This window comes from Grammomys surdaster, unplaced genomic scaffold (assembly GCF_004785775.1).
Source record: "Grammomys surdaster isolate TR1022 unplaced genomic scaffold, NIH_TR_1.0 126248, whole genome shotgun sequence".
NCBI lineage: Eukaryota > Metazoa > Chordata > Mammalia > Rodentia > Muridae > Grammomys > Grammomys surdaster.
In genome coordinates this window covers 6,712,425-6,784,513 of record NW_021621048.1, presented here as the reverse complement: position 1 = coordinate 6,784,513, position 72,089 = coordinate 6,712,425, and the positions used below count along the sequence as shown (strand labels likewise).

Here is a 72,089-nt window from a genome sequence, read left to right as displayed (position 1 = left end):
AAAGATAGCTCTAATTCTTTATGAAGGCCAGCTGTATATCTGTTGGAACCTGACATCAGTTTCTTTTTCTGTACTGATTTTATTTGGTTTCACTTGCATCTTTATACAATCCTGTCTGCAGCAGTATCTGCCGTTCTGTACTGCAGATACATTTAGCTGGATACATTTACACTGCCTGTGGTTAAAGGTTATAGAACGGATACAGACAACTGATCATGCATTCTTCTACAAGCCTGCCGGCACCTTAGGGTTTTGAAAAAAACAATCTACAAATGCTATTTTCTTTATCAGAATCCATCTTCACTTGGCAATAGCTTAATAGGTTTGGTTATTTTTTTTAATTATTATTATTTTTACTTTTCTTGCTGCTGCTAGCAATTCTATGAAATTAACAGTCTATAAAATGCATCCCCGAGCAGATACCTACTGTATTGCAAGCTTTCTCCAAGAAGAGGATATGACAGTATTCATTCCAGCTGATTTCCTTCCTTAGCACAAGGACTGTTTGATTTGCAGAAGCAGACGATTCATTCACTCTGCAGCCGCGCTGCCTAAGTGCATGGAATGCCTTCGACTGCCTGGTTGCAGAATTTGGAGTTTGCTGAGCAGTGGTTAGTGAGTGGGCTCATCTTGCATCACCAGTTGACGACATTTTTCTTTGTTCCCTCCTACCCAGTTGAACCAAGACTCTGAGGCTGATATGCAATGTCACTTACAACATTAATCAGATACTGCATTGAAGGTGAGCTATCCCTTGCCGCCGCCTCCTTCCCTCACGCTCGTGTGCTGCATGCAGTTCGTGTCTTGCTTGTGTGAGCCTAAGATGGCAGGCAGGATTAGCTGTGCTGTGCTGTGTGTGCATGCTGTGTAGAATTCATTACACGTTGCCTAGTATTTCCAATGTGAGTATGTAAATGCTCTTTATGCCTTATCATCTGGTAGGGAAGACTTGTTTTGCCTCATTACAACCTTCGTTATTTCGACATGATCTTTCTTTCAGGATTCATTTGCTTCTGGAGGTTTGCTTTTCATCCCATTCAAAATAAGATTATGTCTTTTTTTTTTTAAAACAAAGCCAAATAAATCCCACAAACTCTAAAACCCAAACAAGAACAACAAAACCCTGTTACCAGATGGTGTCTCCCCTTTCTTCTTGCATTTGCTGTCTTTTAAATAATGTATGTTGTATTGTTAATTAATGTGAATATCAAATTAAACACCCGAAACGTACATGTTTATTATGCAGGTAGGAGGCAAGGTGGACTCTATTTTTAACTCCCAGGCACTGCATCCTGTGCAAGCAACTCCGGTTCTCACGTTTGTGTTTGCAGAGCCAGAATCAGTGGTTTGATTTTCAGCAAATGTGACAGTGGCCTTTGCAGTGGTCAGCTCTGAGCTTTGAACTCTCAGAGGAGCAAGGGAGAAAAAAAAAAAAAAATTCGACACAGCACCTCCTTGGTTGCAGCCTCAGAGAATCCTTGGATAAGAAACTTCTTTTTTTCAGTCCTGTTTTGCTGTTGATAAATTCAGTCCTCGTGATCACAGGGCTTTCAAGCTGTTCGGCGTATGATTTTTGGTGTGTGTGACAATCGCATCTAAAACTTGTGAGCAAGAAGACGGAGAAATCAGTTGGTCTCCATCGCCTTACATAAAAATGGCCGAGTGTCTTGTTATGCTAACATTGCCCTGAGTGATACGCACAGGTACGTTGGAATTTGCATGCTTTATAGACCTTTTTTTTTTTTGAGCCATGCAGGAAAACATCAGATGCATTAAAATGTGACTTTTACAATTAAAAACTAAGATCCTTGTAATATTTGGGGATGGCATTAAACTGAATAGCCTCTCCTATCAAACACTGCATAGAGATAAGCATAAACTTATAAAGTGATTCTGCTCTAAAGTGGGATGATTTCTTTTTTCAAAAAAAAATTCAAATGTGGAAAAGGTGTGGCGCCACTAGACAAAAGAAAAATTGGAAAAGCCTGGTGATTTGGCTTGATTTTAGTTTGAAACTAAAAATCAAATAGGTTTCTGGAGACAATTTCAAAGAGCGTAAATAAGCTCAAAAGGAACTATCAAAAATGTTAATCTCTAAGACGCGGACTCTGTGTTGTATGAAAGATGAAAATTAAATCTTTCAAAAATCATATTTTGTCACATACAATGATAAATCCACCATTTGTTTGTGCATGGAGCAGGGGGGCGGGGAGTTATCGTTTTTAAAGGGAGAAAGGCTAAGTTTCCATGGCCCTCTTAGCAGAAACTGAGCTCCATTAAATGAGGCTGAACCCCTAGACCGGCTCATTGCCAAACAGTTGTGGCTCTCCAAGTGCCCAATCCCGGCATCTTTCAAAGTCATTTCATGTGCTCTTTCCTTTGAGCCTAACCCCTCAAAAATATTTTAGTTTCAAATTAACACTGGGCCAGAACCTGTCTCCTTGGCAACCGACTCATATTTTAAAATGCAGTAATAGATATGCACAAGACTGTCTTAGAAAAGGAGACACATGCCAAGTGAGAACCCTATAGTTTTGTGTCCTCTCCTACAGAACTTCAGCTGGCTTTAGATGTTTTTTTAAGTGTGATCTTCAAGCCTTCATATCGGCTCCATTTGCAAATGTACCCAGGCTTGCTCAGGACAGCCCTTCTCTTCCCTTTGTGTTCAGTTCGTTCTAAATTAAGGTTTCTCTACCATGCGCTCTAGAATGCAGGTCAAGGTTTGTGGAGAGAGGTGTACTTTCATTCTCCTGCGCTCACCTGTGCCTCTGAAACAAAAGCTGTTTCAGAAATTCTCCTGCTTCTAACTTCCTCAGCTCTCCATGGTAACCTCCCAGCACAGGGTAGAGCTGGACCCAAACTCAAGCCTTCCTTCCCCATGGCAAGTGCACCCTGAGCCCTCACAGGAGCGTCTCTGTAGCTGTTGCCAGATCTGAAGCCCCTGGGAGCTGCTCCCAGGTGAAGAACTTTGAGACTCAGAGCTGGATATGTAAACAGTTGTTAGTTTCTAGCAAGTCTCTCCCATTTCCTACAGCATGATCTGCATGGTCAGATCTCTTATGGGTTAAAGAGTGCTTGTTGTTTATTGTTATTGTGTTTTGAGGCCAACTAAATGATTGTATTTGGAATCATTCTGTGGCTCAGTTATATCAGAACATGATTCAGCTAGTAGTTCTGTTCCCTGGGCTTGCCGTACAATAGCTTTCTTCCTGCAACACCTTTCCCCCCCCCCCCAATCTGCTTGGGAGCCATTTTGCTTCTTGCATGGGTCTTAAAATGACTAAGTGCCTTTTGAATAGAGTATCTATCAGATTGCAGGCCACAGGGAAATGTCAGAAACCTGATTTAGTATGGACATTTTACTTTAAGACCAGCGTCATTAACAATTGCAGAAGGATGGGACCAGTTGTCACTTGCTCTTGAACAAATAGTGAGTTCAGCATTTGTAGTTAAAACACTTGCTGTTCAGAAAGATTCTAACAGAACGTCTTCCATCTCCATAGGCCAGCACAAATTAACCATTTTAAATGGATTTGAACCTCCACTGCAGATTCGATGGATGAACTGCAGTTGCTGTCCTGTCATGAATGGATGCCTGATAGATCCCAGACTTGTAGACTCTTCATCCTTTTGTTCAACTTAAGCATGGTTGCGTCATCTTGTAGATTTTCATAGCTAATGATTTTTTTTAAAAATGACATTATTCATTTGTGTTGCTCTTAATCGTGACTAACAGAATTTCAAACATAATTCACAGAGCCAGAAAACCAAACAAAACTGTTGAGAAATACATTGCACCATTATCACCCTAATAAACAGACAAGTGAACAGAAGAATTATTATTTATGGCGTTGTTGTATGTCGCTTAGTGCGATGTTTGCCAAGGCATAAAGCTTTTCTAAACTTACCCATTTACAATTATTATTGGATTTCCTAGATTAGCTGAAATGAGGGAAAATGGTACTTACTCCTCCTCTGCGTTTAACCGACTAGGTAGGCTTAACTCATTTACAGATTTTGGCTGAGGTGCTTGCATTGGGCAGGCCAGAGCAGGCATGAGAGGAAGAATGTGCAAATGGCTGCTTTGTTCTGACACCAAACGAAACGGGCAAGTGTGTGGCTTCTCTGCCTGAATGATTTATAGTATAAAATTCTCAACTCTTGCTTTTCTTTGGGGAATAGAAGAATGTTTTTCCAGGCTTTAATTCAGCAGGAGTACAAGGCTTCATCTCCAGCTACTATACTGATATGACTCTAACTCAGCCTTTTCTGAGGGTCCCCTGTAGCTAGTCTGGTGGCCAGGCCATAGCTTAGACTTAGAGCCTCTTTATATGTGAGGAGAAAAAAAAATCTAAAAAATAACCTAGCACCTTTCTCTTTATTACTAAATCATGCTGAGTAAGCCCTTGAGTTTCTGATCCCACATGGCTTGTTCTAACAGCTAACTTCCCCAGGTTAAATAAACACTTGGCACATTTACTGAGTACCTACCATCTACCAGGTTTATTCCACAAGCTAGAAATACAGTAAGACAGAGCAGAGCTTGAGTCTCATGTTCCCGCCTTTACCATGGCAGGGTAGGCAGTAGGGAAGGAGCAAAAACAAACGTGTAAGCAACTTACAAGCACACGAACAAGAAGGAAGAGTAGCTGGGTACATTGTAGTTCCAGCAATGGGGACAGATTGTGAGTTCCAGGCTAGCCTGGGCAAGTGACCCTGTCTCAAAAACACATAAAAAAAAAAACCTAACAGTTAAAAAGCAAGGGCAGTGTCCTGTAGGGAGAACCTCCTTTGGAATGGTTGGTTTAGCCTTCCTAGGGCTGTGGTGTTGGAGCAGAGAACTGCAAGGTAAAGAAAGACCAAGCCAGGCAAGGATCTGGTGGAATCGTACCATACAGCGAGTGTGTAAACACAGACTATAGCCCCATCTTTCTTTGTGGACCCTTCTGCCTCTTGAAGCCAGGCTTCACAGCTTCATGGTTGCCCCTGCCATAGGCAGGCTCCTGCTGTGAGAAGGCAGCCCAGGGCCCTGTGGCTGGTTTCAACCTGTCAGACACCAGATATGGGTACCTCTGACCCCAGAAGCACCCTGAATCTATCTGGGAAGGTGAGTGACACTCTTGGCATCGCATCCCCAGGAGTGATGCAATCCTGGCAGAGACCCAACCCAACATCAACTCGGTAATGGCCTCTTGGAGCAAGGAATGTTCTGGAAAGTATCTTGTTTTGTTTTTCATAAGGACTCTGGGATTTAAACTCATACCCAAACATTGAGACTTCCATTTCATTCTACCCCCGACCCCGACCCCTCCCCCCAAAAAAGATAAAATGGTGGAAAGGTCTACATTTCAACTGGCCAATAGACAACCTTTGTCTTGAAATGCTTAAAGCACGTGGGCTCTGTTGTGACTTTACGGATGTAATTGTCTTCTCTATTGTACTAATAGGCTAAGAGAGGTCTTACGAGCTAATGTGCTTCTTCTATCCCTGTCAGCTTAGTGCAGTGATGAGGATCGGAAGGCAGAGATGAACTGCTACACAAGTTAAACACTGTACAGTTCTTAAAAGCTTTCGGAACATTCTAGAAGCACTTTCTAAAACTGAACCTTAGTTAGCAGGTCATTTAGTATAACAGAGGTGGTCCGGCAGGTTTCATTGGTTTTGTGGAGCAGCCTACTGCAGGACAAGCTTGTTCTAGTTGTTGTAGAGAACTGCCTGTCATGGGGGGAAGGAAGAGACACTTCGGCAATTTGGTTCACATCTTGGAATAACTGTTGAGTATTCTCTAGAGGACTAACACTGTTTTCAGCCAGGCAGAATGGGATATGACAGGGCCCCCATGGAACTCAGTTCAGGTTCCCACAGAAGGCTAGATAATGATATGAACAGGCACAATTATGTATCATTCCTGGGACGGAAGGAATTTTTTGTTACTGTTCCCTGAAGTCCACTCTTCCGTTTCCAGGCAGCTCAGCCAATGTCAAGGATAGGTCTTCGCTTAGACTCTGTGTCTTTTCTCTTACCACCTTGCTAAGAAGAGTTGGCTCCTAATAAGCCACCGTATGCCTGTCTACCCTTTCCCAAGCTGGTCTGCCTACATTGCCAAGTGACCTCAATAACGGCTGCCACTTTTAAATTCACGAGCAGATGTTAGGTTGAGAAGCCCCTGAATGCAAAAATTTGAATTTGTGATGCAGGCAAATGCTCTTGATTTCTCACGGTGCATAGCTGACAGCGGGGGAGGGGGCTGGGAGGGGAGGCCTGGCTTCTGACAGGTCTGTAGAAAGCTTTCTGGGCAGCAGGTAAGTTGAACCCAGTTGCTAAATCACTCACCTTTGTTAGGTGATCCCAGCATGTCACTGTGGCCTAAAACATCTCAGTGACCATGAACGTGTTCTTGGGTCTTGCAGCTGACTCTGCATCTTTTTATTTAATGGCATCTTTGCTGCTGCTGCTCTTTCTGCTAAGGGTTGGAGACTGGAATTTGTGTCCACTCTCACTGTGCTGGGCCTGCAGAGGGAGTTCGTTTCCCAGAACTGCTTTGTTTTAAAAATGCCAGTATAAATACTTTGGGTGCTCATGAATGTACGGCTTCCGTTGAGTGCTTTACATAATAAACCGACATCTTCTTTACCCTTGCTCCTTGCTACCAAATGGATATTTTGAAATTTCTTTTCCTTCTGCATACTAAAATCCCTTACCAGGTCTGAGGCCTTGCTCTAATTAAGGCCTCACAGGGCTGCCCTTCTCCTCACCACTGAGCTGGCTGCAGAGCGCCTGCCCTTCTCCTCACCACTGAGCTGGCTGCGGAGCGCCTGCCCGAGGGCCTTACAAGCCAGTGAGATGAGAGAACAAAAGCCACCAGCCGAGAATGTGGTTAAATCCCAGAAGGGCCATGCCCCTGTAATCCTCACCCCCATTCCTTTTTTTTTTTTTTCTTTATTTCTACAACCAAAAAAGGGGAAAGGAGGGGTGGGTGTTTTTTGTTTTTGTTTGTTTGTTTGTTTTTTGTTTTTGCTTTTTTGGTTTTTGTTGTTGTTGTTTTGGTTTTTTGTTGTTTTTTTTTTTAAGTAGGGACAGAGGGGGACTATGTACTCCATGGATTCTTCAGTGTATGCGGGGTATTGGAAAATCTATGTGCAGAGAACGGGTGTCATCTGGGAAGTGAATGGGGTGGCGGCCAGCCGACAGAGAGGGTGACACGAAGGCAGGTTGGGGTGCAGAAAATCAGAAAATGGGAACAAAGGGGCAGACAGAAGAGAGCAGAGAGGAGAGGCTGCTTGCCTTTGAAGCCAGGGGTACAGGGTACAAGGGAAACGTGGAGAGGTCTTGCTGTACAGAAGTCCTGGAGAGCCCTTAGGTGTAGGCTAGCTACATAGAAACAGAGCCCTAAGCCACTCTGTTGGTCTCTGTATAATCTCGTTGATGGAATTACTTGATTGTTCTATGTTGCCTATTGGGCAGCAACCACTGATGGAGCTTCTTAAATGTGATAAATCCAGGAGCATTACAACGTCTCCGTATTGGGAAGTGTCCTAGAAATTTTATCTAAGCTGGGCATGGTGCTATACACCTTTAATCTCAGCACTCCAGAAGCAGATGAAGACAGCTTTGAAAGTTCAAGGCCAGTCTAGTCTACATAGTAAGTTCCAAGCCAGCAGGGTTATAGAGACCCTGTCTCAAAAAAATAAAGGCTCTATTTTTCGTGCTAAGACTGCCAGAGAAGACCCCCTTCCCCACTATCCTATTAGATCTCCACCAGTGTTCAAACAAGATGAGAGGGCGTTTCGTTTGTGCTGTGCCCAAGTGCTGTTGGATTGCTACAGGGCAAAGACTGGAGCCTACCCACAAGGTTTGGGAGAAGGAAAGATACACAGACAAAGGGATCAGTGACTCAAGGACAGCATAAACTATATTTGGGAAAAGACATGGAGGGATGTAGTCCTAGGACAGAAAAGGGGAAGGGATGGGAAATGTCCCTTTTTTGGCCCCGGGGTGGGGGATCAACCAGTGCTTAGAGTAGCCAGGGAAATAAGGTGAACAGAAGGTTTAAAGAATGTCTGTGAGCAACCAGGTGGTGGTGGTACATGCCTTTAATCCCAGCACTTGGGAGGCAGAGGCAGGTGCGTTTCTGAGTTCGAGGCCAGCCTGGTCTACAGAGTGAGTTCCAGGATAGCCAGGGCTAGACAAAAAAAACCCTGTCTTGAAAAACAAACAAACAAACAAAAAAAAAAAACAAAAAAGGATGTCTGTGAGCAATAAATAAGCTTTTCCATGATAATAAATAAATAAACTTTTCCTTTACTGAGAGTTGGAAGGTTAGGGAGGGTAAGAATCTAGAAATACAACATATTTTAGCTCTAAAAATTTGGATTTTTTAAAAAATCCAAAATAGAGACTTTATAAAATGGTGTGACCATAGCTAATAGTATCCAAAATGTCCACCGTAAGCTGCAGGTCCAAGAAATTCTCTTTCCCAAATTCATACTTCTTTGCATTTGGCTCTCTCAAAGCCTGCCACCTCTTCTCCTCGTCCTCCTCTTCTTCCTCCTTCTCTTTCTCCTCTTCTTCCTCCCCCTCTTCTTCCTTCTATTCTTCCTCTTCCCTTTCTTCCCCCTCTTCCTCCCCTTCCTCTTCACTTTCCTCCTTCCTTCTCTTCGTCTCCCTTTCCTTCCTCCCTAGCCCCCCTCCATTCTTCCCCCTTCTTTCCCTGCCTCCCTTCCTCCTCCTGTGTGGTCTGAGCTCCTTGACCATCCCCAGAGGACATTCTGACTGTCTGAATTACTCCGTCTGCAGAAGAACCAGGATGGGGGAGGGGGGATGGTAACACTTAGTATGTTGTCTTTCTTGTGCTTCTTGCTTGCCTCTTACAGAAATTCAAACCAGATTCACTTGCCCTAGGCATGGTTCTTTTTCTCTCACTGAAGGAACTGGCCTGAGAAGTTGTTTTTTCTGGAGGTCATCTGGGGAGTAAGCTGTAGACTGATGCTTAACTCTTGGTTTAGTACCCTTCCACCAAACCAACTAATTTCAGTTACAGGGACGCTTAGCCCCCTTTTGTCTATAAAAGGTCAGATAAAAAATGGCTGAGGCTTTTTTTTTCTTTTAATACAAAATAAAAAAATTTACTAGGAATATGGGGTAGAGTGTTTGCCTAGCATACATAAGGCCTTGGGTTCAGTCTCCAGCAATGCCAAACTAAAGAAATAAAACTTCAACAAATTAACTTTAAAGATGGCAATGACTTTGCTGGTGTTCACTAAAGATCTGTGAGTCAGGCAGATCTATAAAAACCATGTGCCGCTTTGGGCCTGGAAGAAGAGCCAAATTGTGTAAGGCAGCTTGAGTTGAGAACATAGAGGTTCAGACTGGGCTTCTTCAGGTATCTTCCCTTATGAGGGTTAAAGCAGAGGGATTTCCTTATCTGGCCGCCAGAGCTGGCCTACTTCAAGATTATCTACTGTTTTCTCAGAAGGTCAAACACCAACCTAATTCCAGTTTAGTATTTGGGGCTTTAGTGAGAGTGATTCCATTTTGGTTCACCTATTGGGATCCATGAGGAACTCTGTATCAGAAGTGACCCGGAAATTTTATTTAAGCTGGGCATGGTGCTATACACCTTTAATGCCAGCACTCCAGAGGAAGATGAAGACAGAGCTCTGAAAGTTCAAGGCTAGTCTAGTCTACATAGTGAGTTCCAGGCTAGTAGGGTTATAGAGCCCCTGTCTCAAAAAACAAAACAACAAAAACAGTGAGTTGAAGCAAAGCTGAGGCTATTACACAGGTGTTTATGTAACAAAGAAAAAAGTAGATTTCCACAAATTTTGTATCAATGAAAGAAAATATAAAATGCAATATTAACTATGATAACTACAATAGCTATAATTATGTCTCTATGCCATTATAGGCAATGGCATTTGAATTTCATATGATTTCTCATCATGTAATGTTCTTAACACTCCACCCAATCACTTAAAAATATAGAACTTGGGCTGGAGAGACGGTCAGTTGATTGAGAGCAAACAATACTTTTGCAAAGGACCCAAGCTGGGTTCTCAGAGCCCACTGTGCTCACAGCGGTCTTCAGCTCTAGTTTCAGAGGCTTCCGCAGGCAGGCACCTGTGCTGTGTGTACATACCCCAACACGGATGCATAACATGAATACACATAAATTCTAAGAATATTTTTAAGCTTAAAAAATATAAAGCTATTCTTAGGCCATATAAAAGTAGGTCACAGGTTAGATTCATATTTGAAGATCCATCCATCCTTCCTTTCCTTTCCTTCCTTTCTTCCTTCCCTCCTTCCTCCTTTTATTAAAACAGGATCTCCCTTAGTAACCCAGGCTGGATTTAAAATCATGGTCCTCCTGCCTTAGTTTCCCGAGTGCTGGGATTACAGGCATAGATGATGATTCTATTTTGTAAATTACGATCTGTTCTGGGGACCAATTGGCCAGATTGAGTCAATATGTTTTGTTTAATTTCTAATAATACTTTTTAAAAACTGTGTGTGTGCATGCGTGTGCCTGTGTGTGTGTGTGGCACACGTGGAGATCAGAGGGTAAGTTGTAAGGGTCTGGGGACCTAACTTAGATCGTCAGGCTTGGCAGTGTACATCTTTACCCACAGAGCCATTCCACTGGCCCCAATTTCAGGAAATATTTTCTATTTAATGTTGTCTTCTAATTTTATTACTTTTTCTTAGAAAGCTAAGATATGCCTACAGTGAAATAGCTAGAACCTTAATGTTTTATGGCAATCGTCTTAATCTTTTATCTACACACAGTAAACATTTTACTACAATTTAATGTGTGTAGGCACATTGTATATTTTCCTAACTGATATCACAGCACAAATACTTTATACCATTTGAAAATCCTTCATAAACATAACCTTTTCAAACTTTACTATGAAAGTCTTGAATATATGTAGAAGCACACAGGCCTCACACATGTTCCCCTTCCTTCATGCCAGTTCCTGTTATTTCAAAGGCAACCCCACACCTCTTGTTGTTGCTGCTATTTTCTGGACAGGGTCTCACCACTCTACAGCTCAGGCTGCCCTGGAACGCACTCTGTAGATCAGCCTGGCTTCAAACTCACAGAGATTTGCCTGCCTTTGCCTCCAAAGTCCTGAAATTAAAGGCCTGCAACACTAAGCCTGGTATTCATACCTCAATTTTTTTTTTTATCTCTGATTCTTGAGCACAGTTCTCTATAATAGACAGATTCTAAAGAAGAAAAAGTGTCTTAGAAAAGAAATGCTGAACTACATAGGGCTAAAAGAATAATGTCTGCAGCCTTCAAAGGTTCAGGAGGGAGGGATATAGGGAAGGAGAAAGGGAGGGAGGGAGGGAGGGAGGGAAAGAGGGAAAGGCCCATCATCATTCTCTTAGTTCTTCTGGAAGCTTGAAAAAAAATATATATATATACATATATATATATATGTATATATATATATTTAAAGGCTTTAAACTGTAGATTATTGAAACTATGTATAGCTTCAGGACCAAACCTGAGTGCCACATGCTATCACTTCTCATAGGCAACATATGAACGTGTCCATAGGTTATTAAACAAGCACACCTCCAAGTAAGTATCACACAGTCCATCCCATATGACACTGAGTTTCCTGAACTCCACACACTTTCTCTTAGATCTTGCTCCCTTGTGGAGAACACCTTGTGTGGGCTTCAAAAGGCAATGTTTTAGTCTTTTTAGAAGCTATATTGGAGTCCTATAAAGAAAGGGGAACAGTCAGTGTTAAACTGCCACATATTCTCAATCAGAAAGCAAACACATGCAATATAACAAACTTTGTGGGAATTAAAATGAGACAGAAAACAAACACAGCTTCCTGGGCAAGGCCTAGGAGCTGTGGCAGAGAGAGGAGCGGACAAACAATTAAGAAGACAAAGTCTTCGATTCTCTTTTTTCCTTTTTAAATGCATCAAAATGGAAATTATGACAAAGAAAACACCACATGTAGTTATTTCGGAAAATAAAGTTATAAAGGAAACCTTTACAGAAAAGAGCATACTTATGATAAGGTGGGATGTTTCCGGAAATTTCCAGATAGTTCCCCCCATACTCAGAAGGATGATTGAGAGACTCTGGTTATGAAGAAGGATGGAAATTTTTGAAGGACTGGCTTATTACATAAGTTTCAAGCTATTGCTGTGATAGTTTAGTTATTTAAACAATGTGAGGAAATATGCTTGCTTCTGGAGAAATATTTGGCTCCAATAAGAAAAAAAACCAACTGTTGGTAAATGGCTTATTAGAGGTGAGGAACCATTCACATGCTAAGACTCAAAGCCAGAGCCAAATTTCACTAGCCACACGCTGTTGACAGGATCTGATCAAGACACCTCCCGGAACACCCTGGAGTCAGACTTAGGTCATAGGTCCCAAGTGACCCTAGCAGATCACCCATGGAAAACCACTATAAACAACAGAAGCCCTAACTCAGAATAGTTAACCTTCAATACTAACACCTGTTTGAAATTATAGAGCACTTACAATGTCAGGTGCTACTGTAAATGTTTCACATGTATTATTTAATTCAACTTGAAAACCACCTAGGAGGTAGACATTAACACTAAAACATATCGAATGTTAGATACCACAGCTGAAGGTCAGAGAAGTGGCCTTATAGAGCAACAAACCTAGGCTGTCAACACAGGCCTGCTGAATCTAAAAGGCCAACCAGCCTTGCCTGCCACCTCCCACCTGTCCCAGGGAATCGACAACAGCAATAAGCTTACAGACTTCCCAATCTATGTGCACAGGTTTTAAAATCATTTTCGGAGTTTCTAAAAGCCACAATGGAAACATACAAACATGCAATTAGACCATGAGTTTCTTCAGTTTTGATTTTTAAGGCTGGTATCTACCAATGCCAACAAGTCAGCTCAGGTTTTGTGGAAGTCCTCATTGGCAGTTATGTATAGACAAAGACATTTCAAGCTCCTTTTTTTTTTAAGGGGAAGATGAATCATTACTTAATAAATGCAGTTTAGTGGAGTTAATCTGTGAACACTGGCCTATGGAGCGAGAGAATAAAAGGGTGTTTGGCATTGAGAAGGTCGGGAACTGCTCCATACATGTGTATGCACGTTACCCAACCCGTCAGCCTTCACAACTCTGCATTTTTAAATGACACCATTCTTCCTGCATCATTTAAGGGCCTTTACTTTGCATACTCAACTCACCAAAATGATCATATTCTTAATACTTGGTCAGGAACTGGGGTGAATAAATGGCAAACACTGTATTCCAGGAAAATATCCTTTTCAAAACCCAAGCAGGTCTTTTTCCAAAGGGGAGAAAAACTGAAGACTTAATGCTTGATTTTTCAAAACAAACACCTGCACTTAGGTGTGCATGAGGCAGTAGGTGCCACACTGCGACTCTGTGTAGGAAGGATGCCAGCGGGCAGTCGGTGGCTGTTATTTTTATTTTATTTTATTTTATTTTATTTTATTTTATTGCATGAGACAGTTCTTACACCATGGTGGGAAATAATCCAGGCGTCCCCTGACAGCCATGGGAAAGCACAGGTGACACCCTGTTCTCAGAATTTGGTGCGCGAGGCCCGCTCTGGGTGCCCAGGGCCTGTTCTCTGGCCACTCAGCCCTGTGCGAGCCTGGCTCTGCGGCAGTGGCGCCGGGGTGCTGAAGCCTCACGGCCCGCAGCGCCCCTGAGGCCTGCGCGTCGGCGCCGGAGGTCGAGCGGCCGTCGGGCCTGCACTGCACCGGGGGCGGACTGGGGCGTCCGGGCCCAGCCGCCGGCGTCCATTTTCTGGGCGGCGCTGCGGCCAGACTCGCAGGTCCGGAAGCGCCATGGACCCCGCGGGAAGCGCGCGGGCGGCGGAGCGGAGCCCCGTAAGTGCGCCGGGGCCCGCGCGTCTCCGGGGCGTAGGGGTGGGGAGGCGGGAGCCGGTGGGCAGCGCTCGCGCCGGGCTGCAGCGAACGCGGAGCGGAGCGTACGGAGCAGCCAGCGTCCGCAGGTGCCCGCGTCCCGCCCCACCAGGCTCGGCTGCAGGGGGGCAGCGGGGAGTGACGCGCACCTGGGGCTCGGGACTGTCGCACCTCCCCTCCCCTGAAGCGCAAACCAGGGCTGCTTCCTGACCCTACCGGAGCGCGATGAGATCCTAGTGCGACACCAAGCCCCTGGAATTGAACCGGACGTTCAAAGGCAGGGCCCTGCCCCTAGGGGTTGCAGCCTCGGCCTCCTGCTCCTACTGCAGCCGTCTGTCTGTTGGGACAATTCAACAGTCAGCCTTTAGACACTTCTTTGCAGGTTAGCTGATAAATAACCTGAGATTTTTAATCTATCTGCGCTTCCACTTTATAACTTCTGCTTTGCGGTGGGTAAGTGCCTGATTCCCATTCTGGATGTTGGGCCTGATTGAAAACCCCATGTAATGATCTGTTCTAAATGATAAGCGTTTATGTAGCGTATGCATTATTTGAAAGGTTAAAGGCCATTCTCCTAATTGGGAAGCTCAAGTGCTTGCTCTGGTTGGCGCGGCTGGAAAGAATAGTTTTGTTGTGGTTTCAGAGAAACTTATAGCGTCTTACTGTAGCTAAGATCAAAGCGCAGAGTCTGTGTTTGGTAACAAGGTCTGGCTAAGGAGCCTAGAACGTTCACTATGTTAGCCCAGGCTGGTTTCGAACTTGCAACTTGCCGCGGTCGGCTGACTGTTAGGATCATAGGCCTTTTACCAGTGTTTTTCCAAGACCAAACACGCATTAGTAGAATTCCTTTGATGGGTCATTGCTGAAATTTTTTTTTTAAAAATTAGAATATATAGTACGATAGAAAAGACTAGAAAAAGTAACCGTTGCACACAGTGCAGATAAGCATAGTTTAATGAAGCCGTTGGCTTATATAATTTGTAATAAAATGGGTCACTGTCAAAAAAGCCTTTAAGAATCTAATTTAGTGTTCTGTGTTGCAGATTTTGCACTTAAATCAGTTTGGGTTTGTGCTGAAGTTAACCTGGGTTGGAGTCCCAACACTCACCCAGCGTGACCTCCAACAACAGGTTCCACAGTGTTTGTAACTGTAAAATGGAGAACTGCTCCCTACAGCTGAGGGGTGTTAGAGATTTACCCATCCACTGAGAGCACTTAGTGCAGTTCCTGATGTACCAAAGGCACCTCACGTATACTAACCACAATGGCTCTTGTGGCTGAAATCCTGAATTCTAGACACTAGTCCTGAATTGCTGTGCTTTCATCTTTTCTTAGATCTTGATGTGGAAGACATGGAGGGCTCAGAACCAAGGATTTCCAAGTGATTTCTGCCAAAGCACAGAAACTAACTCAGTTAAGGCTGGCGTGTTCTAAATGAGGTAACTGAGGTGTATGTCTTTCCTTAGTCTGTGTGAAATAAGAAAGGGTGGTTTCTGAAAGACTCCTCAAGGTGTCTGAATCATGAGCTCGACCTGCCAGGTTTGTGTACTACAAAATTTCCACGACTGTCAAGCAGTCTTGTTATTAAGGACACATGAGCCAGGCCTCTGTGCTGAGGGAGAACTAGCAAACAGAGCTTCTCGTGTTAGTTCCGCTGGTAGATGTAAAGAGAACTTTTGTGTGTGTCTTGATAGATCTGTGGCTTCCTCAAGTCATAAGGACCCCAAAACAAGATGGAAGTCCAGAGTGTTTAACTGAGTTTTTGTTGGTACTCAGTGGGTTGAGGTCAGGGCAGATATGCCACTAGCCTCTCCACTTGCTGTAGAGTGAGCTCTCTGTTAGCTGTAGAGTATGCAAGCATGAAGAGACACTTGTGGTTCTCATGTAGATATCTTGACAGCCCAGCACACGAAGTTCTGCCTTGTAGGTGGTTACGAAGTCCTAGGCAGTGAGAGAAACAGCTACCATTTGTCAAATGATTGTGTGTCTTTATGAGCCAGGCAGTGTGTTAATAATTTACACCTCTAGGGGCTAGAGAGATGGCTCAGAGGTTAAGAGCACTAAGTGCTCTTCCAGAGGTTCTGAGTTCAATTCCCAACAACCACATGGTGGCTCATAACCATCTGTAATGGGATCTGATGCCCTTTTCTGGTGTGTCTGAAGACAGCTAGAGTGTACTCATATAAATAAAATAAGTAAATCTTAAAAAAAAAAAACAAAAAAACAAAAAACAAACAAACAAAAAACATGGCAGGTCGTGGAAGGCTTTGCAGCCGGCTCTTCCTTTACCTAGGTACAGTCTTTCACAGTGCTTTGCTGGAGCCACAAAGTTCACAGTTAAATACCTGTCCTCCAGAAGCCTGTAGTCTAAATTCTACCTGAAGTCAAAAGAAGTAGAGTTGGTGGGCAAGCCCACAGTCATGGCTCTCTCTAACTGCCGCTCCGGCAGCTACACAGTGCCATCTGTCACAAGGACAGATCACAGTCACTGACGTTTCAAAGGTCTTGCTTTTCAATTTGAATTTTAATTCTTTTCCACTTTTAACATCTATTAGACGTATACTTTCAGTTGATACACAATCATAAGGCCTCTGAATTCATTTATTATTGTATTGAACCTCTGAGATTCTTGGGTATTCAGAGATTTTTACACTTTTAGAATTATATTAGTCATGTCTAGTCTTTTAGCAAGGAATTATTTGTCCAACTGTCAGCGATTTGCTGTTGGTAATCAATGTAAGGACACTGGAGATTGACTTAGATCATTTTCGTTTTCAAAATGAAACCCAACTTTAAAATTTCCATTTTTCAGTTTCTGTCACTTGCAGTGGAGACCTTTTTAAATTTATGTACCTTACCCATAAGTGGGGAGGAGAGGAAGCAGTTTGACAAGAGAAGTTTTTGATTCAAAATAATCTCTTGGCTTTGTAGACCAGACAACTTTGGGCATTCTAAAATAAAGCAATTGAAGAGACACAAACACTTTTGTGTGATTTATGGGATAGAAAGGCACAGCCCCAGGAACTGCATTAAGCGCTAGAAATCAGAGTACAGGACCTGACCGCCACTTGTTACAACATAAGTCTTGTATAAAAATAAATGAGACCATGGATCTGCACATGGGCTTTGTGAACTTTATGAAGTTCTATAAATGTTAGGCAGCAAATGTTTATCAAGTAGCTGCCATAAGTATGACCCCACTAGAGGGACTAGAGAATTCACCTGAAAAACAACTGACAGTTCCCCCTGAGACTGTCAATAGAGCTTGAAAAGACAAACAAGAAATACACAAACACACACACACACACACACACACACACAGTCCCTCTTCTGTGTTTGTGTGTGTGTGTCCAGGAAGTAAATGTAAAAAGAAATCTTCTGGTAATTGGAAGAGAGGAAGACTGAGAGAACAGGGAGTGTAATCCATGAAAAGTATCAAGTCCAGTTGAGTTAGAACTGGTCTATACAGGTGTCCAGAGCAAAATAGAACTGGAGAATATTTGTTGCTGAACAATAATGGTCTTGAATGCCAACTAGGAAATTGGAATGTGTTAATCAATGGTGTCATTAAGGCTCTTTGAACAAGGAAATGTCATGGCTGTACCTTAGGAGCCTGTCCTTGTGCATAGCTTAGAGGAGGTTGGGAGGGGAGGAAACAAGGAAGAAGGCTGCTGCAGTTCTCCAAGAAAGGGGGTGGGCCCAGAGTAGATAGGATTCACTTGGGCTAGCAAGTGGGCAAATGAGAAGAAATGGCAGTCAGCTGCCTAGATGGAGAAGTACCTGATGCTGGCATAGCATTCCCAGAGCGTGGTACCATGGGGACCCTGAGAAGGAGGTGATGAGTTGTACCCTAGGGGCATTGAACATAAAGCACTGAAGCTGCCATCTTTCATCTGGACCCCTTAGGAAGGGGAAGGCCAGATCAGGAGCTATACAGAAAAAGATAAAGAGGTTTCCCATTAGAGTATAGGAAGAATGTAGTTGAGTATTGAGCCTTTTAAGAAAAGAAATGACCTGGGGAGCCAGAAAGAACCCTGTAAGGAGAGCAAAAAGCATCAGAGGAACATGTTTCCAGCTTCTGGAACAAAGCTCTCCTTGGGCTCTGCATAGGAGGGATGGGCCCAAGAACACGAGACTGACAAGCGGTGCATTATGTGTTTGTGGGCAGTTTCCTTTGCAAGGTAATATGATACGCACAATGAATATTAAGTGGCTTCATTTGCATAAGTTTTTAGCTTGCACAAATGGAGAATAAATCACCGACTTTCACGTACTCCCAAACACACTTCTTACCGCTAAAATTCAGGCTGCTAAATGTGGTTTTGACAGTGGTATTAACACTGTATCAGTGTTAACAGCAGACAAATCAGAATCTTTCTTAAAAGAATGAATGAAAAAAAAAGAATACCTTTCTGTTGTTGCAAAAAGTTTCTAAAAGTAACTTAATTCCATTACTTTTGAGTTTATATCTATTAAATACTGGGTCTATTTTTCTGAGCATATGAGCTTAATACACTGGAATGAGGATACTGGACTCAGATAAATCCAGTCTCTCGAACCAGCTGGGCCGTTTTCCAGGCTTGTGACGTGAGCAAAGTCCTGGTAAGCTGAATTTTTCCATCCTAAGCTTATATTGGTCTATTTTGAAACTTTGAGTGATAATTTGATCAGTAGCTACAGGAACAGATAAATGGTGATTCCCTTCCTCTTACAACCTTGAGCACATAGATGTACATTTATGCTAAGATGAAGCTGCACTAGACGCCTTATCTCTCAGCTTCATTTTAATGTATTTATTCCAACCATTACCCTGTTCTATCCTGTGTGTGTTGAAGTGACCAGGAGTTTAGTATGGATCAAGGCTTTACCAGGACCATCTTAAGAGATGGCTGTAGTGGTTAAAAGCACTTGCTGTTCTTAAAGAGGATTTGTTCCCAACACCTTTATGGCAGCTCACAATAGGCCGTGTCTCCATTTCTAGGGCTCTGGTGCCCTCCCTGGCCTCCACACGCATGCCAGGTATTGGGAATGGCACCACCCCACCTTCCATAGCTCCCTGCAGTAAAATCACAGCAGCCTTCTTGGCCATGTGTGTTTGTGTGACCCCAGAAGCCTTTCATCAGCTCTAGCAGTATTATGATTGGTTCCTGAATATAAATGAGGATTTCCTTTTTTTTTTTACAAATACACCACGCTTTCTGCTTAAACATCCATCTTCCTCTGGTCCTGTGGTCCCTGACATGACTCAAATAGCCATTTTCTCCACTGCCTTAGTGCTGAATCACACGTCTGTTTGATGGAAGTGTCACCGTCACACCCTCTGCATGCTTGTTGAATCACACCTCCCCTTCCTCTGGCAGAACTGGCTCTCACCTTTGTTTTCATGGGAAATGAGGGAGAGGGCTCACTCTGCTAACGTGGGTGACTGAGTGGAGTGGTTCCAGGGCTGAGCCTTAGTGCCCTGCTGTCCTTCGGGCCTGTGCTAACTGGGGTGAGGAAAACAACCCTGACCTTCATTTTTTTCCTACCAAGGTCCAGTGATTATGGAGTCTTTAGCCCCCTTCACTATGAGTTGACTTTTTGCACAGATATACTGTCAATCACCTGGAAGAACACAGCCTTTCCTAAATAGAAATATACTTCTGAATGACTTCTTATCCTGCTTTGGTGTCTATTTAATTTCTCAGCGTTTGTCTTTTTGTTTTTTCTTTTGTTTTTACATTTTACCAGGAAACCAATTAAAAGACTTTTTGTTTGTTTTATGACTTTTTTCTGTTTATTAATTTCTGGCAAAATGCTTTGGACTTCTCTTCAAGAAATACCTGTCAACATGGTTTTCTTTTATAAATAGAAGTCTTTCTTTTAATCCTAACAACCATCGTGCATTAAAAATAATGTGTTTTTCCCCATGAGGCCCCCTTGCTCGGGAGATAGTAAAAGCTCTGGTGATTACTTACCAGGGTATTCAGCAAACAAATCCAGTTTTGGTGGGAAAAAATGGTTCTCTGTCAGAAGGGAGAGTGTCCCCAGAAGGTGCCCTGCTTTGTAGTGTGCAGGCCCAACCTGGTGGCCATTTTCTGCACTGAGTATACCCAGTGAAGCTCCGCCCACTGTGCAGTCTGTGAGCGTGTTTTCTAAAACGAAAGCACAGGCAGAGGCTGGACTATTCAAGTAACATAACCTGTATTTAGGTTATTTTTAGATGAGTATACTTAAAGACACTTGTTCTAAACAGCATACTGTGGGCTTTTGTCTGTGATGGCTTGGGGTTTGTGTGGGGAGGGTTTTTTTTTTTTAATTTTACCATGTAGATAAATTCTCTCTCAAACATGTGAACAGGGGAACTATTTAAATACCCAAATAGTGCCAGAAACACACATTCTGAGTTTTGTTGTGGTGGAGCGATTACCTCTCAGTGTAGCCCAGGCTAGCCTCTGACTCATCTCCCCAGTGCTGGAGTTATAGGCTTTCAATATCACCCTGGATGCATTCTGCTTTTATGAAAGTAATTCCGGAATGCAGTTGGCAAAAGCCACCCCAAAATGTAGATATTTATATTCTATTCCACTCTCAGTCATATTTTCCTTCTTGTTTCCCTTGATCGAGACTACTATGCATCTGTTTATATGCTGGCTGGAGTTTCTGTAGCTTTTCCATAATCAAAAAAGCCATGTGCGTGTCTCCTCAGACCTTCTGCTGTGCTTGTTCAACAACTCTGCAGACTACCCAGGGTTCCCAAGCTCTAGGAGGAAGTGGCTTTCACAACCCCCAGAGGCCTCAGAGGCCTGTGCCAGCATACCTGGCCTCTCTCAGGAATCACTGCTGCTAACGGTAGTTTCAAACTGGAAACATGGAGGAGGGATTATGGGAAATGTGGGAGATGGAAATGTGTGTATAGGGAAAGTACAAACACCTGGGGCTTGGTCCCAAACCGATGATTCTGTACCATGACATGGTGTGTCTGGAACTCCATGGGAAACCGTAGCAAATGTGAGGTTGTCAGTTGAAGGTAGAGAGAGAGGAGGTAAAAGCAGAGTCAGGCATGAGAATTGTTTCCCAGGAATTCCCAATGCATGACGACCACTCAGACTATCCTTCAGACCAAAGGGGTCAGCTCAGTGTCTCCATGACACCTCTAGAGAAGAAACTGGCCTCCTAGCATTGGCTTCTTCTGTTCAAAGGAGCAGTTTTGATTTGAAAACTCAGTAGACATGTTTTCTTGTGCTGTTCCGTTGTCTTGAAGCTCCGACTGCCAGGCTCTGTTCTCGCTGTCATTTTGTCCTTGTCATATTAGGAAGGGCACAGCGATGCAGTGTGATGATGTCACCTCACAGTACTCTAACACAGTTAGAGCTAAATAAAGTCCTGTGTTCTACTCAGTCATTCCCATCCCCTGTTACACCACCTGCTCACGGTGACTATGGGAGAGTGGATAGATCGGATGGTTCGATCAGCTCAGCGTGAGGAGACCCCATCTTGAAGATGTACAGACTTAAAGGAAGAGTTTGCACTCTGTTTCCCAGGATTCATGTGTTAGGAGCTTCCTGATAGGAACAAACCGGCTGGAAAGAAGCTGGAGAACCCAAGTGTCACTCACATACAGTGCATGTGAAGGCTTCACGGAAACCTTGGGTACTGACATGTCAGGATTTAAATTTTAGGACAGTGAGTCACTAGACAGATGAAATTTTAGAAACAGAATAAAATTTGTGGTGACATTTTGGAATTTTGTTGTTTTTTTTTAAAAAAAAAAACAGAAATATTATAAGAATGTGCTTTTGTTTTGATCCCAGGTGTGGGGATGTGGCAGCTGACCATGATTTGCCTCATGCTTTAGCAGAGACATGGTTTTGCCAGCTGCAGATAGTTTCTGCGACTGTGTGATATTTGGAATTCTGGGGACTTTTCAGAGGATATATAAATGTGAGGGCCTCAAGAGGCAAATGTTGGTCATTTAAGGGGCTTTGTGATTTGTTAGTAGTTGTGGTCAAAGAAAAAACAGGCCAGGTGGTGGTGGCGCACACCTTTAATCCCAGCACTTGGGAGGCAGGCGGATTTCTGAGTTCGAGAGTTCGAGGCTAGCCTGGTCTACAGAGTGAGTTCCAGGGCAGCCAGGGCTACACAGAGAAACCCTGTCTTAAAAAAACAAACCCCCCCAAAAAAAAGAAAGAAAAAAAAGAAAGAAAGAAAGAAAAAGAAAAAACAGAAGGGAAGACATTAGACTCAAGCATCTCTTGCCCTCTGGCCTGGTTCTCTCTTGTGTTAGGGGTGAAACCAGGGGGAGGGGGAAGGTAGGAGAAGAAGAAAAAGCTGTAAGACCAGCTATAAAAATTGAAGTACCTTAAACTTATATTTTACAGATTAAGGTCTAAAACTCAAGTATATACAGTTCAGGGAGGTAATATGAACATTAAACAATGGGCTGATAATCAGAGGATAAGAAGTAGTTTTAATGCTGCAAGCCCTTATTTTTAAGCTTTATTTTCCTTCTTAGGTATATGAATATGAGTGGGTAGGTGCATGTGAGTGTAGGTACCCACTTAGATCAGAGGAGTCTAACCATCTGAAGCTGCAGTCAGAGGTTGTTGTGAGCCGCCAGATGTGGCGATAGGAACCAAGCTTGGATCCTCTGCAAGAGCAGTGCCTACTCTTAACCACTGAGCCATTTCTCCTGCCCCAAGACTTTTGAAAATTACTGTGAATACTTAGAGACTTAGCATACACAGGCTGCGGTCAGTTGTGGATTCTACTGTATACTGTCTGAATCTGCCCATCATGCCCATCAGGGGCAGCCTATACAGTCTTTTCCTATAGAGCACTGGCTTGAAGTTGTCCTGGGCCCAACCCAAGGAAAGGTAACAACCACTGACTTTTCCTTCTCTATGTCACTGCATATAAATCACCCACTTCATATATAACTATGCCCATTTCATGTGAGCAGAATTCTTTCTGTAAGGTCTGTTCTAGCTGGAGAGGCATCAGGTACATGCAGCAACCTTTGTTAGGCTGCCCAGTACTGGGTGAAACAGAAGGAATACATTAGAGGAAGTCCCTCCTTATCTGGACTGTCATTCCCAAGGTAGCAGGATGGATCCAAGCCTAGCATCAGGTGATGGGTACCAACAAAGAAGGACAACAGGCATCCCCCAACAGATGTGATCTAAGGTGTTGACTTAGCAAGGATGTTCACTAAGCTGTCAAGCAGCGGGTGCTGAGTTGTCCTGGAATTGTCAGAATTGTCCTCGACCCTTCTATTAACACTTTATTGACCGTCACCGTGGAGTATGCAACACCTTCCCTTTCTTAGCATCTTTTAGCAACTCCTTGCTCTTGGTGGTGAGTCATGTTGTGTGTGCAGCACTCAGCATGGGGCCTTATATGTAGAAAGTGCTTAGCAGATGTTAGCTTTTCGTATCGCTGGCTTTCATCCTCTTCATCAGAGCTATTACTACGTCAGCAGAGGCAGGACACCTTAGCTTCTATAGACCCCACTTACCCACTCACGTAGGTGAACAGCCAGCATCTCTGTTAGATGTGAATGAAGATGGCTCACACATACAAGGCAATGCTGTAGAGTCCGTTCTGTTTCCCTCACCCTCATTTGTTTCCGCTATCAGCCTTGTTTTGGAACTCTTGAGCATTAAGGCGTGTTTCTGCCATTATATAAGTAAGGCTGTAGGGTTTGGTGTCATGTGGGTCACTAGTAGGGAACCAAGATGAGGTTGTTCCAGGGATTTGCTCCAAGGTGTGTTGATGGATGTGCAGATGATGGCTTCAGGGAAGTCCTGCTTGTTCCTCAGTGTGGTCCTTGGACTGGCAGTGGGGACCTAACCTGAGATCTTGCTTCCCACCCCATTCCAGCCCTGCTATGTGGAAGAATGCACCCAAGAGTCCCCTGACTCGTGTGAGTTTATCCTTTGGGGAACATTGCCATACACATAGTGAAGCACAGAGACAAACTTGCGCAGACGAGTTTGCCAGCTTGCTAACTAGAGAGCATTTTAAGGACGGTCTTCAAGGGTATGGGTTAGATTCTGTTTAGAAATGCATGCTGGAGTAAGAGATCTCAGTAAGACTCAAATTCTGAAGACTGATGAAATGGTTTCCAAGAAGAGAAATTTCTGTCTGAAGGGACAGAAAGCCTTTCTGTGTATCTGGAAAGTAACAAGAACGATTAGAATGAAGGATTTAAGGAGGGGGGAGTGTATCACTATACAAGTAAGGGGAGAGCTGCTCCCAGTGAAGGTGTCTGAGACGGCAATAGGTGGTGAGAAGGGACTCAGAGCTACCTCCAGTGTTGGGGACTGGCAGTATGGCTGCCTGATCCTAAAGAAACAGCTAAGTCAGAAATAATCCCATTCTGCCATGGTGGCTTGTCCAAACTTCAAGTGCAAGGGTGGGGGAAAGAGCATGTCACTGTATTTTAGAGAGGAAATCTGAGCTTCATATCAAATTAGTCCAATTTGGAAAATGAACTAAGTCTCTCCAGCCCTTCAAAGCGCTTGCCTCTGTTTAGAAGGTGGCATAGTCATTTTAACTCTATTAACTTGCAGGTGTTCCCCCCCCCAACCTATAATACTTTCAGGAGATCTTTGCCCTGATTCTTAGCCCCGTGGTGTCTCTCAGTACCAGGGAGTGCTTGGGAGTGCCATGCAAGTCACTGTGCATGAGTGGTCTCTGCAATGGCTCTCCCAGTCTTCCTTCTCTGTCAGCTGCTAGGGAACTCAGCTTGCAGCTTCTGGATCCATGCCCTTCTCCCATTCATCTATAAGTTATTGCCATGATGGTTTTACTGGGCTGAATAATGGAGGCCTCCCAAAAGATCTGCCCACAACCCAGAACTTACAACTGGGATCTCATATGGAAAAATGATCTCAGAGATGATCATAATTGTGAACCTAGAAATGAGATCGTTCTAGATGACCAGGCAGCCACACAGAAGAGAGACATGAACATAAAGATGAAAAGAGAAAGGTAAAAGTGAGCATCCTGTAGCCAGAAGCCAGCGCTAAAAGCAGCAAGGTAGGACTCTGCACATGCCTGTGATCAGAGGGAGCCCGGACCTGCAAATGCCCTGCCGGGCTCTGTCCTGGGTTGTAGGGAGTAAATCTGTGTTGAGTGTGCTGGTTTGTTATAGCATCCTCAGGAAACTAATTTAATGCCCCAAACCACCTTTGATCTAAAAATACCTGGGCTCTTGTTAAACTCAGATTTACTCCAGGCTACTCCAGTTCAGGGTGACAGCTAGAAACAGTTTTTAATAAGGATTCCTGGTGGTGGTTCTGGTAGCTTGCCTGTTCCTCTCAGGCTCCTTTGGGCCTGTTGTTTTCATGCAGTTGAACAAAATCCATGATCACATTTGCAGCCCCCACCCCATGCCAGTGCACTCTACAGCTTCCTCCAGCGGCCAAGAGCCACCTGCCTTCCCAAGGCTACTTAGAGGGACCCAGGTTTCATTATCCTCTTCCCACACTAGATCTGGGATCCCTATCTGTTAATGGCTAGTCAGCCGTCTTTTCCTTTCTCCTCTAATGTCTCATTAGAAGATTCACTCACCCAGATGACTTCGAAGCCTCTTTTCTTTCCACTCTGTAGTTAGGGCTAAGAACATATGTTGGGACTAGAGAGAAAGTCCAGGTCTTTATGATGTTGACACTTTTGTCTGGGGCCCTGCCGTTCTCTGCCTCTGCATCTCCCATCAGGCCCTGGGAAGCAGCCAGCCCCTCTGTCTATCCTTCTCGGGATGTGTCACTCCATTTTCTGGCCCTGTGCTGCTTAGTCTTCTGGAGTTGACTGCTGTGTCCCTCCCCTCCTAGGTCCTGAGGACTCAACTCCTTTCCCTTTCCCTGACTTTCCCCAAACTAAGCTTAAGGCTCCCTCCTCCTCAGGCCTGGACACCAGATATAGGAGTTTCTGCTAGCCCATTTATGAAGTGGAAATTTCTGGTTTCTTTGGAAATTCAGTTGTGTCCTATGATGTTTTTGTGGAAGCTATCTTGTGAGAGGACATGTGATGCTTTGCTGAAACAGACTCGTGAAAGGACACATGTTTTTCTGGAGCAGACACTTGAGAGGGAGTGTAAGTAGAACCCCACAGACGGTGAAAGGCCGCTCTTGCATTGCGACACTGTGCAACACTTCGCTGGTCTTTGTTAGCCATGCAATGCTTTGCTTGTCTTCACTTCATCGAGAGAAACACACCAAAGAATTTCTCATGGTATTCCAGCTGCTTCTGGTCTCTTCTGCTGACTTGTGCTGGCAGAGCCTTGCAGTTTTTGCTGGGTTGTACCACCACTACTGATTCGTGTTTGATGTTTGCTATTGGGCTTGGTGGCTGGTATCCTGACAACAAAGATTGGTATCTAAACAGCTCCATAACCCCCTTGTCTTATTAATCATTGTTCTCCCGTACCTTTGGTTGGTGGGCCAGAAGGGAGGTTGAAGCAGTCAAGAACCCTAAATAAAGTAACTTTGAAAGATCTAAGCCGATATTATCTGTTCCATGAGACAGCACCTCCAAGAGGAGCAGAGTGAAGAAATGAAGGAGTCCAAAAGGCCAAAAGGAGGAGATAGTTCTGGTTTTTTGAGTCAGTATTGCCTCAGACACTTGTTAGTAAAATTAAAAAGTACGTAATTTTAGGGAATGTATTTAAAATGCATAACTAGTAATATGTCATACCATTGACTGAACATTTTCTTGCCAAGATCTATTTTTAACATAATTACCATAATCATCTTGGGAATTGCTGTCATTTTACAGAATATGTTAAACAAAATGCTATGATCAGGTAATGAAGGATGGCAAAGCAGAACCAGGAAATGACCACATGCTCTGTAGCATGGTGATGACATACAGGCTGGCCAGCAAAAACTTAAAAGTCCAGAAATCAAACATGCTAGTCAAAAGGAGATGGCGGTTTAATGTTTACTAACATTGAGAACACACACACAGACACACAGACATGGACATCATGTGAAGGAAAGTGAGTTGGTGTGTATGAGAGTGTGAATGAGATAGGACCAGGCAGGATGGATACAGCCGGGTGCTCTTGCCTTTGCTCTGTGTTTTGAGTCCACAAAGTTGGCCTTTGGAAAGAGTCAGATGGGGAAGGAGGTATTCTGCTTGGTAAGCGGATATCGGAGCTGAAACAATCACAGGCTGTCTAGATTCCATAGCTGGGCAGAGCACAAGATGCTGGGACCACAAGATGCTGGAATTGGGATTGAGGGGATGGAGGTGAAAGGAAATTAGTCCAGCACTTGAAACAGTGAGTACAGAGAATATTGCTTGTTATGGTTTTACACTCAGTCCCCTATAAAGAGCAGCCTGAGCCGCAGGTCACTCACTCTAGGAATTGTGAGATACTGTTCTCTCCTCCTGAGGCTGTTCCTTGCAGCTCTGAAGCTTTCTGGATCTGAAGTCAAGAACTCACTCACCTCATGTTGTGTGTCTTGATTCCATGCATTGGGGTCCAGAGCCTCATGCTGGCTGTGTGCCTTCAGCCACCCTCGTTTGAAAGGAGACTGGGGCTTTATTATTCCTATTTTGAAAGATGGAAGAATGTGCCTTAAAGTCTCACAGATAAACAGTACTGACTTCCAGCGATGATTTGGGTGCATGCAAGAGCACCTCCCTTCATGCCTGTTAGTCAGCACTGTCCATAGTAGAAGCAGGAAGCAGTGTAGAGCATTTAAGCAATCCATCAATGTCTTTTAAGATACGGTTAGTGCTTTCAACGTCAGCAAGTGGAGCAGGAATGGACCAAATGAACACATTTAAATAGAGTAAGAATAAACATGGAATTTTGAGTTTTGACTGTAAAATTCAGTCCTGGATGTTGGAGATGGCAGAAACAAGGAAAGAAAGAAGCCTGTGGCCTTCCTCTAAAAGTACGTAATCATAATAGAAATAAAGCAGACAACTATGCTTGTATTTCCTGGCTGCTGCAGCATGCCTAGCTTCTGTCTGATCCAGCACTCCGGAAGTAGCCTGAGCTCCCTTTTATGGGCTGAAGCAGGCTTAGTGACGTCAGGCAGTTTCCAAGGTCAGAGGGTACAGTTCTGGCACAGCGGTTTATGGAGCCTGGTGCAGGAAGGCCTGTGAAACCAGAAAAGTCTGGAGACCTGTCTCCCTCAGCTTCTCTGTAACATTCTCTTAGCAAGGGAATGGCTGAAGGAATTAGATTCCTGTCAGTAAAGGAAAGATCTCAAAAGGCCGTGGGTCCCTAGGGGTGAAGACGTCTCTGAATGAAGGTTTCACACAGATGGAGCCGCCTTGGAATCAGCTCTGGAATCTGTGGCACCTGAAGAATGAGCTCCAGTGTGGCCTCCTCCCATGCTTTTAAGCTTTTAAGTAAAACTGTGCCATCTTGTTGAAGCAACGTTTTTTTTTCCAAATTTACCCTTCTTGTTTTGAGAGTCATTTTGGTGGGAGTGGATTTGCCAGCTGGTTAGGATTCTTGAGTGTTTCTTTGGGTACGTTATGTCATCTTGTAGGCATTGTACTGTGAACCGGAAGTGGGCTGTGGTCATCATCTGCAGACCAACCCAAGTCACAGCCCTCACCAAGCTTCCACCAGGGAAGGGCTTTGCCCAAGGAACTGTGTTAGTGACATTGTCGTACAGCAAGTAAATTAGCAGACTAGAACAGAGCCCAGGTACTACAGTAGACAGACCAACTTTGCCTTCAGAGGAGAAAGGTAATCACTTAAGAGAAAGGCTGGTCCAGCCAAGCAAGAAGACTTAGAATTACTGCCTAACCCCAGCACTTGCTGATGATTTTGGTCAAAAAATTTGATGCCAGTTCAAAGCATAATCTACAACAAAGTACAGAACTGTGCTAAACCTCAAACTGAAACTAATTTTTTTAACTGCACAAACTACAAGCTAATAAATCTATTAATACTTAAACTAATATATATACTATATTAACATATAGCATATATACTATATATATACAGTATATATTTAAGTATTAATAGATTAATATATTGTATACTATATATACAGTATATAATACGTGTAGATGCACTATATACTGTATAGATTGTAAACTAAATTGCAACCAAATGGCTAAGGTCTTAGGTTCCTAGATTTAAACAAGGACTAGCAAGGAGATCCCAAGACTGTACTCTTAAAAGTCCCTCCTACATAAAGGGATTTCATGCAGAGGAGCATAGATGTTCTGCGGAGAGTATAAAAGTAGGGAGTTAGCGTAATGAGAGCACAGTGTGGGGGAAGGGAAGAGACTGCTCTTATCTTAAATAAGTATAGAATCCCAAAACGTCAGTCTTGTGAGTGTGTATTTCTACATTCATAGCCAGGTTTACATGAGCCTGTCATGGAAGAGGGGAAATGCACATCACAGAAATGTGCTGGTCATACAAACAGTTGTCTTGTTTGGCCTCCTTCCTACCAACTAACAAGTAGTTACCTTAAAAGGCTCTTGCTAAACTGCTAATGCCTGTTTGCATCAGCCTAGAGGAAACATGAGCAGTGCCCATATTCCACCACCAGTGCTATTTGACCGCTGAAGAAACTGCAGTACCAAGAGTTTGAAGTCATGGCGGAACCAGGATGAGTTCCACGGTGCCAGCCTGCCTCATCCTAAATTCTCCTTCAGTAGAACTATATCTTATAAGTGGACTACTTCTAGGCATTGAGGAGCTCTCTGTTCTCCTAGATTAGTGACTTTCACCCCCACCCTTCCTTCTCTGTTACTCCATCTTGTACTAGCCCCTGTGTTAGGTGCAACAGGTGGTAGGGTGATCAGCCTTGAAACAGAAGTGTAAAAAAATAAAAGCTAAAGTGATATTCAACTGTCATATATTACTTTTGGGTATATGGTTTTGGTTTTTGTTGGTTTGGTTTGGTTTGGTTTTTCGAGACAGGATTTCTCTGTATAGCCCTGGCTGTCCTCGAACTCACTCTATAGACTAGGCTGGCCTCGAACTCAGAAATCTGCCTGTCTCTGCCTCCCAAGTGCAGGGATTAAAGGTGTGCATCACCACCGCCCGACGGGTATATGTATTTTAAGAAAATGAATTAAAATGTTATGGGAAATACTTATTTCCTTTATTGTGAAACATATGGTACCTTTGAGCATATAAGAGAAACAGCCCCTTTCTGATGGGGTACTGGCCTACCTGAGGCACATAACTGAGCAAGCAGAACATGGGGTTCGCAGCCTACCACTCGGTATAAACTATATACCTAGGGCACATGGTAGCCCTGCCTCAGTCTAGAGTACAGTTTGTAAAACATGCAGTGGAAAGAAGGCTAATACCATACAAGCCTCTGGGACTTCAGTTCCCAGTATACATTGCTCCATGAAACCTAGAAGACAAGGAAGTATAAATTCTTACTTTTATGAGTATGTATGTTTTGCCTGAATGCAGTCATATATGCCACATACATGCCTGGTGTCCACATTGGTCAGAAGAGCACAGCAGATGCCCAGAACTGAAGTTATAGATGGTTGTGAGCCATCATATGGGTGCTGGGAACAGAAGTTGGGCCCTCTGCAGAAGAAGCAAGTGCTCTTAACTGCTGAGTCATCTCACCAGCCCACAAATCTAAGTTCTTATTCTGTCTTCATGTTCCTGAACTTGAAGGAAAATCAATTTTGGGGTCAGTCTGTGATTTTCATCCCAGATCTGCCTGAATGATCTTATCCAAGCTACAAAGCCTCTCCAGGTCAGTTTTATCTCTGTAAAGTATGATTGCCGTTAGGACCAACAAGGTGGTGCAGCAGGTAAAAGCACTTGCTACACAAATCTCATACCTGGGTTCAGGCCCCTGGACCCCCATTAAAAGCCAAATGCAATGGCACACATCTGTCATCTCAGTGATATGAGGGATGGGGACAGAACTGCCCAGAAGCCAACAGGCCAGCTGGCCTAAATGGCAGCAGCAGGAAACTCTAAGGTAGGCCCTGCCGCAACAAGGTGTCCTCTGACCTCCACATATACGCCACGCGTCCACCCACAAATAGTTTAAGGGAAAAAGGAATGCAGCAAGGCTTACTGGGGTAAGGTATGTAATGTGTACAGTGGTGCTAGGCACAAACTATGCTTGTTAGGTAAGGATGCCATATTTACCTTCCCATCTTCCTTGCCAGCAGACAAGTCTTCAGTGGGGCTTTTGATGCATCTGTGAAGAATATGAATGTCACTTTACAGTAATACTTGGAAAGGCTGCCCAGAGTGGCTGCAATATAAACATGCATGAGAATAGTCATTTATTTCATAAAGTAGTCAGAAGTCTGCTTTTGACCCGAGAGCACACCATAATTTCTTGAAGGATGCAAAGCACACAGTGGGATGCAAGCATGGTGTCCTGTCTCCAAAGCCCCGATACAGCAGCAATGACACTGTTGATTCTTTCTGAGTCCCACTCTTGCATCCGATTGCACTCTCGTGCTGCGCACCACCTCGAGAAGCACATACTGCCATGCAGTTTTCACTTTGCTGTTGGTTGCCTCATGGGGGAAGTTGGCACACGTGTGTCTTTTGGGTAAGTCACATACTGGGCACTTGTATGCACAGGCACCCACAGTCCTGTAACCCAGAAGTAGGCCACAGGCCCAGCACCAGCTCCAAATGAGCTACTCCTCAGTAAAAAGGCGTTCAAAGTGACTGCAGGAATCAGTATGAGTGCCAGAGGGAGGAGGCCACTCGGAAATTTACACACCCTTTACACACCCTTTACACACCCCTGACAGCAACTACACATGCATGAGGCCAGCTTTACATTTTTAGTGCTAAGGAAATTCTTAAAACCTTTGAGATACAGTCTTACTGTGTGGCTCTGGCTGGCCTGGAGCTCACAGAGATCTACCTGCCTCTGCCTCCTGACTGCTGGGGTTAAAGGTGTGCACCACCACACCTAGCCTGGAAATTAACTTCAAAACTGTTGCCAGTTCATTCTCAGTATCTGAGACAAAGGCCTAGGCCATGGGCTTTAAGCAAAATGTTATCATAGAGCTTAAAGGACTGGTTTTTCCTTTCCTTCCTTCAAGTCAAAGAAGTGGCAATGTTAGCGTGGGACAGAAATGGCCATGGTCGCCAGCTGATGGGCTTTGAGGAAGTAATTGAATCCTGAGGGCTCTGACCTCCTCAGTGGCTTATGCCACAGATGAATCTGTGTTCATATTATGAATCCATAATTTGATGGTATTGCCAGGGGTAGATGGGAACAAGGAAATTGGGCACGTTCAAAGAAGTAGGTCAGTATGCTCATTCCCAGCAAGTCTTACTCACTCTGCTTCCATGTCTCACGAAGGAGGTTCATGCTGGAAGCCGGTCTCCCCCTGCAGGATCTCTCTCTCTCTCCAGAGTTCTAAGGCTTCTCACAGTTGATCTTATGCTGTGCCCTGGCTAGACCCTCACAGTCCTCTGCTTCACTGGCCTGTAATGAAAGGGTCAATCTATACTCTCATTCTTGTTAGGGGGGCACTAGAGCTTGCCTTCCTTTAGGCCAGCAAATCTGGGCTATGTGGATGTTTTCTGGACTGTGGGGAGAACACTGACTGATTACATACCAGCCTACACCTGGAAAATTCCTATGGTACAGCTGCTGTAAACACCTGGACTTCTGGGGGGTCCTCAGCCCAAAACCCGTCATCGAGACTCATTGTCTGGCAGTGCCCAGATTATCCTGAAGACTGCCATGAGGGTAACTCTGGCCCTCATCCTCCACTGCCCCACTTGGGGGCCCCTAAAGCAGCTTTCAGTGATCTTCTGACCTGTGACTCACTGGCTGTTATGACAGCCCTTCTTCTTATGGGTCTGTCTCTCTGCAGGCTTCTTCAGCAGTGATCTTGTGTGATAAATTTGCAGTTTGGACACAGCACCCTTTTGTGTATAGAACAAGTGCCTTCTAGCAAGCATCCCCCATCAGAAGCCGCATCCCTTGTTAAATGAGTAACTGCTATGGGCTCAATGTCTCCATGTCTCCTATGAGCATAATGATACCAGCTTCTATATCTCAAGCCTTGCCTCAGTTCACTCATTTAATCCTATCAGTGTATAGTAGTCTTTTCATTTTATCTAGTAGAATCCCAGAATCATGGAAGGCATTAAATGAGTTAATATGCAGAATGTTTCACAATCTGAAATATATTATGAAAAATCATGTTATTCAGAGTGGATTTGGGGACTAGAGAGATGGCTCAGTGGTTAAGAGCACTTACTGCTCTGCAGAGAAGCCAGGTTTGATTCCCAGAACACACATCAGATGGTACTCAGACCCCTATAATTCCAGTTCAGGAGATCCAATGCCCTCTTCTGGACTACACTGGCACTGCATACATGTCATGCACATAAACTCAAGCAGGTACACACAAATGAATACATAAAAGTAAGTAAATCTTAGAAAACGAAGTGGATTTGGAGAATTTAGAAGATGAAAATTGTGATCAACTGTCTTTATGTAGTATTGATTTATAAACATATACCTATGGATGCTCAATGTGTAATGTGTGGTGTTGGACTGCGCCATGCGCTGTGGAACCAGAAAGCTGTGGGGGTGGATGGAGATGAGAGTGCAGGAGATAGACCTTCACATTTTCATTTTTGCTTGATTTTAAGACAAGGTCTCCTGTGTAGCCCAGGTTGGCCTCAAGCCTGTGTCACCCTGTTACTTATTATATAACTAGGCTGCCCCAAACTCCTGATCTTCCTCTCTTAGCATCTCTAGTGTTGAAAACACAAGCGTGTGCCCCCACACCAGGCATCACAGGTTGGGTTTCTCATCTGGCTGAGCCATCTTTGCTTCATACGTTTTTCTCTTTTCTCCACAAAACGTGTGTGGCTTCTGTGTATCATGAACAGCAAGAGTAGAAAGGCTTGTCCCTCCCATAGCTCATTCCACTTCCTGGGAAGACAGTGAAGAAGCAGCAGTAGCACCCCCTTCATCTACAGTTTGACTTTCCGCCGTTTCAGTTATCTAAGGTCAGCTATACTCTGCTCATATGTGATGGAAAAGTCTAGAAGTAACTCATGAGTACTAAGTAGCTTTTATTATAGTCTGTTTAATTGTTAGATTTTAATTACTGTTAATGTCTAATTGTGCCTAATCTGTACGTCCGACTTTATCATAGATGAATGCATAGGGAGAACTGTGTTTGTATGTGGTGAGGGTGGAGCTCTCAGGGCCCTGCATATAACTAGGGATTGAGATTTGTGTGCTACTTGTGGCTTGAGAAAGCGGTGTGAGGCGAGTGTTGACTTACAAATACATTTATTTTCTGTATTTACACTAATACAAATTAGTGTTGCTTTAGACAGAATGTCTCAAAGAAGCAACGTAAGGGACAAAGGATGTGCAAGGAAGGCAAGGAAGAGTTAATGATAGCCCAGGATGGCCAGGAACATGAGGCTGCTTGCTTTCATATTGCCTCTAATCAGGCAATATGAGGACCAAGTGTCATATATAGATGGGCCTACGGCAGACACTTCATGTCCAGGTCAGAGCAGAGGGAAAATAAGATAAGGCCATATAGAAGACATGCCTTGGGATTCAGAGCTAAGCCTGAAGCATGAGAGGAAGCCATCCTTATGCAGTGCCTGAGTTAGAGTATATTTCTAGAGCCAGAAGAAACTTGGCAGGTGGTGAAGCAAAGGGAGACTATGTGTGGAGCAGGGAGAGAGTGAAGTAGGAGAGAGTGGGGTGCCCCATGGATAACGAAGTGCCCTGAAGGCTGCAGAGAAGCCTGGATTTTATCCCAGGATGGGAAAGGCCTCTGAAGGCTTGTAGCATGGATTGGCCAGATCTCTCTGTATTCGTACTCTAATCCAACGTCAGGTGTGTGAACAGTTCTACCCATAGTCAATTGGCAGGTCATAGTCAGTTTAGTTCTCTAGCTGTTTGCTAGCATTCACTGAACCCCTACTATGTGCTACATACTTCACTTGCCAGGTTGTGTTTGTTGAACTGCCAGTCTGTGCTAAGTGATGTACTTGCTGAGTTACATGTGACACATTCACAGAACCTCTACTGTGCATTCAGTGATGGGTTTGCTGGTGTGTGTGTGTGGTGTGTGTGTGTGTGTGTGTGTGTGTGTGTGTGTGTGTGTGTAGATTTCATTCCCTCTGCCAACTTCCTGGAAGAATCAGCATGAACTGTGATTTCATGTCTTGTGTTGAGTCCATGGGTAAGGTTGGGGACTGATGGCAGTCGATTCAGAGCTGAACAGCAGTTGGTACTCTGTCCATTTTAGGATAACCTGTCCTTGCCACTAGTTAAATGTGCATTCTTGTTCAGAAGCCAGAATGTGCAACAGCTCTTCCCTGTTACTGGCCCAGGAGTAGCAGTTGAGTGAGAAAGGAAGGGCCATCCTCCACTAAGTCTGCCCATACTTTAAGTTCACAGGAAAGCCGTATTTGCCCTTTAAAACCCAGCTGTCTTAATAGACAGCTCATCCCTGCAGTGAGACATTTCAGAGAACAGGAATCTGTCCTAAGGAACAATATTCAGATTGAAAATGTTTTCAACATTTGGGACTCTTGAATGTTGGTGGAATTTGCTGAAACAAGGACACAGCACTCTGAGGGCTCAGGAGACAGGCTCTGAGCCTGTTTGCCAGGTTTCTCAAGCCAGCAGGTGTCTGGGCAAGCTTGATCCTGAGATGAACCCATGGCAGACAGGCCATCCTAAACACTGCTCTATTTCAATGGGGGGGAAAGAACCCATGAACCTGTTCCCCTTTCATCTTTACAAACATGCAATGCAAAATGTTTAGCTGGGCCCGTTGCATCATTCACAAATCTGACAATACCCGTTCTGACAGTCTGTGCACGCAACTACAAGTCTGGAGGTCCGTTGTTTACCCACATACTATAATGGGTGAGGTTGCCCCAGCCAGCCACCCCTATGTGGAGTGCATTCGGTAGCTCACAATGTCACTCTTGAGTTTCAGGTAAGAAAGCGAACTTCGCTTGCCACACCGTGTTACCTTGAATCTGGTACCTTTCAGTGTGTCGCTGCCTGGCATGCAACAACTCATCCAGGCCCCTGTGAGGCCTCACTTTGAAGACAAAAATCAAAGGGATGCTCCTCTTCCTAGACACAGCTCTGCGCTATAAAGGGCTTCTGTTTTGTAATCTGTTTTTGAGATCTGGTGCTTGTATTTCTAACACCCAATCACGTGTGGTCTGACGTAGACCTCACCGTGACTATGAGCAAATGTACTGCAAGGATGTGTGTGGGATGGCGGAGCCAGCTCCCTGCAGCAAACCGTCCTTTGTCAGAAAATTTCCATAGGGCCTAGCAACCCCACACAGTGGATTCTCCTTCCATAGGCCTGCACTACCCGGATATGGAATGTGAGGTTGACTTCTGCAGGATTCCAGGTCAGTATCCTCATATAGAGCATTCTTTTTTTAGTTAGGGTTGATTTCTAAGTTTCTTTTTATAGAACACGACTTGCAGTAGAGAGGGGGAGAAAGTTGTTTGTCAGTTCAACTCTATCATTTTATTTATGTTAGGAACTGAGCTGCCCCAGTACTGGCTAGAAGGCTCGGCCTTCGTTGATGGGAGGATTTAGAAACCTGGGGTTCAGACTGGCTCTGGAGAGCAGCCTTCCCCTGGAATGAGCTGTTTCCTCTCCTCGGTCAGGCTCTAGAGATTTACCGATAAAACATAACAGACTTCAGAAGTTGAGGAGATGGCCCGCAGGACAAAATGTTTATTTTGCAAGCTTGAGGACCCGAGTTTGGGTCCGCAACACTCAGGTAATGCGGATCCTGTAACTGTAGTGCTTGGGGGACAAACAGGGGAATATGGAGAGCTCACTGTCTATCTGACTGGTCACCTTCATGTTCAGTGAGAGACGCTGGCTCTTAAAAACAAAACAAAAACCAAGGCGGTCTCTTCATATGCACAGACAGGCACCCGTGGGCATGCATATGTGCATACATACACACACATGCACACCAAATGCCAGATTTTAATACCAAGCTTTATAAAGAGGTATATGGTAAATCATATAGATTATATGGGGATTATAGTTCTAACCATTTTTACTTCTATATATTTTGGTAGAATTGTTTTAACTGGTTAGAGGGAAAGAAGCACTAATTAAGCTGGAAATATCGGGAAGTGGAGGTTACACCATCACCAAGATGTGTTTTCTGTATTCAGAATCAGTCTAAGAACAAAGGCCTAAGAGCAGCATCTGCTTACCTCACCAGCACATCCTCACCTTAGGACGGGAGGGCCTGGTTTGTAAGTAAATGAGTGGATAGAATTATTTGAACAGGGAGATTGTTGTGACCAAAGTAGTTCTCAAGACTTAAGAAAACAAGATGCAAGCAAATAGTAAATTCTATAGAGTAAGATGGCGGCCATGCCAACCCAAGAACGGTTTTCACTGGGAATAGTCAGGAATGGGCTCTGTGTGGTCCCCTCCCCCACCTCCCACCCCCAGCTGCTTAGCCACACTCACACCCAGAGAGATCAGTCAAAGTGGGCAACAGCTCATGTCTGTGTAGCTGTGCACATGTCTCCATCCCTCAGTCTCCCCCGTCTGCCTGGCATATCTGCTTTGTGGCTTACTTTCAGTCATTTTGTATTTGGTTCTTTTAGGCATACTTGTGATTTTTTTCTTTAGTAAAATAATTTCCTAGAGGCAGAAATTATTTCAAAGTATTATAAATGTTGCCTTGAAGATCAGCACAGTAACTTTAAAGTTTCTGTTTTAGGATATATTTATCCCCTTTTTATTTATGTGTATGAGTGTCTTGTCTGCGCATGTGTCTGTGTGCCACTTGTATACCTAGTGCCCACTAAGGCCAGAAAAGGTGCCAGATCCCCTGGACCTAGAGTTATAGATGGTGTGAGCTGTCTTGAAACCAGTCCCTGAACTTATTTATCATTGAAGATTCAAAGAGGTTTTGTTCATTTGAGGTCTGTCATTATTTACCATATTCAAAAATTCAAATGAGCATTTAAATACTTAAGCAAAATGACTATGGTCACCCTAATTAAACAGTAAAGTAACATTTCATGTAAAATGACGATTGTGTGAAAAAAAACAGTGAGGAACATGGTATTATATTTTGTCGAATACCTTCAATTTTGGCTTAATAGAAAGACAATTTGATTTTCACATCTATTCCTGCATCCAGTAATACAGCATGTTATATTAGTTGAGGTATATAAAGAAATTCATCTTTGCACAAAAAGAGCTGAAAAGACTTTTTAAAAAAATAGCCTTTTAGGTTAACCATGGATATTCTTTGATATTATATCAAAATTTGACATGATTTCCTACAAGTTGGTAGCAACATGGATTCTGAACATTTTGTAATTTTTACATTTAAGTCTCGTAGTATCTTTTGCACCTTTTAACACATGCATTATTTTGTTTTTAAGATTTGTTTATTTATTTTATGTATGTGGGTACACTATCGCTCTCTTCAGACACACACCAGAAGAGGGCATCAGATCCCATTACAGATGGTTGTGAGCCCCCATGTGGTTACTGGGAATTAAACTCAGGATCTCTGGAAGAGCAGCCAGTGCTCTTAACCTCTGAGCCATCTCTCCAGCACTCACTATGAACTTTTAAGTGTTTTACATATACCACTTTTTTTTTTTATCACACAGGATGCTTAGACACACACACATACACACACACATCTCAAGAGTAAAAGTTATTAAAATGATTTGTTTTTACTCCTTCTATTGAGTATCTCTGGCGTGGTGTCTGCTGAGGTATCTGCCGGCACCTACCTGTCATCCCTTGCCCCAGACTATGCTTTTCAACATATTGAAAAGCATAAATAATACTCTGTATCATTACAAAGTAATTTTGATCTCACATTTTGGAAAATGTCTTAGGAAAACCAGAGGCCCTTGAAATATGCTTTGAAAACAGCCAGGCTAAAGGAATAAAATTGACAAGAATTAATTTCTATTTTCCTCTTAATTTTGCTCCCAGTAGAGTAGCTCGGGGTCTTTGGTCGTATTTTTAAGGTTCTGCCTTGGGAGGTTCTGTTTGCACAGTATGTACATTAAGACATTTGCTCTAGAAGCCGGAGGCTGCTCAGATAGCTATTCCTTGAGATGGGTATGTCTAAAACCTGCAAAGGAGCGCTCTAGGCTGGAGGAGGAGCAGACCTTGAAGAGGAAAGGAAGCAAGATGTACACAGAAAGTAAAGGTCTTCCAAAGCTTATGACAAAGGCAGTCCATGAAGGGAAGATATGCTGACTGGAATCTGGGTGTGAGACAGGAAGGCCAACATGGAGTAGGGACTCCTACCCCTAACTATTTGAGTCTATCATGAACAGAAATTTGTTTTGTTTTCTTATGAGGTAGACAATTCTGGAGCTGTGACTATGGGTCAATCAGTTAAGTTTGCTCCATGTGAACAAACATGAAGACCCAAGTTTGGCCCCTTTGCCCATGTGAGAAAGTTGTGCATGCCTGCAGTCCTAGCACTGAGGATAGACTCAGGTATATCCCTGGAACTTGCATAGCCTAAAATAATGAGTCCTGAGTCCCAATGAGAGACCTAGTCTCAAAACACAAAGTAGATGGCTCCTTAGGAACAATACCCGATATTGACCTCTGACCTCCACATGGCCATGTACACACATGCCATGAACTCCCCAATATATGCATCTGTACACACACATGAACACACATACACAAGGTAGTTAATTTTGAAAGAAAATATAGCAAAATAATTTTATTACTTGTATTTACCTATTTGTTAGATTTATCTATTTTTAAACAGGTTTTCCTATGTAGCCCAGGCTGGCCTTGAACTTATGGTCTTCTTGCCTCAGCCTCCTAAGTGCTAGGATTACAAGTTTACAAGTATATAGCAAGGCACATGGTCTTAAAACTCATGTCAGTCATGGAGCGTATCTAACTTAGTTGCCCATGCTTACACTACATGTTTGTGTATTTGTTCTATAGACCTGTACTGTAGCAGGAGACAAGCCAGCAGAAGAATTCAAGTATGCTGATTAACGAGAATTTCCCTGTGACATACTCAAATAAGATATATTTTATGCTAACACACACAAATGTTTATATTGAAGTTTATAGAACTATATATTGTTAACATATTGAGTTATGTAAATATAGGGTGACCATCTTTTGAGGATTGAGTCCCAGTGCATGCTATTTCCCTGACACAGTTATTAATTACACTTCTTTCTTTCTCTAGTTTCCTGTTTTGAGTACTGAATAATTCATTCTATTTCTATATCTGTACTTATAAAATAAAAGTATAATACATAATATATGCATATATTCATTTAAATGTTCATATACATTCATACATACTTATCTATATACACGTATGTATTTATATATTTAAAAGGTGATTTTATTTATTTATTTATTTATTTATTTATTTATTTATTTATTTATTTGATTTTTCAAGACAGGATTTCTCTGTGTAGCCCTGGCTGTCCTGGAACTTGCTGTGTCAACCAGGCTGGCCTCCAACTTACAGATATCCACCTGCCTCTATCTCTGGAGCACTGGAGTTAAAGGCATGTACCACCACTGCTCAGTAAAAGGTGCTTTTAAAAGTTATTCTGGATAAAATACAAATTCAGGGCTGATCCGACAATGGCTCAACAAATATCAAGGCATTTGTTAGGCAAGGCTGACGACCTGAGTTCAATTCCTGGGACCCACAGAAGAGTGAAAAAACAACTCCACAAAAGTATCCCTTGCCCTCCGTGTGTGCTACTTCACAAGGCTATCACCACACACACACACACACACACACACACACACCTCTCTCTCTCTCTCTCTTTCTCTCTCTCTCTCTCTCTCTCTCTCTCTCTCTCTTTCTCTGTCTCTCTTTCTCTCTCTCTCTTTTTCTCTGTCTCTCTCTCTTTCTCTGTCTCTCTCTCTCTCTCCCTCCCCCCCTCTCTCTCTCTTTCTCTCTCTCTCTCTCTCACATAATAATAGTAAAGTTAAACAGTACAGACTTAGGAGAACCACAGCACAGAGAGTGGTAACAGTTCTCTAGTTACAGATTGTTTTAATATTGGCTCACTAAAACTTTTATATCCTTTTTTTATATCCTTTTTATAACCTTTTTTTGTTTTGTTTTGTTTTTTGAGACAGGGTTTCTCTGTGTAGCCCTGGCTGTCCTGGAACTCACTCTGTAGACCAGGCTGGCCTCGAACTCAGAAATCCACCTGCCTCTGCCTCCCAAGTGCTGGGATTAAAGGAGTGCGCCACCACTGCCCTACATCTAGAACATTTTTTATTAGCCTTTTAAAGTATTTTTTATTTTATGTGTTATGGGTGCTTTGTCTACATGTATGTCTGTCTACCACATGTGTGTCTAGTGCCCACTGAGGCCAGAAGAGGGTATCATATTCCCCAGAACTGGAGTTAATGACAGTATGCGCTGCCATGTGGGTGCTGAGAATCAAACATGGGTTCTCTGGAAGGCCAGCCAGTACTCTTAACTGCTGAGCCAGCCCCCATCCCCACCCCCACCCCCAGCCTGTTCGTGTTTTTCTATCATAGTAACACTGCCAAGACTAGCAAACTTGTTGCATGAAAGTCTTTTTAGAAAACATTTTAGTGATTACACATAAATCAAATCTTTTTTCTGACTCACACTTTTTTGTTCCAATCTATTGTAGGCCTTCTATCTACAGAGGCTCCTGTGATTTCAGTTACTCTCTGGGAGAAATGTGGAGGGTTTGCTGTGAGGTGCTTGCATCTGTAATGTCAGAGAGTGCAGATGTTGATGCGAATGGCCCTCTTCCTCTCCAGTGCTGCCCTAAGTCCCCATTTGCCTATGTCTTGCTTCTTTTGCAGCTATTGTGACAAACTGTTCCATGTTAGACTGACAAGATCGTTCAGCTGCCATCACCCACACAGTGGTTTAAGAACATGTGCTCAGTCTTAGCTGTCAACTTGATTGGTTTGAGAAGTATGTAGGAAATTTGTAAAGCATGGCTCCGGATGCATCAGAAAGGATAAGAGAGAAAGATGCCCTGAATGTGGGAAGCGCCAGGCTGGGGGCTTGGCTAGAGTAAAAGCCAGGGAAGAAGAAAGCTAGCTAGCCTAGACTCTTCTTCTCCCTCTGTCTGTCTCCCTTCCCCTCTTCTCCTCCTCTCTCGCTTGCTCTCCTTCCTCCTCTCCTCCCTCTCATCCCTCTCTATCCTAACACCATCTGTGAGTTGCCCTGAACTGCCACCCTGTCTTCTACAATCAACTAAAACCTTTGAACCATTGTTTCTTGCACATTTTCACAACAATAACAAGTCTAAAGAGAGCAACTTGTGCATGCTACATGGATAACATTTTTAGACGGTCCAAGAGCCACTGGGCCTTTCAGTTGTCTAACTTCAAAAGCTGTGATGAGACCCAATTGTCATAGACTTAGAAATGTACTTTCCTAGACTACTGTTTCGTGATCTCTTTGTTTGCCTTTAGTATTCCACAGGGTTTGTTTTTAAAACTCTAGTCTAGTCTGGTTATAATAAAGGAGAAATTGAATAAAGAGTAGGCTGGTTCTTCCCCAGGCCATGTGTAGAAAGGAGGCAGGGTGTCCCTGGTGGTCAGACTCAGTTGCAGACATAGCCACTCAGAAGAGAAGCACCTCAGAGGACTAAGGTAGAATTGGCTCCTTCCATTCTGCTGCTTCTCTGAGTAGATAATCCTCACATAAAGGTACCAGTCATTTATGGGAAGCTTTTAAAAATAAATTAATAAATTGTTTCTGCTTTATGAATTATGTTTGGGTCAGATTATCAAGGTTATCTTTGAAAACATATAGAAGAGGCTGGGATTATGTCTTAATATTAGAGCCTTTGACAAGCATGTAGAGGCCAGAGATTCAGTCCTCAGCAACACACACATGCACACTCATACGCACACACACAGGCACACACAGACACACACATACACATACATCAAATGAAACCATGTTTGTTAATGGATGCCTTTACATCTAGCACACAGGAAGCAGAAACAGGCAGATCTCTGTGAACTCAATGCCGGTTTAGCCTACATAAACTAGTTCCAGGCCAGTAGGGCTCGGGTTATGACTCACCTAGCACATGTGATAGCCTGGCTTTAATCTGTAGGTCATGGAGTATCAGGGAAGGACGTTGGAAGAAGACATAGGTAGATGGAGCCCTGAGTTCAAGGCCAGCTTTGTCTAGATAACAAGTTGCATGCTAGTTGAGACAAAATAGTAAGATGTTGTGTTAAGCGGGGAAAGTCAGATGAAACGTGAATGCTTCTAAAAGACCACGGTGCTGCGGGGCTCTAGCATCTCCGTGCAGCAGCCTCGAGTGGGCATACCCTTTCTGCTTGGACATACAGGAACTTGCCCTCCCCATATTTGGGTACATACACATAGCCAAGACCTTGCAGAAGGCAGGGGAAGGAATCCTGGGAAAATTTCCAACTACAGCTACTTGCAATGGCATGAGAAACAGTCTGGGGCAAGATGAAGGCTGGCCTTCTGTTGACTTCCAAGTCTTAGGGAAAACAACAGGATGAGATAAACGTCTGAGTTCTTATGTGAAAGAAAAAAAAAAACAGTTTTCCCAGAAGTAGCACGTAGCCTAGAAATGATCAAGGTACCTATGGGAGGCCCCCTGACCATTTGTTTCTTGTTTCAGATGACAGTCATGTCCCTCTGCAGGGACCTCAAGGACGACTTTCACAGTGACACTGTGCTCTCCATCTTAAATGAGCAGCGCATTCGGGGCATCTTATGTGATGTCACCATCATCGTGGAAGACACCAAGTTTAAAGCCCACAGCAATGTGCTGGCCGCCTCAAGCCTTTATTTCAAAAACATTTTTTGGAGTCATGCGATCTGCATTTCCAGTCACGTCCTGGAGCTGGATGATCTGAAAGCCGAAGTATTTACAGAAATACTCAATTATATCTATAGCTCCACCGTTGTGGTCAAGAGACAGGAAACCGTCACTGATCTTGCAGCTGCAGGGAAAAAGCTGGGAATATCATTCTTAGAAGACCTTAGTGACCGCAACTTCTCAAATTCCCCAGGTCCTTACGTAGTCTGCATTACTGAAAAGGGCGTGGTTAAAGAAGAAAAAAATGAGAAAAGGCACGAAGAACCAGCTGTCACTAATGGGCCAAGGATCACAAACGCATTTTCCATCATTGAAACGGAAAATAGTAATAACATGTTTTCTCCCCTGGACTTGAGAGCAAGCTTCAAAAAAGTGTCTGATTCCATGAGAACAGCCAGCCTTTGCCAGGAGAGGACCAGTGTCTGCCATGAGGCAGAGCCTGTCCGCACGCTTGCCGAGCACTCATATGCCGTTTCTTCCATCACTGAGGCTTATAGGAGTCAGCCTCTGAGGGAACATGAGAGCAGTTCATCTGGTAAAACGGGAAAGGAAAATGAAGCTCTTGCCACAAAAGCAAAGTCATGCCGAAAGCCAAAGACCCAGACCCAGGATTCTGACTCAACCACAGAAAATATGCCACTCCCTCTAGTAACCTGCCCAGAGGTGAATCAAGAAAGAAGCCCACAGCCAGCTCCAATTCTGTCACACTCAGAACCTCCCAGCAATGAAGGAGATGTCCATTTTCCTAGGGAAGATGAAAAACAACCCTCTGATACTCCTGGTCCACCAGCAGCAGAGGTCCCACCCCTCATTTATAATTGCAGCTGCTGTTCCAAATCCTTTGACAGCAGCACACTGCTCAGTGCCCACATGCAGCTCCACAAGCCAACCCAGGAGCCTTTTGTGTGTAAGTACTGCAACAAGCAGTTCACTACTCTGAACAGACTGGACCGGCACGAGCAGATCTGCATGAGGTCTAGCCACATGCCCATCCCAGGAGGAAACCAACCATTCTTGGAAAACTACCCCACTATTGGACAAGATGGAAGTTCCTTCACAACCCCAGAATCATTAGTACCAGAAAATAGAATTGGCGAGCTGTCCGGCGCTGGGAGTGCCTTGTCAGACACGGACCACGTGCTGAAGTTTGTGAACGGGCAGATGCTCTACAGCTGCATTGTGTGCAAACGTAGTTATGTGACTTTGTCCAGCCTCCGGAGGCATGCAAATGTCCACTCGTGGAGAAGAACGTACCCTTGCCATTACTGCAACAAGGTGTTTGCGCTGGCTGAGTACAGGACGAGACATGAGATCTGGCACACGGGGGAGAGGCGGTACCAGTGCATTTTCTGTCTTGAGACTTTTATGACCTACTACATACTAAAAAACCATCAGAAGTCTTTTCATGCCATAGATCACAGACTCTCCATCAATAAAAAAACAGCAAACGGAGGCTTGAAGCCTACTGTCTATCCATACAAACTTTATAGGCTCTTGCCTATGAGATGTAAGAGGGCACCTTATAAGAGCTACCGGAACTCTTCCTATGTAAGTGCTCAAGGAAACAGTCAACGGGGTGAATCTGTACCTGATACATTCATCGTTCCAAATCTGCAAAGCTCTGAAATGCCCACACTGGACTTCCAAGATGGCAGAAACACATTGACCAGCAGCCCTGCCATCCCAGTGGAAATACCTTCACTGCAGGACACACCCACTTCTGCCAAAGTAAAAAATGCAGAAGGTTTCAAATGGAGGAAGCAGAAAACCAATCTCGTCGATAACTTCAATTCAACTGAGGTGTCAGTTTCTTCCACTGGAAACACCGTTGGCACCACCCTACAGGAAGAGCCCGCATGTGTTTCATCTTTGGGCAAGAGCAGTGAGCACTCAGCCTCTGTGATCAGCTACAGCGGCTCGGTGCCCTCAGTCATTGTGCACAGCAGCCAGTTCTCGTCAGTGATCAAGCACAGCAATGCCATCACTAGCCTGACCGACAACAACCACAAGTCCCCTTCACAACCGGTGGTCAGTCCGACCCTGATCAAGGATAGCAAGCCTGAGGCAGAGAAAGCCAGTAAACTTGCCAGCAGACCCAAAAGCATTAAGGAGAAAAAGAAAGCTGTTCCATGTAACAGGGGAGAAATAACAGAGGAGGCAAAATACGTTGCTGATCATGGAGGATCTTCAGGCAAAACCACAAATGTCGAAGAAACCAGTAAGATCGAAACTTATATCGCAAAACCTGCTCTGCCCGGTACCTCCACAAATAGCAATGTTGCACCCCTTTGCCAAATAACAGTGAAAATTGGGAACGAAGCCATTGTGAAAAGGCATATCCTTGGGTCTAAGCTGTTTTACAAAAGAGGGAGAAAACCCAAGTATCAAATGCAGGAGGAGACGTTACCTCGGGAGAGTGACCCAGAAACCCATGGAGACAGCCCCCTTGGGCTGTGCCAGGCTGAGTGTGTAGAGATGAGTGAAGCATTTGATGAAGTGAGTGACCAGGACACCACTGATAAGCCGTGGCGCCCATACTACAATTACAAGCCCAAGAAGAAATCCAAACAGTTGAGAAAAATGAGGAAAGTCAAGTGGAGGAAGGAGCGTGGGAGCAGAAGCCCCATCAGCCGGTGCAGGTACCCAGCTGAACTGGATCGCGCAGAGGTGAAACTGCCCCCGGATAAGGCCTTCGAAGAAGAGGAGAATAAAGAGATGCCCAAGCTGCAGTGTGAGCTCTGTGATGGTGACAAAGCAGCAGGGGCGGGAGCCGAAGGCAAGCCCCACCAGCATCTCACTTTGAAGCCTTACATCTGCGAGCTCTGTGCAAAGCAGTTCCAGAGCTCCTCCACGCTCAAAATGCACATGAGATGCCATACTGGAGAGAAGCCGTACCAATGCAAGACCTGTGGGCGGTGCTTCTCAATGCAGGGGAACCTACAGAAGCACGAGCGCATCCACCTGGGCGTGAAGGAGTTCATCTGTCAATATTGTAACAAGGCATTTACACTGAACGAGACGCTCAAGATCCACGAAAGAATCCACACAGGGGAGAAGCGCTACTACTGTCAGTTCTGTTTCCAGGGTTTCTTATATCTCTCCACAAAAAGGAACCACGAGCGGAGGCATGTTCGGGAGCATGATGGGAAAGGCTTTGCTTGCTTCCAGTGCCCCAAAATATGCAAAACAGCTGCTGCCCTCAGAATGCACCAAAAGAAACACTTATTCAAGACCTTAACTAAGCAAGAGGAAACAGGTGACGTGTGCCATGAAAACTCCGATCTCTTGGAGAGGCAACTTTGCACTGATTCGGAAGACAGCGACCAAAAGGATGACATAAAAACATTTGCAGAAAATGTTTTTTGAGTAACAACAACAGTTAGAAAAGTCTTCGAAATTGTTTGTGATTTTTTTTAAGTTTTTTAGTATTTTTAAGCTTAGTTTTGTCCACATAATAGTCACAAAGGATGAGGGGTGTTAATTTTCATTTGTGTAAACTCAAAAAAAGAAAAAAGGATCCTAACAACTATTTTGGGTTTTATCATTCACTTCACACAGAATGCATAAAACCAAAATAGCTGAATCCTCTAACAACCCGAGTATTTTGTGAAGGCTAATGAAGTTCTTAGCTGTGGGATTTTGAACAGTGAAAACAGCAGCTGAATTTTAGCCTAATTTAAACCTTTCTCACAAGCACTAATGAGGTCTGCTGAACTGTTGCTAGTCACTGGAGAGAGTAAGGGTCAGGATCACAGTAAACGAGCTATGACAGTATTTATTGCCATTGAGTTTCTGCACTATTAATCTTTGGTAAACTAATGAGTATTTACAAAATACTTAACAATATAATTGAAATACGTAATAGATAACCTAAAGTAGGACATTCAGATATCATCTAGAAATACTTTTCTGCAACATAAACCTTGTAAAATACATATATGAATCACTATAACTTTTAGCTGTCTATATGTCCCTTGTAGAGAATCATAATGAGCAATAGACCTCAGAGAATGAGGACTGCTGTAGAAATCAGTAAAGCATTTGGATCTGACTGACGAGCATGCGTGTGCTTCCCAATGGAATGCTGTGCTGTTCTCTTGAAGTATGGCTGAGCTGTTATTAGAACTGGTCCACTCAAGTCACACAGAACATAGGTCATGCCTTATCTACGGGGAAAGCCTTCCCAGACTTACCTGAAATTATCTATGCTGTATAATCCTCTGCTGTGGCCTCACCTCAGAGAATGAAGAATGGTCAAATTCTTCAGAACTCTCTGCAGTCTTCCAGTCATCCCAGGGCCATGGATGTTGGGGGCTATCCCACCCAGACTTAAGGGGTCAGATAATCCTGACCCCTCCCATCCCACTGAAGCAGCATGCATGAGGCTGAGGGCAAGACACACCTCTTTGGTAATCAAATCTCAGGCACCTGGAAATGGCAGAAAGCCTGATTCCTCAATTTTACACCTTCTTGGAGATAATGCAGCCCACAGGTACTTAGTAGTTAAAAGGACAGCAGACTCCCCTCCCCACTGATGAGGATAAGGGGACCTGATGACCTTCTTTGCCTCTGACGGCAGCATTGTTTTTGAGGGATGGGGAGATAGTATGTGGAAGGAACAGGGCTCTGCCCCTTACAGACAGGACTCGGAGCATCCACCAAGCCAGATGCTCTGTCTTCATGTTTGCAGACATGAGATCCCTGCTAAAGCCCCACTTACATTTCTAAATCATTTTTTACATTAATGCAGACCGCCAACATTGCCCTCAAAAGTCTAGTTGCCCAACAAGTATTTTTTTTTTCATCCTGGAAAGCTGGAACTCATAAGATTCTTACTGTTAAAACTGCCAGAATAGGAAGGAGGGAGAGCACAGCCTGCCCTTCCAGCACCAGGATGGGCAAAATTCACAACAGTTCAAGCAGCCATTCCTGTTCGTTGGATTTAGTAATGGAAAGCCAAGGCTGGACAATTATCAGAGGACTCCAGTTTCTCACACCAGATGTTGTGTTATCTCCACGAAGAAGGCTTAGTGTGGTTTGGGGTAAGCAAGAAAACATTTAAACCTCCAGGAAAAAAAAGGACATGATTCAAGGTGACCTTTTATACTGTAGCACTTTGCTGTTAGCCCCAGTATGTATCTGCATTTATCATTTGTTCATCTACTTTCACCTACATACAGTATTATATACTAGAGGAAGCGGGGGAACTGCAAGCAAGTTGAGCTTTGTTTTGTCTGTTGTATATATGTACACCCACACCATTTGAGTTTTGTTGAGATAGTCACAAAGGGCTTATGAAAATCACTTTTGAATTAATAACTAGATGACAAGCAATCCTGTGAGCCACTAATTTGTTTTATATTGGTTATGACTATATGAGACAATTATGGATTTAAGTTGTTTTGATTTAACTACAAATAAAATTATATGTATTGGTGTCTCCCGGCCCTTATATGTGTATATTTTTTAAGTGGACTTGTATGCTGATAATTCTAGACCAAAGTAAATATGGCAGAATATTTATACCTACAAATAATTTTGCAAATATTTTCTATAATTGTATTATTCGTTTAAAATGTTGATAGCTTGTGTTAGTTTCAGGGAGGGGGGGTGTATATTTTGATAAAATACTTGACTTTGTAATTCTGTATATTCTATTACAATTTATAGAAGAGCCATTTTAAGACAACTGGTTCCTTTTGTTGTTGTTGATTGTGTAAATGTTATGAGTGGTGTTTAAGTTTGCATCAAGTACATAACGACCAAGTAGAATTGAAGTGTAAGCAGTGAACCTACTGTATGCCGGACAAGATATATTGTAACTTGCTGTTTTAGCATCTGTATTTTGGTTAGGAAATATGATTAAATGCAGATGTTAAGGGTTGGAAAGGTCTAATTTTATTTTTAGAAATAATAAATATAAATTTGTTTTGCTTGATTAAAATAGCTTATTCATATTAAGTCTCTTTTTTAAATGGCTTACTGTTAATTCTTTTGTGCAGCTATTTCATCTTTGTGAGTCATGGCCTTGTTACATACAACATTCATTCAATATAATTATTTCCTTGCTTACACTTCATGGAGCCTACATGCTTAGGACTCATAAACTGTGATATTAAAATAGGGACCAAAAATAATAATAATAATAATAATAATAATGACCGGGCAGTGGTGGCGCACGCCTTTAATCCCAGCACTTGGGAGGCAGAGGCAGGCGGATCTCTGAGTTCAAGAGTTCGAGGTTAGCCTGGTCTACAGAGTGAGTTCCAGGACAGCCAGGGCTACACAGAGAAACCCTGTCTCGAAAAAAACAAAAATAAATAAAAAATAAAAAAAAAAATGAGATCAGACATGATGGCTGATTCATTTAATCCCAGCACTCAGGAAGCAGAGGCAGGCAGAACTGAGTTTGAAGCCAGCTGGTCTACATAATGAATTCCAGGCCAGCCAGAGCCACCAAAACAAGCCAACCAAAACGAAACCAAAAAAACAAAACACACACACACCAAAAACCATAAACTGAATAAGAGACATCAAATGCTTTTAGTAAATGAGTGTTGGGAATAAGTCTGATGTTATGGTACATCAAAGTGAAATTCTCACTTGGAAGTATTACAGAAAACAAATATTTACTGAATCTCATGTCTTTGGATCTAAGCCCCATCTCTAAAGGGAAGCATATTACCTATTTTGTAGTGACTTTGAGACAGTCCCACAGCTAGGCAGGGAATTTGAACTTTCTTGGGTCTTTCAAGAAAAATGCTTATAATACACTGGAGAGTGAGGGGACAAGACAAAGTTATGCAGCTTTGGGATGTTCTAGAACAGTGTTTCTCAACCTTCCCAATGCTGTGATCCTTTAATATAGTTCCTCATGCTGTGGTGACCCCCAACCATAAAATATTTTCATTACTACTTCATAACTGTAATTTTGCTACCTCTATGAATTGCAATGTAAATATCTCTGTTTTCTGATGGTCTTAGGTGACCCCTGGGAAAGGGTCCTTGGACCTTCAAAGGGTTCACAGCCTACAGGTTGAGAACCACTGTTTTGTAGACTTCTGTGAAATGGGCTTGAAGAGGCTGTTTCCAGATCAGTGTCATGTGTCCTAGTGCTGAGTTGCTCTTCTGGGCCAGGGATACTTCCCCATAAAACCTGCTTCCAAGACGATGGAGTGAAGCTGTGGCTTCAGGACACTATCAGCTGGCAGTATTTCACATGAAAAGAATCCCATTGCCACAGACTAACCTTAGCTGATTATCCTGTAGCAAACGCTGGAAGTCATGAAGGGAAATATGCAAAGAGGGTTCTAAGCTCGACAAATACAATCCACCAACACAAAGGTAATTGACATTTTTTAATAATTTGAATGAGAATCCAGTGAAGTCTGTGACATAACTTTATGATCAGTAGACTCCCCTCTCCATTTCTCTCCCCTTTTAAATTTAGTTGTAAGGAGATGAGGCTGTTCACAGTGTAGGAATTGCCAAAAACAACGAACAAAAAAAAAAACAAAACAAAATCACCTTCCTCAGTGGAACCACATTCTTCCATTAGGAAGCACATAATGCTGAAGACATTGAGAATATTTTGGAGATAGATTTAATAATTGTTGTTGGTGTTTAGGTATTAGGAGGTAAGAAAAAGGAAGCAAGAATAACTCTTTAAGTTTTCAACTTGGGCAGTTAGAAGAATGGGGTTGCCTACAGACCACTCACATGGTCAGAGATTTGAGACTGGCACCAAGTCACCGAAGCACAGCTGAGTTAGTTTCCGAGAATTCAGAAGCAGAAAGCAGTTTTCATGATGCAGAGAGAAACACACCAAAAACTGAGTAATTGCAACCACTGTAAAGTACCATGAAGAAGAGGTGCTTGGTGCTAGCAGACCATCTGCTGGGGCAGTATGCCCTAGGCCAGTGGTTCTCAGCCTATGGATAGTGACCCCTTTGGGGGTCAAATGACCCTTCACAGAAGCTGGATAATGAGATATCCTGCATATCAGATATTTACATTACAATTCATAGTAGTCACAAAATTATAGTTAGAAAGTAGCAATGGAAATAAATTTATGGTTGGGGATCACCACAACATGGGGAGCTGTATTAAAGGGTCACAGAGTTAAAAAGGTTGAGAGCCACTTCCCTAGTTTAAACCTCGAGGAAAACTGACCTTGGAGAAGTAACATTTGGGATGAGATCTGAAAGATGAGAGACAGCTAACAAGGAGAGGGGTTCTGGGCCCCGGGGAATGGTGTGTGTTGAGGTCCACCTCTGGAGGGGTCACAGTGTATGGGAAGCCGGTTGTGACCAGAATGTAGGTGAACCAGGCTTGAGGTCAAAGAGGATGACAAAGGGCTGAGGTGTGCAGGGCCTCTGTGCTGTAGACTTGGGTCTTGTATGAAGAACAACAGGGAGACACTTAGGTTAGAGATGTGGTTCAGTGCTCGCCTAGCGTGTGTGAGCCCCTGGGTTCAATTCAAGGGATGGAAAGAAGGAAAAAAAGAAGAAAGGGAGGGAGGGAAGAATGGAGAAATAGAGGAAAGAGTAGCCCCCTGAGTTCAAGTCCAGCATGGTCTACATATTAAGTTTCAGGCCACATCAGCCAGGACTACATAGGAAAAAGCTGTCTAAAAAAAAAAAAAATGCAAGCCACAGTGGCTGAATGTAGAAAATGCCTTGGAAGACATTGGTGGCTAGAAACAACCATTAGGAAGTGACTGAGCTAAAGGTGATAGTGACTTAGATTATATGTCTGCAGTGACAATGGAGAGAAAGGAGAAGAACCGAGAGATACTTAGGAGGTGGAATCAGCGGGACTTGGTGTTGGGTTGGGTTTGAGACACTAGGGTTAAGGGGGAATCAGGACTCATCTTTTGTTTTTTCAGAATGATTCAAACCAGACATGAAAGACGTCTCCCATGGAACATATGTGAGGAAGAAGCCAGAGTTTCAGAGAACACCAGTATTTCAAAGATGAGTCAAAGAAATGCCCCCCTCAAAGGGGTGACGTGGAGAAGGCCAGAGCTTTGATGAGAGTCAGAATCTGCAGGACAAACCAGTGTCTGCAGAGATCAAGTTCTCTCAGTGCCCTCTGCTGTAGCAAAACCCCAAAGTCTGGGCAATCAGCTACACACCCTGGTCTCCCTAGTGGTAGGGCAAGGAAATGACATAGCAGCCAGAAAAGGTTATTACTCACGTCACAGGAGCAGCCAGGCATTGCCAGAGAGAAGCTGACACGTTTCTGGGATGTCTGCTTTCTCTCCCACAGTCAACCAACCGGAGACACATACAAGAGGAGAATAGAACATATTTGATTAAGACTTTTAGCCCTGTTTATAACTTTCAAATATCCAGACACATAATATACAGGACTCCATCTGTATTCTTGTCCTGTAAATGTGCGTTTAGGGAGGGTCCAGCTGTCACCACTTCCACAAATGCCAGCCAGCCCTGTATGTCTGTGTACAAGCTCCTGACCATATTAAAATGGTCTCTTCTGTCCGCAGAGTCATTTCTTTACACTTAATATGACAGTTTCTGCATCCCAGTGCTGTTGAGAGACAGACTCTCAGACCTCTGCTTCTCTCTGTGTGAGGCCTCACTGCTACTCTGTGGGATGAAGTCCTTGATTAGTATGTGCTGTTGACATGAGCACAGCCATGTCGCAGACCCTAATGCTTCAGACACGTGGGAATAATGAAGCCTTCCCTTTACCCTTCTGCAGATGCTGATAGTATAAGCAGGAAAGTATGGACTACAGCTTCCTCCTCCCCAGTGTGTACGTCCTGAGACAGCTTCCCTAAAGAGACCTCCTACCAGGATAAGCTAAATCTGCTCCCTCATTAAGACAGACAGAGAGATATACATATAGATGATATAGATATAGCTAGATATCCATCTTCTCAGTTCAGATGTATAGAGTAAGTGCACTGTTTCTGGGCCGCTGCTGGTATGTCTCGATCAAAGCACACAGCCCACCCGACCTCAGATTTTCTGTATCCATGTCTGTGTGTCTCTCATTTCTTCAAAGATTCCTTCATTGCTCCAGTTGGGTCAACCCCACAGCCATTCAGGTCTTGGCCTGCTATCTAGGAAAATCCATCCTCAACTCAGCCTCTGCCATCAAATAGGAGCCTCAAGAAGAGTGAAGCCCAGGGTCATTTTCCCCAGCACCATCCTCCAAGTAACTGTAGAGTGACATCAAGGTGAGACGTTCACCGAACATCCGATGTGCCATTCAGCCTGACCAACATCCCAGTTTGCCCAAGACTGCTCCCAGTATGCAGACCTTTCAGCAGGAAAACTGACAAATGGAGATGGATGTTTGGTCGTGGTAATGGGAAGTTTCTCTAGAAAGATGGGGCTCAGGGAGAGGAACTAGCAATCATTAACGGAAGAAGAAGTAACTGGGAACCTAAGTGAACGGAAAACAATTGGGCCATACAGAAATGTCTCCTGGCTGTACACATCCAGGCTGGAAGAATAGAGGTGATCCCCACAGGTCCCACTTGCAGACCCTACTGAAGTCCTTCAGTCAACTCACATAGCTCCATCCACTCCCAGTTCTCTGAAGAACGAATGGCTTCTGGCTGCCCACACAAGGCATTTCCCCCAGAATTTTTAAGAGTCCACCTTAAGAAAAAGTGCTGGCCTTTCCAATTCTTCTCAGTATGGAATATCTGTGGGTTTTCCTGCTGAGCCCTTTCCTATTTTATGAGGAAAGTCCCTAAAGTTCCTTCACAAACCACCCTGACACTCTTCTTCAACAGCCTTGCTTTCCAAGCAGATCTGAAATCAGGATCAGGTGACTGGGGCTTGAGTAGGACCTTACAGAGAACTTCTCAGATGCCAGAGACAGAAGCCGTTGTTCAGCATAAGGAAAGGACTATACGTATGGCCTTGTGTTATATGACCGATGACATACTGGATATAGATGGAAGGTCCAATGAGGGTATAATGGAGCTGAAAAATTCTCAGCACCTAGTGACACAGTTGCCATCAGAATGTCAAAGCAAATGTCACTCAGGACTGACTTATGGTCACACTGGTATGAGAACTCCTACATCACTGTGTATAATTATAAATATATATATATATATATATATATATATATATATATATATATACAGGGCAACACAATTCTGTGTGATGCACAATACTTGATAATGACCATAAAGTACTAACTGGGTCACTTTTGCTCATCACATGGCAAATTTCTTGACAGAATTGGGAAGAGGGATTTATTTGGGCCTACAAGTTCAGGGGCTAGGATCCATCACTGAATGAAAGACATGGGAACTTGTAGGTAGTCTGTCCATATCTTAGTGGATCAAGAAGCAGAAAGGTCTCAACTAAAAGCAGACCTCAAAGACCCACTCCCAGGAGTCCACTTCCAGGCCCTACAATCTCCAGAAATGGCAACACTAGCTAGGGACCAGGAGCCTGTGGAGGACATTTCAGAGTCAAAGGGTAATAACTGTGTTGCTGGTTTATGCATTTACTATACTATACTTTTTGTGGTTATTTTAGAGTGTGTTTGTATGTGTGTTAAAGTTTGCTGTAAGGCCAGTAACAGCCTCTTAATCTCACAGTCGCCATTTTACTCCAGTGCGTCAAGAGGCCACATCCAGGAATCAACCTATACAACCTATACAGTCTGTGCAAGATGAGGCTCATACAATAACAAGTTTGCCTAGTGACACAGCTCAGAGCTTACCCCATTGTTAAGTGATACAGACCGTCCTAGGCTTTGAGCAAAGCTAGATCCAAGAACTCACACAATAATATACTCTCTCCTCCTCTGTCTCTATCCCCATTCCTGCTTATTCCTCTTAGGGTTGGCTTCTTCCGGTTTATGGCAAAGATGTCTATACTTAGCACAATAAGAAAACATACTTCAAAAGAGCAAGTAGGGGCTGGAGAATTGCCACAGTGGATAATGAACTTGAAAGCCGGAATACCTAAACTCCACCCCCCAGGACCCACAGTGGATGGAGAGAGGTGACCCTATAGTTGTCCTCTGCCCTCCACATTTGAGCTATGACTTGTGTGTGCTCTGTGTTGGTGAGTTTTTATTTTCAATACAAACTAAAGTCACATGGAGAGAGCGATCATGAAAAAGAATTGCCTACATCAGATCGGGTTGTGGGTATGTCTTTTGGGACTGTCCTGACTGATGATTGACACAGGAGGGCCTGGCACACTGTCAGAGTCACTATCCATAGGCAGATGACTCTGTGCTGTAAAAGAAAGCCAGGCTCACCTGAGTCAGAAAACAAGCCAGTAGGCAGTGTTTCTCCATAGTTCCTGCATCCACTTCCCTTTTTTGAATTCCTGCCCTGACTTCCCTCAACGACATAAGCTGAAATAAACCCTTTTCTTCCCTAAGTTGCTTTGGGTCATGCGTTTTATCACAGCAGCAGAAAGGAAATGCCCCATCACCACTACCAATACATCATATGTAAATAATAATAATAATAATAATAATAATGTTATATGTGGTGGCACATGCCCTTAATACAAGCACTTGGGAGGCAGAAGCATATGGATCTCTTTGAATATAGGTCAGCCTGATCTACAAAGTGAGTTCTCTAGGTCAGCCAGAGATACATACTGAGATCCTGTCTCAAAAATAAAACATCTTTTTTGTTTTTAACTCAAGCATAGTGTGGTAGCGCACACATCCTACCACTTAGAAGACTGAAGCAGGAAGATCAAGAGTCAGAGTCCAGAGGATCAGGGAGTTTGCTGTGAGACTTTGTCTCCTAATACTGTCAGAAACTACACCCACAGACTCACCAATATGGCTGCCCGAGTATGAGCTGAACATGGACACCAAAAGACATGTCAAAGTTGAAGGGCAAAAGACCACAAAGCCTCAACCCTTCACAAAGAACTACAGACAAGTAAGAATGCTGGGGGAGGCAGGGTGGGCTGCCCCAGTGAAAAACACACCAGTGGTCAACCAGTACCAAGTGCTCAGCCCAGAAAACATACATACAAGCAACAGTATACAGACCCAGCAGCTTATATTTAGGAATATATATATATATATATATATATATATATATATATATATATATATATCAACAACCAATGAAAAAAGAGGCCATGAGTTTAAAAGAGAGCACAGAGGGTTTGGAGGGAGGAGGGGAAGGAAGAAGTGATGTCATTATACTGTAATCTCCCTCACATACACAAAAGCAGACCCCCAACAATGACAGTGAGTCAGAGGCCAGCCTGTCAACAGCAACAAAATTCAGAAGAGCTATCTCTAACAATCTCCTCTGAAACTGAACCCAAACACAACACAGTGCTGGCTCATAGCTGATACTCAGTCTCTTCTAATGTAAGTGGTACAACCTCCTTTTAGGACATGTTGAAGAAAAGCTGATTAAAATGGCGCCAAACATTTAACATCAGCCAAGACTCAGCCAGGCTCTGTGCCAGATGCTTTCATCTTTATTTAAAAGAATCTGGGGGAAAGGGTATTACTTTTACTAATCACTAGATGCAGAACCTGCAGGTCCAAGCCAGCGACTCCACTGGTGTAGGTGTTGAGACTTACTTAGAATGGAGACGAGACACCCTGTTTGTTTTCTGGGCATTTCCTCAGCTTCAGATATCAACTTATCATTCCACAAACTGCATCTCTGGAAACATTTCACTCTGTGTAGAACAAGCAACTGTGAACTTCCACATCCCGCCTCTTCCTGATTGCACGATCAGCTCGCAGATGTAAAGCAGGATGGGCAGCCCAAGCAGGATGGACGGTTATGAAGATCTACCCAATTTCCAGGAGCTCTCAAGGATAAGAGAAGTATCTCCTATAAAGTATATTAAGTATAAACGCAATAAAGGTGAAAAAGGCAGCCTAGTATAGTTGTGTATATGTATGTATCTGCTGTGTATTGAAAGAGTTAATACATGTACATGGAACATTTTTTCACATAGTGCAATCATGTGTTAGTGACCCCTCTCCCCACCCTGCACCCCCTTCGCGTGTGTGTGTGTGTGTGTGTGTGTGTGTGTGAATGATCATGTACATTCTTGCCTTTTTTTGTAATATAAATAAAGTACAATACACACACCACTCTATACTGTTTCTTTAAATAGAATGTGGGAACAGCCTACCTGGCTTGTTCTTTCAATGGCTGCCTAATGTGTAACTATATGATGAACGTGTAATGAGTTTCCTAGTGGCGAGCATTTGTTTTCAATCTTTTGCTTTTGTTTACACATTTTAGATCTATATTTTATAGCAGACCTAGAGACAAATTGGGGAAAAGGCTTCCTGTTTCTCACGGTCTTTTAAACACAAAGTTCTGACAGACAAAACCCCTCCCGTTGTGAGGGTTCTTGGTGGTTTGCATGAATTCAAATTCTGAGTTCTCAAAGCTACTCAGAATTCTGCTCTTTGTTTTGAATCCCATATAAACAAAAGCTCTTGTCTTTGAGAACGTTCCTTGTTTGAACAAATGCCATGGTGGAAGGGAAGAACCCTAACAAGGAGGCTGGGCCAGAGTTGAACTAGAAGCAGAAACCTCTCCCTGAGACATCTCATGAGGAGCCGCCTCTGTTCTTCCAAGCTGTGAGTGGAAAATAAGGTCTCCCTACTCCCCAGGCATCGGAATGTTTCCGACCAGCCATGCCCCCCGCATGCGGGGATTGGTTCTTCCATGGTCAGGAGTTTGCCCCTGGTCCAATGAGCCCTCACTGTAGAGTCAGAGCCCGGTAGGGAAGATGGCTGCAAAAGCCCCACCCACAGGTGAACGTCACGCTGGAAAAGGCCCTCGAGTGCCACCCCGTGGCTCTACAAGAACAAGAGGTTTGTGAAAAAGCTGTTAAAAACAAAACCCTGCAGGATGCTGTCACCACGGCTTCAATTTGACTGCCTAAGTTCCTGGACTAGAGTCTCTCAAGACAGATGAGCCCAGATAGTCAAAGACCTGCTTGACTTAGATATGTGCGCGACAGCAGCATCTTGAGTTGATTTGTGACTTAGATGAACGTCAGCAATAGAAGATGTGAGTTTGTGCGTCTATAAAGGGTGCCTCCGTAACTGCCCAGCATGGACGCGAAAAGTAACCTTATTCTGACAGTATCTATTTCACTTTGCTGTGTTGTTAAATATGCTGTTTTTAAGGAAGTTTGGGCTGGCATGGTGATGCATGCCTTTAATCTCAGCACACGCCAGGCGGTGGTGGCACACGCCTTTAATCCCAGCACTTGGGAGGCAGAGGCAGGCGGATTTCTGAGTTCGAGGCTAGCCTGGTCTACAAAGTGAGTTCCAGGACAGCCAGGGCTATACAGAGAAACCCTGTCTCGAAAAAAAACCAAAAAAAAAAAAAATCTCAGCACACGCAAGGTCGAGGCAGGTTGATCTCTGTGAGTTCGAGGCCAGCCTGGCTTACATTCTGAGCCCCAGGACAGTCAGGGCAACATATATTCAGAGTTTTTTAGCTAGTAGCATTTGGTTTTAGACATGTTCTTTTTGAAACTTAAAATTTTGTTTAATTTGTGCGTATCTGTGTGTTCCCACATGCATGTGTATGTATGCCATTTCACACACGTGGAGGTCACAGGACAATTTTCAGGAGTTGGCTCTCCTTCAAACCATTTGGGTCTCAGAGAGTGAGTTCCAGTATTTAGGATGAGCCATCTGGCTGGCTCCCTTTTGGGGAATTTTGTTTTAATATTCATTTTTAAATGTTCAGTTCTACGTGTCTGTGTGCAGGCATGCACATGTGTGTGCAGATGCCTGCAGACGTCAGAGGTGTTGGGTCCCTCAGGAGCTGGAGTTACAACTTACAAGTAAGGGGCTAATGTGGACCCTGGGAACTAAACTCAGGCTTATTTCAAGAGCCATCTCTCCAACACCCTCTTTGAGAATTTTAAATAAATATAATTGTATCTGAAAGTGAGCACGCTGTGAGAGGAAGCTGGTGGAGGCAAAGACAGGAGCCTTGCTTAGACTCCAGGCATCTGAAGTCCTGGCCGCCAATAAAAGCATCAGTAAGGAAGCCCACCAGCTAAGCAGTGTGGCATCAGAAGGCAACAGAACCACTGTCTTGGAGGAAACACTTGCTTTTGTGCACAGGAAGGGGGACGTCCTACCAGCAGAGGTCACTGATGTACCAGCTGGGACTCCGCTGCGGCTCCTCCCACACTTGGGCCTGCCTTGCTCTCTGCTGAGCACTTTGAAGGAAATCAGTGCGCTGTGTGCATGCTGTTGGCAGAATTTCTTAGTGGAGCCCACCTTTGCTACCCTCAACCTAAGGCTGTGTATTTTAAAATTGGTTTAAAACTAAAGCAGCCTTGGATTGTACATCACCAACTTTAACCTAGCCCAGAAAGTAGTTGTATGTGCTTCTAATCTGGAACTTAAGGGAGGCACTACCTTCCTTCCCCAATACATACATGCCTATGTATATACTCGGGCACACTTGAACACACACACACATCCAAATGGCTTGAGTCTACATATAAATCCCCCTACTGAGTAGGAATGAATGCCGTGCTGTGACATGGAGTGGTACAGACACCAAGAGGAGGTACCTGTGGACCATCTGCATCTGAGCCACTCAGAGTATCAACAGCTATGGACAACACCTGTGTATAGTGGAAAGATCTGCTGGCCCTCTTGAGTGGCCATCATTAGGCTTTCTATTAAAGGGGGAAGGGAAGAGAGCGGTAGAGCACCTAAACACCATCATGTCATCATCATGAGGGTAGGACTCATCTCATAAATTGTCCTAGACTAAGATGCTGCCAGTGAGGAGCCAATAGGACTGTGGCCTCTCCCATGCAAGCCAGGTAAATGCAACTCATAGGCACTGGGCAAAAGATGGTGATGATCCTATAGTGCCAGAAGGATAGATGAGGGCAGGGTCACTTCAGGGAACTTCTTTGGAAGAAAAGGACGTTGTCTTTTGGCCTAGAAAGAATGCTGAGGAAAATCATGTGGCATGGGCTATGCATTGTATATCCAAGGTCACAGTGATTAGTCCAGTGAGACTTAAGGGTCCTTCTAGGGCTATAATAAGAGAAAAGGCACATTTATCTCTCCCCCTCACCCCATGCCAACATGTTGCTGAGGGCTTACAGATCTGGAGAGACTCCCCAGAACTGAGTGGCCACACTGGGGCTTGTGATTTCTGGTTTTAAAGCCAATTTTTCACAAATTAGAATCACTTGAGTAGAAAGCTTTACCTGAGGAATTGTCCAGGTTGCCCGAATTGGAGAAGACCCACCCCAAATGTGGGCAGCACCAAAACCCCAGATACAAAGGTGTGACAGCAGGAGGAGGATTGTTCACCTTGCTTCCTTGGCCTTCCCTCTTGTTGATGAGTTGATTTACTCTGTTGTTGTTGCTGCTGCTGATTTCTTCACTGAAATCAGAACGAGTGGTTGACTACAAACCTATGGCTCTTCAAGGTTTTCAGCACCAGACTGAGACTTCTGAGGCACAATAAATCCTGTTGATTCTGTTCCTTTAAAGCAATGGTTCTCGACCTTCCTGGTGCTGCAACCCTTTAATTCAGTTCCTCATGTTGTAGTGACCCCCAACCATAAAGTTATTTTCATTGTTAAGTCATAACTGTAATTTTGCTACTGTTTGAATTGTAATGTCAATGTCTGATATACAAGATATCTGATACACAACCCCCGTGAAAGGGTCATTTGACTCCCAAAGAGGTCTCAGCCCATATGCTGAGAACCACTACTGTAAAGAACCCTGACTAATACAAGTCCTGAGATGTAACTAACACTGAAGAGCCCCGAAGGCCTGGAAATTGAGTCAGTCCCAGTAGCATTCTGTGAGCACCAAATCAAACCATACCTGATGTTTATGTTACACCTGGATTTTTCAGTGGACAAGTGAAGTTTTCCTTTGCTGATTAGAATTGCATTCCAGGTCCTTCTTGAGTAGGAGAGCTTGTTTTGTACTACCTTTAGGATTCCTGTGCACTCATTCCTTTCTTTCTTAAAGATTCGTTTGTATCTAGGCATGGTAGCACACACGTTTAATACCAACAATCAGGAGACAAAGGCTGAGGGATCTCTGTGAGTTCAAGGCCAGCCTACATAGAAAGTTTCAAGTCAGCCAAGGGTATGTAGTGAGACCCTGTCTCAAAAGTGGGTAGGGATGAAGAGATGGCTCGATGATATACTACGACCAAGGCAACTTAAAGAAAAAGCTTATTTGTAGGCTTGCTTACAGTTTTAGAGGGTTAGTTCATGAGCGTCACACCAGGGAACATGGCAGCAGACAAGCAGACACAATGCTATAGTAGTAGCTGAGAACTTACGTGTTGAGTCATCAACCATGGAGAAGAAAGAGCTAACTGGGAATGGTATGGGCTTTTGAAACCTCAAAGCCCATCCCTAGTGACACACCCCCAACAATAAGGCCACACCTCCTAATCTTTCCCAAACAATTTCACCAACTGAGGACCAAGCCTTTCAAATGGGCCATCTGTATTCAAACCACCACAATGGTTAAGAGTATTTACTGATTTTACAGAAGACCTGAACTTAACTTCCAGAACCCCCAACTCGAATTCCAGGTGGTCTGATGTCTTCTTCTGACCTCTGCAGATACCAGGACCAAACATAGTGTACATATGCAGGCAGAACACTCATATACATAAAATAAAATAATAAAAATAAACCACTTAAACATTTTATTTTTTACCTTTTAAATTAAGTAAAACATATTCACAGTAGAGTAGAAATCTTGTGTATAGCTTCATAAACTTTAACACATATAAAACAAAAGATTTGACCTCTCTGGGAATCCTCATTGTTGAGTAAATATTAGTCAGACAGCATATATTGTCTTTTTTTCAGAAACCATCTTCCAAGCCAGTGATGTTCATTTCCATATTTTGGTGTAGATGCTCTTAAATCTCAGTTGTGGTATGTCTCTTACCCCATACCTAAAGCAGCAGTGCCTGCAGAATTGACACTGAATAAATCATTTTTAGACTCTAAAGGTCTTTTGGCCCTGTCTCCAGAGAATTCCAGCTTTGGGTGGAGAAGGAAGAGGAGGCTGTGAGCTAAAGAGCTCCCAGTCCACAGCCCATATTGCACATCATACCCAGCTGAAGGGACCCAGAGACCCCATCACCAACACACTAAGAAATACAAGAAGCGTAAGAAACACATGGAGAATGTTGATAGACTTTAGTGTGTGGAAGAGATGGAGGGAAAAGGGGGGAGGGGAGGGGAGAGAAGGAGAGGAAGGAAGAGCATGATCTCAGTTCTAAATACTTTGGGGAGAGGAAATAAGTAATTAAATGCAAGACACCACTGTGGGGTAAGAAGCTGCCGACTTGGAAGAAAGGAGGATTCTCTGGCCCTTTAGCTAGATGCTTATCATTCAAATCTGTTTCCAGTTCCTCACCTCTGTAACAATGAAGTCCTCAGGAGACCTCTGGACTGCAGCATCTTGCTTGAGACCCTAACAAAGCCAGTGTATTTATTAATGTTTGCTGAAATTTTTGTTTTAGTTCTGACCTGTTAAGGAGATGCAACAAGGATGCCTTGACAGCAACAGAGAAAAGGCCACAAGGAATCCCAAATCGGATGCTTTTCTGGAGCTCATTTATGCCAATAAGGACTCAAGCCTTGATTCACCTCTCAACTCTGTCCTTCATGTCTGTACTTGCAGACAGAAAATGACTGTGGTGGTTTGAATACGCTTGGCCCATGGGAAGTGGCACTATTAGGAGGTGTGGCCTTGTTGGAGTAGTTGTGGCCTTGTTGGAGGAAGTGTGTCACTATAGGGGTAGGCTTTGAAGTCCTTTGCTTAACCTCTGCTCAGAGCAGAAGAGATGCTCCTCCTAACTGCCTGCAGAAAAGAAACTCTTCCTGGCTGCCTTCCTATCAAGAAATAGAACTAGTTCCTCCAGCACCACATCTGGCTGCACACTGCCATGCTTCCTGCAATGATGATAATGTACTAAATCTCTGAAACTGTAAACCAGTCTCAATCAAATGTTTTCTTTTATAAAAGCTACCTTGGTCATGGTGTCTCATCACAGCAGTAAAATACTAACTAAGACAATGTCCAAGGAAGTCCGAGCATCAGGACCTCACCAAGATCAATGGAAAGAAGAAGGGGCAGCATGCCAGTGCATTCTGCCTTCTTCAAAAGCCCACAATGGTCCAACACAGACCAGTCCTGGAAAGGCAGAAGCAGATGACCCCTTCAAAGGTTACACTTGGAAATAACTGTACAAAACCAGGGCTCTATGGGCAAGCAGTGTAGGAAAAGGCACAGATGGTGGGTGAATGAACAAGTTTGCCGTGGAATCACCACATTGCCAAGGTCTTGGCCAGCATCCAGGACAACGCAAATCCATCCAAATAAATTATTCAAGTGACCCATTTCCACGAGAAAAAAAATGTATCACAGCCATTGACTAAGCAAGCAGGAGCCCTGTGTGAAAAGTTCCAGCGGCTTCTATAAACTTGATAACAACAAGAGCCTTCTTGCTCTGTTTACCTCATATTCTTTGCAGCAAATGAAGAGACTTGACAAGTGTGCTTGGCCTCTTCCTGGGTAAAGGTCACGGGCAGGAGAAAGCAGCTCGTTGTGTAGCTTAGCAGAACAGTCATCGTTTGTTCCTTCTCAATGAAATGCCACAGCTTGGAAGCAGAACTGAGGATCCTCCAGAGCCTCTCTTGCTACCCCCACCTCAAGAGCTCACCCACATGAGCTCAATAAATTACTGTGAAGAGCAGAGTTGGGGTTGGGGGATGGGCAGTGACCCTGAAAGTGGCCAAGGGAAGGGCAAAGGGTGATTTCCCAGGAAGTATGTAAAATGTCACCTAAGAGGCTCTTGTACCAACGATTGGCCTTCTATGCCCACCCTTTCTCTGCACTTCTGTAGCACCAAGTTTACTCTGAATGGGAGGGGGAGGTTGGTTTCTGTGTATGGGTAGGAGGGAGCGGTGGGGCCAGAGACCCAGAAGATGAATTGTACCTGTTATGATTTACTGACCCTATGGATCACTCTGCACCCACAGGCTGCCACTCTTTCTGCTTCCTCCCATGGAATCAACTGCCTCCCCAACTTCAGACTAAGGCATGTATATTTCCATAGGGAAAATTGTTGTTTTTTCAATGAAACCTTAATTGTTTGATTTTTACCAATGAAGACTCAGGAGTCAGATGCTGGAGTAAAAGCCTGCTAGCTCACAGAGGCAGAGCAAACACCCTGCTGACATTCCTCCTAGGCCAACACCCCAGAAGGCATCTCCCCCCTCATGCCATCTCAAAAAAAACTTCTTCAAACGGAATGGTTTTTTTTTCTTCTACTTTCTGTGCACCTCTCTATCTGTCCTCCTGACTCCCTCTCTATGTTTTTCTTTAATAACTTATGTTGACTTCCTGTCAACTGGTTGCTTGTTGTGCCTCTTGACCTATGGTTGAGTTTATTTAATCCTGTTTACAATATTCAAGCAGAAAGCTCTTGGAATAAAGGTACATGCTAAGACTGAGTCACACAACAACTAGAAACAGGTCTTTCCAGTAAATAACACTATCTTGGGGTTCACAATGTGATCAAATATCCTGCCACAGAAAATGAAGACACAGTCAGAATAAGAGAAAGACATCTAGACCTATATAAAGCTCTGTTACAAGTCAATAACAAAAAAGACAACCCAATTAAAATGGAAATATTATTTAAATTAGGTACCATTGTATGTGGAGAGAGAGTATGTATATGTTCATATATACACAAATGCATACATATGTGCAGGACATGTGATTGATGTCAAGTGTCTTCTATTGGTCTCTGCCTTATATTTTTGGGTCTCATTCAACCCAGAATTCACTGATTTAGACTAGCTGGATAGCAAGGCTCAGAGATCCTCCTGCCGCTGCTTCCCCAGCACTAGGAGGCAGGGACATGCCATCATTCCCAGATGTTTTTATGTGCATGTTGAGCATCCAGACTCAGATCCTCATGCTTCTGTGATAAGCAGTTTACAGACCAAGCCATCTCTCCAACACTTAAATTAAATTTTACCCACTCAAAAATGTCTATACATTGATAATCAGTATGTGATGTTTAATATCCTTGAATACAAATGCAAATCAAAACTATGATACTACCTCATATCATTAGAGTGGATATCATTAGAGTGGGTTTTTTTTTTTTTTTTGAAGAACAGTGTCAAGAGCCAGAGAGAATATAGAGAAGATTAAACCTCTGTGCATTGCTTGTAGGGATATAAAATGATAGATCTGCCTTGGAGACAGCCTAGCAGTTCCAGAGAAGATGAAGCATAAAGTTATCACATGGCTCAGAAATTCTACTCCCAGGTCTATGTCTGGAAATGTATTCGTGTTAGCACTTGCAAGGGAGAATTGGCAGCATCATTCACAATGGCCCAGGAATGTGAATAACCCGAGTGTTCATCAATCAGTGGAAAGGCAAACCAAATGTGTTATGTGCAGATGATGCCAAAGCACAGGGCAATAACAACAATCAACTTTATAGCTATAGCCAATTGTCAGTTCTTAGGTCTGAAGTCGTGCAGGGAGAGAGAAAGAAGATGGAGAAAATGGAAAGTGATTTCTGCTGACTATGAGATTTCTTTTGGAGGTAAGGAAAATACAAAATTTTGGTGATGCCTACATTCTAAATAAATAGTATAAAATTTTAATTCGATGCTATAAATAGTGAACTGTGGAGATGGGGAGATGATTCGGCAGAGAAAGCAGTTGCTGTGAAATCCTAAAGACCAGAAGTCAGGTCCCCAGAATCGTATGGCTTCCTACCTAGAAACATCTGGAACCAGGACCCCAAGAGCAAGTTCACTAGCTGGACTAGATGAAACAAAGAATTCTAACCCCAAATGAAAGAGCCTGCCTCAGTACACAAGTGATGGAGAGAGACAGGCAACTCAGTGTCAGACTGCATCCCCACATACCACACACATTCCAAAGAGAATATATTTTAAATTATTCAGCAAAACTACAAGAATGGGCAGCGACCCGTGTCTTATGCATCCTCACTTGAATTTCTACCCATCTTATAAAGACTGAAGTAACTCACCTGGTTCCCACATGGTAGAAGGTAAGAATCCACTCCTGAAAGCCAACCTCAAACCTCTACTATGTGCCAATCTGCACACACTTCAAAAAGCAAACATAAGAAATCAAAATTGACAGCATAGCTTTTCATTAAAATGACTTATTTGGTGGGGCAGGTGGAAGAAAGACACCCAAGCTCCTGCTCTGGGCCCCTCAGGCGCCATCTCGGTGAGTGAATATGTGAGGTAAAGCTAGGAAAGATGGAGCACACAGCAGAGAGATGGGAGAGGAAGCGAAGCCTAGCAGTTTGCGCACTGTGGTGAGAGGTGGAACCAGAGACGCAACAACAGAGAGGAACAGGCAGCCAAGAGAAACCTGTACAATCATCTGAAGCCATGGCAACGTTTGAGCCTATGCTGCCACCAGCAGCCATGTCTGTCTGGGTCCATGGCCGAACCGAAACTAGAATGCCTATGGCCTGTTTTGCCACCAAAGGCTATCTGGATGTCAGTGGTCTGAGCTGCTGCCTAAGACTGTGTTGATGTCTGAGGGCCATGCTAATGCTGGGAGCCAAACTGATTTGAGTGGCCTATGCTACCTCCTGAGGCCATGATGACATCTTGGCTCAGGCTGCCCACTTAGGGCTGTGTCTAGGTCCATGGTCTTGCTGAAACTTGGGTCTGTGTTGATGTCCATGGCCCAAGATAACACCAAAGGCCAGGCAGATGTCTATAGTGTGGGCTGCCACCTGAAACCGTGTAGATGCCTGAGGGCTATGCTGCTGCACTGGAACACACTGATCTGATGGCCTGAGCTACCGTTTGAGGCCATGGAGACATCCGGGCCCATGCTACTGCCAGAGGCCATGTCTGGGTCCGTGGTCCTATCTCAGAAGGAGTCTATATTGATGTCTGAGGCCCATGTTACCGCCCAAAGGCCGTTCGGATGTCCCTGGTCCAGGCCATGGGCCTAAGGCCATGTGAGGTCGGAACACTTTGCTGAGCTGGCCTTGCCCCGCACACGTAGTGGGAGAGTTGGCCCCGCCCCTACCCTGTGGAAGGGAGCTGGCCCCACCTCTTATCATGCACGGAAGAGCTGGCTCCATGGCATGGTCGCTGGAGAACAACCCCTGCTCCTCATCTGCTGTGTGGTGGTGTATGCACTGGAGAGATGTCCCCCCCCCACACACACACACACCTGCCACATGTGACAGGCAGGTGAGCTGACTCTGAAGGCATGAAGAGGGGAGAACTGGCCCTGCCCCTCACCAGCTGCAGCACTTGGGAGAGCAAACCCCACACATTGCCTGGGCAGCACAGGAGAGCTGGCCCTGGTGGTGGGAGAGTGGGAGGGCTGTCTCTGCTCTTCCCCTTGAAAAAGTGGGAGAGCTGGCCCTGGTGGCATGGTGACAGGAGAGCTGGTGGGCTAACCAACTCAGCTTCCACTCAGGCCCAGATCCTGGGCTCTGAGTTAGCCCACCCCATCTATGAACTGCTGAAGCACGTGAAGAGCTGGTCCCGCAGATCCAAAACTGCAGGATCTCCATGACCCAGGACAGCAGCCGATATCCAAGAGGAGTTCCAGTGAGGGTCCAGTATGGATGGTGTAGCAGAAGCCAGAGACCTGGAACCAGAGCAATGATTCATGGCAACATTTTCATGTAAAGATGTTTGGACAAAAGGGTATGATGTGGGACACACTGTGACACACTGCAGCTTCCATGGTGAGATTTTTTTGGTGGTGGTGGTTTTGTTTGTTTGTTTTTAGTTTTTCTTTGGGGGGGGTTGGGTTGCAAGGGTGGAGGGCAGATATGGAGGGACAGGGAGATGAGTGGGACTGGGGTACATGATGTGAAACTCACAAAAAACCATTAGAAGGGTTTTTTCTTTAATTACATAATTTCTCCAACAACATAAATAACAATTACAGATTATCATGATGATTATAGAACTCATGTTAACCCCAATAATAGTAATAAGGGTCTATTTATTTTACTGTGCCCAAACTTCCTTTTTTATTTTTTATTTATTTGTTTGTTTGCTTTGAGATAGGTTCTCAGCCTGTATTTCTTACTGGCCTGGAACTTACTATGGAGAACAAGATGACAGTGGGCTGGGCTCTTCTACATAATTTGCAATAAAGAATATGTCCCCACAGATTCACTGCCTCTGACTACTACTTTCTCACAGCTAAAGGCCATTAGTGTCCAACCTGGACCCTCTTTCTTATCCCTGGAACAAGGACTTAGGATGGACATCTCTCCAACAATGGTCAAGATGCTGCAATTCATTGCGGAATATGGGCTTATGTAAAGAGCTTATTGTTTGTTTGTTTGTTTGTTTTTCATTTTTCTTTGGATGGTTTCTTTGGCTGTCCTGTAAATAGCTCCTGTAGACCAGGCTGATATAAGGGAGCTTTCAGGGATCTTAAAAGCTTAGGCTTTTAGCTTGGGCTCCCTCCTGGCTACTCTAACCTAACTAATTCTTGCCTATGTCCTGCAACCTGGCCAGGTCTACCTCTCTGCTCAGTCGGAATCATGTGCCCACCTCTGTGTCCACTGACTGAATCTCCTTTCTGATATCTTCTCTCAGAGACTCTTTCTCTACATTGAAGTTCCATTTCCTGCTTGGCTGTTGGCCATTAGCTCTTTATTAACCCGGTCAGCAAGTAAGAAAGGATGAAGGTTTACAAAAATACCTGGTGATGGTCCATAGGAATAACAATATGAAGACCTGGCCAGTACTCACCCCTTGGCTGGTTTGGCAATCAACAATTGAGAAAGACAATAAGAACCTTCACACATTGTTGAAAAGGTTTTCCCAACAGGCTAGTCTCTAATTCACAGAGATCTACCTGCCTTTGTCTCCCTAGTGCTGGAACTAGTGTCATGTACCACCACTACCCAGCTGGTTATTCTTAGACTCATGTGTTGCCATTCCCAATTTCTGCCTTTACTTTATTTTATATAGTATCTAATTTTCTGACATGAATTAAAGAGGCTTTGAATTCTAACCATACTGAGTGAGCCTGGTCCCCTTCCTTGTATATTTTGAGATTTCCCCTGTATAAACCAACCTTAATTTTCTTTTGTTCAATCATACAGGAATGATTTACATTAAACCTTCCTCATGATATATATATATATATGTATATATGTCAACTTTCTGTAGCTTCTTCGCATATGTGCTTTAAAACAAAAACAAACACAAATCTTGCTGAATAGGTGTAAAGGCAGTGAATCAAAGTCCTAACAATTATGCTTTAGGAAATGGCAAGGTGATCCTAGTAGTTTGTCCGGAAGAATGAATTCTAAAGGAAATAATAGTGAAGAAGACTTGTGAATTAAAAAGTATGAAGTAACCGGGGTGTGGTGGTGCGTGTCTTTGATTCCAGCACTCTGGAGGCAGAGGCAAGCAGATCTCTGTTAGTTTGAGGCCAGCCTAGTCTACATGTGAGTTCCAGGACAGCTAGGGTTCTGTAGAAAGACCTGTCTCAGAAAAATCTACAACAACAACGACAAATGTATGGGATAGTTACCAGGGTTAGAACTGTGTGCTGTTGGCATAATAATTAGTAGAGGGCTTCAGGGAACAACGTGAAAACCATAAATTTTTTATTCGTGAATCAGCTTTGTTTCTAATAAAAGAAGAGCACAATCCATGTGTTCTAGTTTGATTTCTGACTCGAGGACCACGACCAAAATAAGAGGAAAGGGTTTATTACACTTACAAATTACAGTCTAACGCTGAAGGAAGTCAGGACAGGAACTCAAGAAAGAGCACAGACAAGTACCACAAAGCAAAGCTGTTAACTGGCTTGTTCTCTAGCTTGTGCTTAGCTAGCTTTGTTATCCAGCCCAGGCTTCCCTGCCTAGGGATGGTACCACCCACCATGAACTGAGCCCTCCTAGTAATTAGCAGTCAAGAAGATATCCCACAGGCTTACCTACAGGCCTATCTGATTCAGACAATCCCCCATTTGGGGCTCTCTCAGATAACTCTGGGCTGAGTCATGTTGACAGCTGACACTATCTACAAGACCATGAAAAAAGCAAATAGTCTATTAAGTAAAAGGTGCTGAGGTTGTACTTGGAGAAAATCTGTGGCACTTATTTCAGTGATATACAAAAGTAAATTTCTTATGAATTAAATTGCCAGGAAAAATTAAATCATAAAAACAAAATAAAACCAAACACATATGTACTGGTTAACTAGACAGGAAAGAAGATAGAAATTATAACAAAGAACAAGTCACCTTTAATCCCAGTACTTGGGAGTTAGAAGCAGGGAACTCTCTGAGTTCAAGAGTAACCTGGTCTACAGATCAAATTCCAGAACAGCCAGGAAATAAATTATCACAAAGAGAAAGTCTGAGTAGGGATACATGAAAGTTGGCTATTTTTGTTTTTAAAATATCTCAAACAAGATGTGTGTGTGTGAGAGAGAAAGAGAGATAGACAGAGACAGAGAGATAGACAGAGACAGAGAATTTCTAAGGGCTAGGGATGTAACTCAGTGGTACAGCACTTGTCTAGTATGTGCATAGGTTCAAGGTTCAATCTCTAGAACTATACACAATTCTCCCCCAGAACCACTAACAGCATGACCACAGGGAGATCTCATTGTCAATATGGAGCCAGTGACCAGAAAAAGAAAAGAAAAACAAGACAAATACCAAACCACAGACTTTTAAAATGTTTAACAGTTGGTCCAAAAATAAAGACAAATAAGCCATCAACTCTATTTTAAGGTCGCATGATAAGTCACAGCATGAGACAGTGATAACATCATTTGAGTCAATGACCATTTCTCCTAAGGTAGACCAGATGGCTGAGGTAATGCTTAGTGATGGATTAGCTGTAAAGAATGATCACTAAGTTCTAGCCATGGTACTATCCACTCTTGTCATAATTTTTCAAGCATAACAAAGTTTATAATAGCAACTGTGTGCCCCTGAAGTTACTGCTCAGCAGTCTTAGATCAAGGGCAGTATGGGCATACTTTTGCTGTAGTGTGTGTTGCTGCCACAAATATCAAGTAATTCATACATGGCACATAAAGTAATCTTAGTAATACTTCACTCCCTGACTACTTTTTCACAATTTAATTGGATTTATCTGACAAGTGAACTGTGAGGTAAAACAAAGCTAGTAGTTAAAACAGTAAATTAAGCAGAGAAAGCTTATTTTCAGATAATAAAAAAAAAATAAGGACCAAAGAAGATAAAATTTTCAAGTGAGATTACATATTTCTTCATAAAGGGAAAATGTGGTTGTATTAAAAAACTGGA

At 43.6% G+C, this 72,089-nt stretch overlaps 1 protein-coding gene across 3 annotated transcripts; it reads left to right on the top strand.

Moving 5' to 3' along the window:
- The first annotated feature begins 13,823 nt into the window (after positions 1-13,823).
- Positions 13,824-49,706, top strand: Zbtb38 (zinc finger and BTB domain containing 38). 3 transcript variants are annotated; one of them, XM_028758954.1, is made up of 3 exons: positions 13,824-13,887; positions 15,259-15,362; positions 43,545-49,706. In XM_028758954.1, exon 3 carries the CDS (start codon positions 43,545-43,547, stop codon positions 47,109-47,111), a length of 3,567 nt encoding a protein of 1,188 aa, XP_028614787.1. In that variant the 5' UTR covers positions 13,824-13,887; positions 15,259-15,362; the 3' UTR covers positions 47,112-49,706. The 3 variants fall into 3 exon arrangements, with proteins under 3 accessions (XP_028614787.1, XP_028614786.1, XP_028614785.1); XM_028758953.1 differs by lacking the exon at positions 13,824-13,887 and adding an exon at positions 14,087-14,305; XM_028758952.1 differs by lacking the exon at positions 13,824-13,887 and adding an exon at positions 14,262-14,376.
- Positions 49,707-72,089: the final 22,383 nt, after the last annotated feature.

Bases quoted from the DNA above. Each gene is read 5' to 3' on its own strand.
- Zbtb38 (XM_028758954.1), top strand. From the start codon at position 43,545: ATGACAGTCATGTCCCTCTGCAGGGACCTCAAGGACGACTTTCACAGT.